General features: G+C 43.6%; 1 protein-coding gene across 1 annotated transcript; it reads right to left on the bottom strand.

Annotated features, from left to right (window-relative positions):
• Window positions 1–17,125: 17,125 nt before the first annotated feature.
• LOC102270337 (glycine N-acyltransferase) lies at window positions 17,126–57,010 on the bottom strand. The gene is made up of 6 exons (XM_005907374.2): window positions 56,845–57,010; window positions 48,095–48,190; window positions 44,529–44,636; window positions 34,040–34,166; window positions 31,378–31,549; window positions 17,126–18,888 (listed from the first exon to the last, which is right to left on the bottom strand). Exons 2-6 carry the CDS (start codon window positions 48,170–48,172, stop codon window positions 18,486–18,488), a joined length of 888 nt encoding a protein of 295 aa, XP_005907436.1. The 5' UTR covers window positions 48,173–48,190; window positions 56,845–57,010; the 3' UTR covers window positions 17,126–18,485.
• Window positions 57,011–72,089: the final 15,079 nt, after the last annotated feature.

The following is a 72,089-nucleotide window of genomic DNA, read 5'->3' as shown; positions in this document are numbered from 1 at the left end:
GAGAATTTGTATAAGAGACCTCTAAACTTTCATCCCTGGATGTCACTGGGGCTCCCTTGCTGAGTGAATTTTGGCATTTTGGTGGGGATGGGAGGAGCCTGAGATCCAAGATGTACAGGATCCAGGCCTTCCGCAGCTGCTGTCTGCTGGGATTTGATGGGAATCCTGAGACCTGGACCCCGAGTGACCAGCCTGAGAGCTGTGAATGCCTGGGTACCCAGGACCTTATCCTGGATCTTCTCCTCTCCCATACCTTCTACTGTATCAGATCCAGGCTCTGAATAAGCTGAGCTTTCCCATGTATTCCCGTGTGGACCAGGACACCTACTTACACAGAACGTCTGCCAAACCTGAAGCAGATGGATGTGCTCTGTGGATGGCACCTGAGGAGTTGTGTGCCCTCGGAAATTTCTCCAGGGAAAGCAGGGATGTCCGATGAGGACCTGAGGGTTGGGGAGCAGTTCCCTGGAGGCCCAGGGGTGAGGATTTGCTGTTTTCATGGCTGCAGCGTGGATTCAGTCCCTGCTTGGGGAACTATGATTCTGCAAGAGGCATGGTGTAACCAAAAAGAATTAAAAAGCAAGCAACACAGACCTGGGACTGCCATGTAATTAATGGACACATAGGAAAACGAGCTTCTCCAGTGGCTCACTGATGAAGAATCTGCCTGCCAATGCAGGAGATGCAGGTTTGATGCCTGGATCAGGAAGATCCCCTGGAGATCCCTTGGAGAAGGATGTGGCAACCCACTGCAGGATTCTTGCCTGAGAAATCTCATGGATAGAAGAGCCTGGTAGGCTACAGCCCTTGGGTCACAAAGAGTTGGACACGACTTAGCGACTATACAACAACATATAAGTAAATATGGAAGACATTAAACTTGCTTACTTGTGTTTCTAGAGTTCCTAGCCAGTGTTTCTCATATAGCTGATGTTCAATAAATCTTCTCTAATGAAAAACATTTAATTAAAATAAATATTTGCTTAATGTAATTTAAGAACCCTCTAAGCATGTGGATACATATAAAAAACAGCATGAGCAGAGTACATTGATTTCCTTGAACAAATAACATCTTGGGAACAAGATGGTGTGCAAGCTGTACTTAAACCAAGATGAGATAAAAAACATCCCTGCAGGTGGAACCTGGACCCTGGAGCCTCTGGGCCAGACAGATTGCTGTGTATCCCTGGGATGCTTCAACTGTGATCCGTAAGTATTGGTTGGAAGGAACTTTCATTTATCTCTTCTGGGAAGAAGACGGTGTGTTCTATGAGTCAGAAGAAAAATAAAATGGTTTGGTAACCAAAAAAATGATAGATTATGACAGAGACAGTGGTCTATGTGCTTATGATTTTCTCTCTTTCAATTGTGGCAAAAATCATTTTCTCTTTTTTTTATTTTTTACTAGAAGAATGGGGAGATATTACATTTCCCAGTAACTCACATAGTTAAAGAGCCTGTGATTAATCACTCGCCAAGGGGGGGATTTCCTTGGTGGCCCAGTGGCTAAAACTCCACCCTCCCAATGAAGAGGTCCTGGGTTCAGTCCTTGGTCCAAGGAACTGAATCCCACATGAGGCAAGTAAGAGCTCTCGTGGTGCAATGAAGATCCAACGCAGGCAGATAAACAAGCAACAACAACAAAAAACACAACAACAGAGGAGCCGAGAAGAGTCAGAGAGAGACTGTGGGCAAGACATAGTTCAGTTCAGTCGCTCAGTCATGTCCGACTCTTTGCGACCCCATGAATTGCAGCACGCCAGGCCTCCCTGTCCATCACCAACTCCCAGAGTTTACCCAAACTCATGTCCATTGAGTTGGTGATGCCATCCAGCCATCTCATCCTCTGTTGTCCTCTTCTCCCCACCATCCTCAATCTTTCCCAGCATCAGGGTCTTTTCCAGTGAGTCAGCTCTCCGAATCAGGTGGCCAAAGTATTGGAGTTTCAGCTTCAACATCAGTCCTTCCAATGAACACCCAGGACTGATCTCCTTTAGGATGGATTGGTTGGATCTCCTTGCAGTCCAAGGGACTCTCAAGAGTCTTCTCCAACACCACAGTTCAAAAGCATCAATTATTCAGCTCTCAGCCTTCTTCACAGTCCAACTCTCACATCCATACATGACCACTGGAAAAACCATAGCCTTGACAGACAGACCTTTGTTGGCACAGTAATGTCTCTGCTTTTTAATATGCTGTCTAGGTTGGTCATAACTTTCCTTCCAAGGAGTAAGCATCTTTGAATTTCATGGCTGCAGTCACCATCTGCAGTGATTTTGGAGCCCCCCAAAATAGTCTGTCATTGTTTCCGCATCTATTTGCCATGAAGCGATGTGACCAGATGCAGTGATCTAGACATAAGTCCTTACCTAATCTGCGGAGGGACTTCCTTTCGCTCTTGCTATGTTTTGTTCCTAAGGAATGAACAAACGTTCACTGTATGGAATGAACAAATTTTCACAGTGAAAAGCAAGCTGTAAAATAACCTTTTTTTTTTAAGTACTTGCCCATGGGAACAATACCACAAGTGACGGTCACTTCGCCTGCCAAGCAGTTCAGAGTGGATGTAAGGCTTTCCACACTCTGCCTCCACTCTCACGATTGAAATTTAAAAAAGCTTTGCAGGATGTGAGGGCAAGCACTGTGGCTTCTGTTCCGAGTTGGAAAACGGGAAAGTCTCGGGCTCACCAGCCTGCCAACTGGTGTCGCTTGCTGTCTGCACTGCCCTCTGCTGGTCAGTGGTGCCCATGACACGGAGGAGCATTCCGGGCTTTCAGAATGGAATCCCCTGGGCCATTTACTTCATTGTCACTTGACTTTTAAACACTGGGAGGGGATGGGAAGGAGAGGGTGGGATATTTACCATGTTGGGTGATAGCTCAGGATTCCCATCAGATCCCAACATATAGAAGCTGGGAAAGTCTGGATCCTGTCCATCATAAATCTCAGGCTCCTCTCAGTTCAGTTTGGTTCAGTTGCCCAATTGTATCTGACTCTTTGTGACCCCATGGACTGCAGCACGCCAGGCCTCCCTGTCCATCACCAACTCCTGGAGCTTGCTCAGACTCATGTCCATTGAGTCGTTGATGCCATCCAACCATCTCATCCTCTGTCGTCCCCTTCTCCTCCCGCCTTCAATCTTTTCCAGCATCAGGGTCTTTTCCAATGAGTCAGCTCTTCGCATCAGGTAGCCAAAGTATTGGAGTTTCAGCTTCAGCATAAGTCCTTCCAACGAATATTCAGGACTGATGTCCTTTAGGGTGGACTGGTTGGATCTCCCTGTATTCCAAGGGACTCTCAAGAGTCTTCTCCAACACCGCAGTTCAAAAGCATCGGTTCTTCAGTGCTCAACTTTCTCTCCTTCCCACCAAAATGCCGAAATGCACTCACCAAGGCAGCACAGGGATATCCAGGGATGAAAGCTTAGACATACCTTATATAAATTCAACATGTAAGAGCCAGCACGTGGTACTTGCCTGTCTCTGTCTGACTTCCTTCATTTGGTATAATAATCTCTAGGTCTACCTGCGTTGCTGCAAGTGACGTGGTCTCATACTTCCTTTACGGCTGACAAATGTTCCAAACTTTTTATGACTGAGAAATGCTGCATCTCCTTTAGCCATTCATTTGTTGTTGGACACTTAAGTTGGAGAAGCAAGATGTTTTCTTTGGCCCTGGGGCAGTTTTCAAAGGCCATTCCTGCTGATCCCTACCAAAACTCTTGAGTTCTGAGAAGGAAGAACATGATAGCTTTACCATCTTTGAGATGAAGACACTAGATGATGAAGATGAAGAGCTATTTGGCCTAACTCCCATAATTAATAAGTGGCAGAATCAGTCCTTAAAAGACAGAATTATTGAATGCTAGTCCTGGAAAAAGCGTGCAAATCATCTGACCCACACATTTCATAATATACAGAAACAGACCTCTGGAGAAAGGAAGTAACTTTTTGTGGTCTCAGATCTAGTTTTAGAATTATTTTTTTTTATGGCTATTTATGTAAAATAAAGTGCTACCTCCTTAGTGCCTGGCACCGAGTCTGGCTATTAGCAGGCATTGAATGAGGAGCAACTGAGCACCAATGATTCTAAAGTCTCCTCCCATGACCCTCTTAGTCTAGAAAATATTGATCGTAGCTGATGTCCATACAGACATTGTTTGGAATATGCTGGTGTATGATTTGGCACATTATTTACATAAATACCATGTCAGTATGTACTCTGTGCTAAGTTGCTTCAATCATGTCCGACTCTTTGCGATCCTATGGACTATGGCCTGCCAGGCTCCTCTGTCCATGGGATTGTCCAGACAAGAACACTGGAATGGGCTGCCATGTGCTCCTCCAGGGGATCTTCCCGACCCAGGGATCAACCAGCTTCTCTCACGTCTCCTTCATTGGCAGGTGGGTTCTTCACCACTAGCACTTGCCTGGGAAGCCCTACCCTATCAGTATATCGTCCCTAATATCTGAGACAATAACCAAAGCTAACGCTGGACATACGTGTGCACACGGGTTTGACTTGAGAACCTGTAAAAATCACCACTGACTTGAAATCTCATCTGAAACAGGGGGGAATGTTTCCGAGTCAGATACATGGGAATCAGGCAAGCCTCAGCTCTACAATTTACAAGTCTTTGCTCATCCTTTCTAGGCCTCTGCTCCTTTGTTCATAACCACTGAATACTGGTATCTCCTTCCAGGGATATTATGAGGATAAGATGAATGGACATAACTTAGGGGGTGCTGGCCCCCATGGACTGTGTTAGAGGTTGAGTCTCACACTTCCCCACAGAAGGTCGCATCTCCACCTTCATGAACTCAGGACTTTTTTTGTTTGTTTTCACGCATGGATTTCTCCCGTGTCCTCAGCATCTGGATACCATCTAAAGCAAGCATTTTGGCTGAAGCTCTATAAAGGACCAAGAACCATTAGGGAAATGAGAAGAGCTGGGAGAAGGGAGACTCAGAATCACCCTGTGTCATCATTTCCTTCCCTGGGACCATTGAGCAGGTCTCCAGATCCATAAAGGGGATCCCACTGGCGAGGGGCAGCTTTTTCCTCTTGAAGTTTCCCCTTCGGTCGGGCATTTCACTGCCCTTACTTCACAAGCGACGCCCACGTTTGTTTCACTGGCTCACTTGGCCCTGCTGTTCTTCGCTGCAGCCTGCAGGGTCCTTAGCTGCAGGATGTGGAATCTATCAGCTGTGTCGTGTGGGGTCTCGTCCTCCAACCAGGCATTGAACCTGAGCCCCCTGCTTTGGGGTCCTGGAGTCTTAGGCACTGGATCACTGGGAAAGTCAACACTCATGCATTTGAAAGGACAGAACTTTATTATTATTTTTTATATCAACTTGCCTTTCATTATCCCCAGATAAGCTATTCTGAGGGAATGTTCTGGAGGAATTTGTAACTTTGCACATGCTTAGCAGAATGGGCAGCATAAAGACCCTGAGATCCTTGAGAGAAGCCTGAAGAGACGAGAAGGAGAGAGATGAGGGACTAAGGATAAACTGCCCGCGGTTCTCATACGATTGCAGCACCACGAGTCTGGCCTGTGCAACGATTCACAGCATCACAGCCTCTGCAGAGATTCTATGCACGCGTCCCTTGCTCCGCTTCTCCTGAGAATCTCAGGTCACCACACATGAAGGCTCCTTTCTTTTGGCCAAGTGTGTTTTGGGCCACACTTGGCCCAAACTGCGTGAGGCATGTGTATGCAGCTTTCCAGCCTTTGTAGGTATTTTCCAAGTGAAAGGCATTTCGTTGATGCACATTGAGTCTGCAGACTCTGGTGAGCTGGGCCTTGTCTGACCCTGATTCAGGACAAATAAAAAATGTTTTCCTGTAAGACCTGGTTTTGCAATCTGTTCTCTTGGAAAGCTGTGCATTGACCCCTGAACCACAAACTCAGTAGGTCTTTCTTCAGTGCGTGCATGCTCAGTCATGTCTGACTCTTTGTGACCCCATGCATGGACTGGAGCCTGCCAGGCTCCTCTGTCCCTGGAATTCTCCAGGCAAGAATAATGGAGTGGGTAGCCATTCTCTTCTCCAAGGGATCTTCCCCACCCAGGGATCGAACCCGAGTCTCCCACATTGCAGACAGATTCTTTACCGTCTGAGTCACTAGGGAAGTCCTCAGTAGGTCTGAGCTGGGCTAATTGCTCCAAACCAGAAATGCAGGCATTATGCAGTCAGTGTAGTTCCCCTGACACGTCATGAGTGTGAAGATGAATTAAAGAATGCTTATTCAAAGCTGGAGTTGGGAAGCTGTGAAGGGAGGGCATTCAGACCCATGCTCGTCACTGCAGCTTGCGTGGATCAGCAGGGACAAGGAGGATTTCCTCTCTCACCCAGCAAAAGCAGGCTGCCCTGGTCTGCAGCCAGTTACGGAGAAGGCACTGGCGACCCACTCCAGTACTCTTGCCTGGAAAATCCCATGGATGGAGGAGCCTGGTAGGCTGCAGTCCATGGGGTCGCAAAGAGTTGGACATGACTGAGCGACTTCACTTTCACTTTTCACTTTCATGCATTGGAGAAGGAAATGACAACCCACTCCAGTGTTCTTGCCTGGAGAATCCCAGGGACAGGGAAGCCTGGTGGGCTGCCATCTATGGGGTCACATAGAGTTGGACACGACTGAAGCGATTTACCAGCAGCAGCAGCCAGTTAGAGCCTCCACCACTTCCAACTCTCCTTTTCTCCAGTGAATTTCTATTCAGAGCAACCCCTCCTAACTTTCTCCTTTCTTCGATAAAAGAATGCTCTCCTTTTATCCTCTGGGTTGTCTCTGTTTTAACCATTTGCTTCTCCTGAAATTCCTCGCTGTATGCGCAATCAGTTGCTCAGTCATTGCGACCCCATGGACTGTAACCTCCCAGGCTCCTCTGTCCATGGGATTTCCCAGGGGAGAATACTGGGAGTGTGTTGCCATTTCTTTCATCAGGGGATCTTCCTGACCCAGGGATCGAACCCTCATCTCTTGCATCTTCTGCACTGGCAGGCGGATTCTTTATTACTGAGCCACTTGGGAGGCCTCAGTTCCTCTGCTATTCTGGAATAAACTCTCTTGCGCGCTCTCTCTTTTTTTAAAACATAAACTTGCCCTTTGTTATGTTTAAGGTTGATATTTCAAAAAGAAGAGCAAGTGAAAGGGCAAATTGACCTTGTCTAGTGAGCAAATAGTCAAACAGGAATGTATAATGTATTGCAAAAATATCTTTACCAGGAGAAAACTTAACAGGGACAGAAAATTTTAAAAGGTGGGGGGAGGCAAATAAATTTAGAAAGCTCTACTGGACGCACGTCAGACTTTCCTCCAGGGCGTGAGTGGAGGAAACTCACATTCCTCCTGGTGGCGGACAGGGATGAATTACCAAGCAGTGGTGTGAGTGTGGTGGGCTCACTCCACTCCATGGTGTTCAGGACAACACATGACCCACCAGAGGGACAGCAGCTTACTGAGCTCTGGCTGATTATTGCCTCATGGGCAGAAGGTCTGCTTTGGCCAGATCTGAGATTTCAAGAGAACTGTGAATGAAATTCTGCATCAAAATGACCTATTTTTAAAAATGTTAGCATCTGAACCAACTGTTTCCTGAAACACTACACGGACCTCATTCCACAGACTCTGGAGCTTTGGAGGACGGGCTTCCTTCCTCTCCACCACCTGCTCCTTTGTTGCTAAGCACCTTCTCCTTGCATATTTCTGCTCGGTGTGTTAGTTGCTGGTGGTGTGGCTCCACAGGAAGTGAAGGAAGACCAGAAGAATAGGACAGCTTGTTGACCTCAAGGAGCTCACGGTGTAGGATAAGGGCAACAACTTTAATAAGAGTGCAGCAGAAGTGGAGTAATATTCAGCCATAAACAGAGGGATCTTGCTGATTACAACACAGATGGAGGGATTTCCCTGATGGTTCAGTGTCTGGGATTTCTCCTTCCAATGCAGGAGGTGCAGCTTGGATCCCTGGTTGGGGAGCTAGGATCCCATGTGCCTCTGGGCCAAAACACCAAAATATAAAGCAGAAGCAATATTGCAACAAATTCAACAAAGACTTTTAAAATGGTTCACATAATAATAATAATAATAAAAAACTTTTAAAAAGGCAGATGGAATTGGAGGGTTTTATGCTCAGTGAAATAAGTCAGAGAAAGACAAGTACGGTGTGCTGTCACTTATACGCTGTTGCTCAGTCGCTCAGTCGTGTCCTACTCTTTGCAACCCCATGAACTGCAGCACACTAGGTTTCCCTGTCCTGCACAATCTCTTGGAGTTTGCTCAGACTCATGTCCATTAAGTCGATAATGCCATCCAGCCATCTCATCCTCTGTCATCCCCTTCTCCTCCCGCCTTCAACCTTTCCCAGCATCAAGGTCTTTTCCAATGAGTCAGTTCTTTGCATCAGGTGACCAAAGTATTGGAGTTTCAGCTTCAGCATCAGTCCTTCCTTCAGCTCCCTTAGGATGGACTGGTTGGATCTCCTTGCGGTCCAAGGGACTCTAAGAGTTTTCTCCAGCACCACAGTTCGGAAGCGTCACGTCTTTAGCGCTCAGCCTTCTTTATGACTCAGAAAGAGAGTAGGTAAATTGTCCAAAGCCCCACAGCTTGTCCAAACCCTAAAGCCCCATGAGTTTTGGGTGAAGCAGTCTGGCTCTAGAGGCTGTGTGCTTACCCACCACACTTGACTCTCCAGGGCCACAAAATTTAGCTCACAAGTACCAAAAATTGGGTAGATTCAAACACATTTATTTTCTCACAGTTCTGGAGTCTAACAGGCCGAAATCAAGGTGTGGGCAGGGTGATGCTTCCTCTGAAAGCTTTGGGGGAGAAGCCTTCCTTGCCTCTTTCAAGCCCCTGGCTGCCACCAGTCCTCAGTGCTCCTGGATTGGCTGATGCCTCGTTCCAGTCTCTGCGTCACTCCACGGAGCTCTCTCTGTTCTCCCTGTGTGTCCGTGGCCCCCTCCCCTCTGTATGTCTCTCTCCTCTCATGGAGACACTAATCAGCTCAATCCCCTATCACTCCAGCCTAACTCACTCACCGCCAAGAACTCTGCAGGTGTACCTTATTTAATGCCCTATGCTTTTTCATTTTATTCTATCCCCTTGCCGCGTGTCCATATGTACAGGAGTTATGTAATATCATGGAGCGGCATCAGAGTTGACATTTCCTTCCCCATTGCTGGCCCCTCAGATTTTGTTCAGTCCTTGCTTATGTTTGTGTAGCTTTATCAAAATCTGCTGAGAGCTCTTTTCGTTTTTGAATTGTTTTCCTTGGATGAATTTCCTCTTCTGGGAATAATTGGGTCAAAGACTCTGAGTTTCACCCTGAAGGCATTGCCTGCTGCTCTCCTCTGCCGGCTCACCGTGAGTGTGTCCAGTGTCACGAACAATCTCAGTCTCAGTTGTTTTCAGTCTACCTTTTATTATGGGGCCCAATGCTTGGCTGTTGGTTTGAGTGGGCATCCCTGGAGGGTGCTTCCGAATCCTGTACTTTTCAGGAAATTCATTACTATCACACCCCACAGATTTATCTGGAGGGTTACTGGAGTATAGTTGATTTACCGTGTTGTGTTAATTTTGGCCGTACAGCAAAAGGATTGATATATGTATACATAAATATGCCTTTTCCTATTCTTTTCTCTAGTGGTTTATCACAGCATGTTGACTATCTTTCCATGTGCTGTACAGTAAGATCTTGTTTATTCATTCTATATAAAGTAGTTTGCCTCTGCTAACCCCAACTCCCAATCCATCCCTCTTCTCCTCCTCCTAGCAAGCGAAAGTCTGTTCTCGATGTCTACGATTCTTTCTATTTCATAGATACGTTCATTTGTACTGTATTTTAGGTTCCACTGGTAAGTGATATCATACTGTATTTTTCTTTCTCTTCCTGCCTTACTCTGCTTTATATGACAATTTCTAGGTCCATTCATGTTGCTGCAAATGGTACTATTTCATTCTTTTTTATGACTGAGGCACCCCACTCCAGTACTCTTGCCTGGAAAATCCCGTGGATGGAGGAGCCTGGTAGGCTGCAGTCCATGGGGTTGCTAAGAGTCGGACACGACTGAGCGACTTCACTTTCACTTTTCACTTTCATGCATTGGACAAGGAAATGGCGACCCACTCCAGCGTTCTTGCCTGGAGAATCCCAGGGACGGGGCAGCCTGGTGGGCTGCCGTCTATGGGGTCGCACAGAGTCGGACACGACTGAAGCGACTCAGCAGCAGCAGCAGCTGCAGTATTCCATTATGTGCATATTTCCCACACCATTTTTCTGCATTCATCTCTTGGTGGACATTTAGGTTGTCCGTGTCTTAACTCTGTAAATAGTGCTGCTATGAGCATAGGAGGCACGTATCCTTCTGAATTATACTTTTGTCTGGGTGTCTGCCCGGGAGTGAGACTGTTGGGTCAAATGGCACCTCTGTCTTTAGTTTTATGAGGAGCCTCCATACTGTTTTCCAGAGGAGCCTCACCAACTACATTTACCTTCCCACCAACAGTGCAGGAGGGTTCCCTCTTCTCCACACCTTCTCCAGCATTTATTATTTGCAGACTTTGTAATGATGGGTATTCTGACCTCCCAGATTTGACTTGCATCTCTGCATCTTATATTTATGTAACTTTCTTGTGAATTACCCTGAGATAAAAGATAAGATCAGCCTTCATGAATTCTATATTTTTCAATAGTCTTCAGTTCAGTTCAATTGCTCAGTCGTGTCTGACTCTTTGGGACCCCATGAACCGCAGCACACCAGGCCTCCCTGTCCATCACCCACTCCCAGAGTCCATCCAAACCCATGTCCATTGAGCTGGTGATGCCATCCAACCATCTCACCCTCTGTGTCCCCTTCTCCTCTTGCCCTCAATCTTTCCCAGCATCAGGGTCTTTTCAAATGGGTCAGCTCTCCGCATCAGGTGGCCAAAGTATTGGAGTTTCAGCTTCAACATCAGTCCTTCCAATGAACACCCAGGACTGATCTCCTTTAGGATGGACTGGTTGGACCTCCTTGCAGTCCAAGGGACTCTCAAGAGTCTTCTCCAACACCACAGTTCAAAAGCATCAATTCTTTGGCGCTCAGCCTTCTTCACAGTCCAACTCTCACATCCATACATGACTACTGGAAAAACCATAGCCTTGACTAGACGAACCTTTATGGGCAAAGTAATGTCTCTGCTTTTTAATATGCTGTCTAGGTTGGTCATAACTTTCCTTCCAAGGAGTAAGCGTCTTTTAATTTCATGGCTGCAGTCACCATCTGCAGTGACTTTGGAGCCCAGAAAAATAAAGTCTGACACTGTTTCCACTGTTTCCCCATCTATTTCCCATGAAGTGATGGGACCAGATGCCATGATCTTAGTTTTCTGAATGTTGAGCTTTAAGCCAACTTTTTCACTCTCCTCTTTCACTTTCATCAAGAGGCTTTTGAGTTCTTCTTCACTTTCTGCCATAAGGGTGGTGTCATCTGCATATCTGAGGTTATTGATATTTCTCCCAGCAATCTTGATTCCAGCTTGTGTTTCTTCCAGCCCAGTGTTTCTCATGATGTACTCTGCATAGAAGTTAAATAAGCAGGGTGACAATATACAGGCTTGACGTATTCCTTTTCCTATTTGGAACCAGTCTGTTGTTCCATGTCCAGTTCTAACTGTTGCTTCCTGACCTGCATACAAATTTCTCAAGAGGCAGATCAGGTGGTCTGGTATTCCCATTTCTTTCAGAATTTTCCACAGTTTACTGTGATCCACACTGTCAAAGGCTTTGGCATAGTCAATAAAGCAGAAATAGATGTTTTTCTGGAACTCTCTTGCTTTTTCCATGATCCAGCGGATGTTGGCAATTTGATCTCTGGTTCCTCTGCCTTTTCTAAAACCAGCCTGAACATCAGGAAGTTCACAGTTCACATATTGTTGAAGCCTGGCTTGGAGAATTTTGAGCATTACTTTATTAGCGTGTGAGATGAGTGCAATTGTGCAGTAGTTTGAGGATTCTTTGGCATTGCCTTTCTTTGGGATTGGAATGAAAACTGAGCTTTTCCAGTCCTGTGGCACTGCTGAGTTTTCCAAATTTGCTGGCATATTGAGTGCAGCACTTTCACAGCATCATCTTTTAGAATTTGAAATAGCTCAACTGGGATTCCATCACCTCCACTAGCTTTGTTCATAGTGATGCTTCCTAAGACCCACCTGACTTCACATTCTAGGATATCCAGCTCTAGGTGAGTGGGAGTGATCACACCTTCATGATTATCTGAGTTGTGAAGACCTTTTTTGTACAGTTCTTCTGTGTATTCTTGCCACCTCTTCTTAATATCTTCTGCTTCTGTTAGGTCCATACGATTTCTGTCCTTTATTGATCCCATCTTTGCATGGAATGTTCCCTTGGTATCTCTAATTTTCTTGAAGAGATCTGTAGTCTTTCCCATTCTATTATTTTCCTCTATTTCTTTGCATTGATCACTGATAGTCTTAAGAAGTCTTAAGATCCTCAGGTGCTTTATAGTCTTAAGATCCTCAGAAACAAGACAAGGGTGCCTGCACATTGGTCTGGACTTTTCTTCAAGACATATCTTAGTACAATGTAACTGAAAATATTTCCCATATCCAGCATATATCTATACACTCAATACATATATGTTGATTGGATTAATCAATCTATCTATCTATGCCTCTGGAAGTTAGAATAATTGGACAGGTGATTAGAAGCATTTTGTGCCTTAACTCATTCTCACCATCCACCTACTGAGGGCATATTATGTGCCAGGTACAGTGATAAACATAATGGGTAGGATAAGAAGAGCTTCCTGCCCCAGAAGAGAACACAGTCTGGAAAAACAAACTCTAGCCTGATGTAGCAAATTCTGACATGGAGATATGCATAAGCGCTTGTGAGAGCAGAGAAAAGGGAGTGGTTACTCTGTCTAAGGTAAGAAATAAGAGGATTTCCCTAAGTGGTCCAGTGGTTAAGAATCCATCTGCTAATGCTCTGGGAAGATCTGCTCTGGGAAGATCCCACATTTTGCGGGGCAACTAAGCCTACAACTGTTGAGCCCACATGCCCAAGCGACAGAAGCCTGCATGCCTAGAGCTCATCCTTCACAACAAGAGAAGCCACCGCAATGGGGAGCCCACAACCCGAGAGTGGCCCCTGCTCGCCCGATCGAGAGAGAGCCTGCCGCAGCTTTGAAGGCCCCGTGCAGCCAAAAAATAAATTAAAAAAATTTAAAGTAAAAAACAAGAAAGGGAGTCAGTAGGGGTGACAGGCCCTTCAGCTCGACTTGGATGAAGGGTGATTGGAAGCTGAACTCAGAAGAGAGGAGTTAGGTAATTCCAAACAAGGAGCAAAATGCAGAAGGAACAGAGGTGTTGAAAAAGCAGACACCACCCTGAAGAAACATCCTGCGGCCTAATGTGGTGAGGAGCAGCCACAGAAGAGTCTGGGAAAGTAGGCCAGAGCCAGGTGGCAAATAAGACCCTCCTACATTTCCTAAGTGGATCTCAGGGAGTTCAGCGGCCACGGTCAAGGCGACCACAGCCTTCATGGTCTGGCTAAGTCTCTTCCCACCTCAAGAAGGAGATCCAAGGGTAAATCAAGCATGTGCCATTCTCTTCAAATGATGGACAAGAAGCTGGAAAGGAGACGGGGGCACACACACGAAAAAATCAGGGACATTCGCCAGTCCTCACATTGTCCAACCTGGTAAGGCAGCAGGATCCAAAAATAGAGTGAAGTCTTTGTAGCGTAGAGATGGTTTTCCATAGAAATGAACTGATATTGGTTTCATTTCTGCAAATCAGACCTTCCACGACCATCCTGAAGAAATCAGGAGGAGCAGAGCTGAAAGGAAGAGGCTCTGGGAAGTCAAAGTAAATGAAGAAGAATCCAGTAGGAAGTGATGGCTCGGAGCTAAACCCTTAACTCTGCAGATAACTTGTAGTCAAAGGCCCTGTGAATGCAGGAGAACTCCGACCAAATCATGTGCATTGTCTGTTGCAGCAGGAGAGACAGTGCACTAGCCAGGAAAGAGGGTGCATCTCAGGAAGAGGATGTCAGAAGGGGCTTGAGAGGCAGCTGATGGGAAAAGGGTCCACGCCTTGGGAGCCACATGGCTTGGATACTTCTAGGAAGCATTGCAGTTCTGTTTAAGGCTGTTATCCATGAAGCAGGGGCAAAAATCAGAGGGAGAGGAGTAGCAGCCTCTTGTTACCTGTTTGGAACCCCAGAACAAATACCTTCAGAATTTGTGGTTTGGGCTGAAAGAGCTATTATAACAGACTAATTTCTACTATAGTGTTGCAGGGAAGAGCCAATTCTGTCTCTCCCTACTGCAGGGTCCCCAAGCCCCTCTTCCCTTGCTGACTTCAGGGCCTTTCTGGGGGCGATGCTTTAGCTGGTGCTCAAGTATAAAATGGAGAAGGCAATGGCAAGCCACTCCAGTACTCTTGCCTAGAAAATCCCATGGATGGAGGTGCCTGGTAGGCTGCAGTCCATGGGGTCGCTAAGAGTCGGACGTGACTGAGCGACTTCACTTTCACTTTTCACTTTCACACAATGGAGAAGGCAATGGCAACCCACTCCAGTGTTCTCGCCTGGAGAATCCCAGGGACGGCAGAGCCTGGTGGGCTGCTGTCTATGGGGTCACACAGAGTCGGACAGGACTGAAGCGACGCAGCAGCAGCAAGTATAAAAAGCAGAGCTTTTATTATGGTGTGTTAAGGAAGCTGTGGTGTGGTGTTAAGGACCGTGGTGGTCCCAAGTCTTAAGCTGATGTCATTCTCTTTCCTTCTATCTCCCTTCACGTAGGCAGTCTTCCTTTGGCAGTGTTGGGGCAGTCTTCCCAGAGAGACTCAAAGATGAATTGTCGGTGGCCTCACCAATGAGACTCCCACAAGACCCTCAGTCATGTTACAGAGGATTCAAATATCTTGAAATAATGTGCTGCTGCCAAGTGAGAGCCCAGTCTCCTCCCTACGCAGAGCCTCCCCGACTTCTGTCCCTGGTAAACAAACTCCTCTCTCCTATACTGCTTTCATGGACCACATAGATTAAGCTTCCCCAAGCAAACAGAGAATCTCTTTATTATATGTGGACAGGAGGAGGGAGATTAAGAAAGCTCAGCTTTCAGAAATGTAATAAAACCTGTCGCTTGCTATCTGGTTCTAAAGGATGGTCATTAGCCACTGTAGTTGCTGACCTTCAGCACACCCCTTGAGAAGATTTCAGGGTGGAGATCAAGAATGAGGCATTCATGCTCTGGGAAAGTTGGCAGAACAGGTCTTCAAAGAGTTAGACATTTTCAGGGAAAATGTTTACGAACTCCAATTCCTGTGTCTTTCCATACTCCTAAAATCACTAAAATCATTCACCGAGGTATCTGTTCATCATGCCTAACAGTGATCTACCAAGACGCATGCTTGGTTGCAAGCGCCCCTGCTCCAAAATCACATACATGCTGGTCTCCCCCTTTACCTTTTCATTTTTTAAAACTTTTTTTTTTTTTTTTGAAGTATAATTGATTGGACTGCAAGGAGATCCAGCCAGTCCATCCTAAAGGAGGTCAGTCCTGAATATTCACTGGAGGTACTGATGCTGAAGCTGAAACTCCAATACTTTGGCCACCTGATGCAAAGAACTGACTCATTTGAAAAGACCCTGATGCTGGGAAAGATTGAAGGCGGGAGGAGAAGCGGACGACAGAGGATGAGATGGTTGGATGCATCACCGACTCAATGGACATGAGTTTGGGTAAGCTTGGGAGTTGGTGACGGACAGGGAGGCCTGGCGTGCTGCAGTCCACAGGGTTGCAAAGAGTCAGACATGACTGAGTGACTGAACTGAACTGAACTGAACTGATTATGTTAGTTTCAGTTGTACAACGAAATGATTCAATTAGACATACACATGTATCTATTCCTTATCAAATTCTTTTCCCAGTTAGAGTGTTACCTAACATTAAGCAGAGTTCCCTATGTTGTACAGTAGGGCCTTGTTCAGAGAAGGCAATGGCACCCCACTCCAGTACTCTTGCCTGGAAAATCCCATGGATGGAGGGGCCTGGTAGGCTGCAGTCCATGGGGTCACTAGGAGTCGGACACAACTGAGTGACTTCACTTTCACTTTTCACTTTCATGCATTGGAGAAGGAAATGGCAACCCACTCCAGTGTTCTTGCCTGGAGAATCCCAGGGACGGGGAGCCTGGTGGGCTGCCGTCTATGGGGTCACACAGAGTCGGATATGACTGAAGCGACTTAGCAGGGCCTTGTTGGTCATCCATTTTAAATACAGCAGTGTGTACCTGTCAACCCCAAATCCCCTATCCCTCTCCCCTCCCCTCCCCACAGTAACCATCAATTCTTTCTCGAAGGCTGTGAGTCTGTTTCTGTTTTGTAAATAAGTTCATCTGTATATTTCCCCCACCCCAACCCCGTTACCCCTCTGGAGGAATTCCTCAGTCATCTGAGGGGCTGTCTCACAGGCGAGTCCTCAGAAAATCCCACAGTGAATCTGAAGCCCACAGCTTGCACCTTGTGCGTTTTTATTGATATTTCAGTCGACAGGAACAATTTTGTTCTTGGCTGAGTTGGGTCTCCTTTGTAATGTGTGGGCTCTTCCTGATGTCTGGACTCTTGGTTGGATGTGTGGGCTCTTCCTGACGTCTGGACTCTTGGTTGGATGTGTGGGCTCTTCCTGACGTCTGGACTCTTGGTTGGATGTGTGGGCTCTTCCTGACGTCTGGACTCTTGGTTGGATGTGTGGGCTCTTCCTGACGTCTGGACTCTTGGTTGGATGTGTGGGCTCTTCCTGACGTCTGGACTCTTGGTTGGATGTGTGGGCTCTTCCTGACGTCTGGACTCTTGGTTGGATGTGTGGGCTCTTCCTGAGGGGGCGTGCAGTCTTTCTCTAGCTGTACCATGAAGGCTTAGCTGCCTCTTAGCATGTGGGATCATAGTTCCCTGACCAGGCATCAAACCTATGGCCCCTGCATTGCAAGGCGGACTCTTAATCACATGACCAGCAGGAAAGTCTTGACAGAAACAACGTTGGTATCTTTTCCTGGGACAGTGTTGCTGAAACTCAGCCTCTGTTCCCTGGTGCCAAACAGCAATGTGCAGAGTTCTGAGTGAAGCAGAAACGAGTAGCTTTAGTTGCTTGACCAGACAAAGGAGGCCAGAGTGGGCTACTGCCTTGGAGACCATGTGGCCCATGCTGGACAGGGTAGTGAGAGGGTTTATAGTGTTCAGGGAGCAGGGTGTGGTCAGCGTGCACAGTTCTTGGATCAATTGGCATCAAAGTGAAGTTTCAAGCATCATCAACCTTCTTGTTTCAACCAGTCTAGGATCTTTGTTCTTGTGGTCAGCGGTTTTCATTTGGAGGGGGTCTTCTTCCTGTAAAAACCCCTTAGGAATGTGTGTCAGGCCTTTGTCTATACCTTTATCTATACCTTTCAGGGAACTGTGAGTTCAGTGATTCTGTAATATGGTAGAATTTTATTCTAAATTGTTACCTGTTCCCTAACCCAACAGTTATTCTTTGTTTCCACATCTTCACATTTTCCAATCATTAACTCTTGAGTCAGCATTTTACTTCAAAAGACAAGGGCACAGGGGTTTGCACAGTTTCAGTAGATGTTGCAAGAAAGGATACTGATACCAGTCAATTTTTCTCTTTTAATTTTCTATGCTGCATTATGTGTGTGTGTGTGTGTGTGTGTGTGTGTGTGTGTGTGTGTGTATGTAAATGGCTTCTCTAGTGGCTCAGTGGTAAAGAATCCGCTTTCAACGCAGGAGACTCAGGTTTGATCCCTGGGTTGGGAAGATCCCCTGGAGAAGGAAATGGTAATCCAAACCAGTATCCTTGCTGGGAAATCCCATGAACAGAGCTACCTGGGGGGCTACAGTCCATGGGGCCACAAAAGAGTCAGATATGACTTAGTGACTAAACAATAACAACACCTTTATAGATAGATAGAGAAATGTATAGTGTATTTGTATAATATATTTCATGTGATTATAATATAAGGCTTAAGAAATGACCTGAGATAGGAGGATCTTCAAAGATCTACTTAATGGACAGGTCACTCTCCAGCCAATTAAAAAGTCATAGAAAGTCAGAGGGGAAAAATTCATCATAAAGCCCACAAAATATTACAACACGTCTGGCAAACTGGAAAGAGTTAATGATCTAAGAGTTCCAGGAAGACCAATGTAGAAAAGCATGCAACTAAGTATAAATCATGACAAGGATGGTGAAAGCATCCAGGAACCGACAGCTGGGTACCTGGTCTGTTTCCTACTGAGGAAACAAGGAAATTCTGGGACGTATTTGAGCACAGAGACTGAATCTGTCTTGTTCACCACCCATCACTGCTTGCTCAGAGGTCAAGCCATTTCATCGCCCTTCATTACACTGTATTTTCTCTCTGTTGGCTCCTCCAGCCACATTCTGCATTTGTTCAATGCTCTCTTGTGTTCAGGGCAGCTTTACAGAGGCACAAAGTTCCATTGGTTCCAGCCGTTGGGCACAAAGATACTCTGCATGTTGGAGCACACTTTTTGCATGATGTGATTGGCCTTGTCTACGTGGGAATACAAGGGAAAGCCAAGTTTGTCCAGAGTCTGGACCTGGACACAGGAGATGTAGGAGATGAGCCCCTGGGCCCGGTACTCAGGCAGGGTGCCTGCCATCCGCAGCTCTCCCGTCTGGTCCATCAGCATCCAGGACACAGGGGCCCCCTCGGGCCCCAGTAGGCATGTGCTGGGGAAGGTCTGGATACAGCGCTCGATGAACCTCCGGCTCCTTTCATTGCCACCGAAATACCAGAGTTTATTCACCAAGACAGCATGGGCAGGATCCAGGGTTGAGAGTGTCAACATCTTTTGGTGGCTATTGGGAATTAAAAGAAAGAATAGCCCATAACATCGAAATGGCATTCAAGCCCTTGTGTCCCTGTCCTTTGAAGTCAAAGCCTTTTACTTTAGCCTCCCAGGCTTCCCCAGAATCTCAAAGGACTATCTCAAGGGTTCATGGTCAACGGGGCTCCCCTGGTGGCTCAGTGGTAAAGAATCCACCAGCCGATGCAGGAGATACGGGTTTTGGTCCCTAGCCGGAACAGTTAAGGCTTTGTGCCACAAATATGGAACCCACACTCTAGAGCTCATGGGCAACTACTGAGTCCACACACTCTAGAGCCACACTCTGCACAAAGAGAAGCCACTGCAATGAGAAGCCTGTGTACTATGATGACAGAGTAGCCCCCAGTCACCACACTGGTGGTGAGAGAAAACCTGCACAGCAACAGTGACCCAGCACAGCCAAAAATAAATAATTAATAAAATCTTTTTTTTTTTTAGAGTTAATGGAGAGACCAAATCATGATGGAGGAATAGAAGGACAAGCACTCATCTCCTACTGCAAGAGCACCAAAATTTCAACTAGCTTTTGAACACCATTGACAGGAGGACACTGAAACCCACCAAAAACAGGTTGCCCATGCTGAAGAAGTGGAAGTTGAATGGTTCTATGAAGACCTACAAGAGCTTCTAGAACTAACACCCCAAAAAAGATGTCCTTTTTATTATAGGGGACTGGAATGCAAAAGTAGGAAGTCAAGAGCTACCTGGAGTAATAGGCAAGTTTGGCCTTGGACTACAGAATGAAGCAGGGCAAAGGCTAACAGAGTTTTGCCAAGGGAACACACTGGTCATAGCAAACACTTTCTTCCAACAACACAAGCGATGACTCTACACATGGACATCACCAGATGGTCAACACTGAAATCAGATTGATTATATTCTTTGCAGCCAAAGATGGAGAAGCTCTATACAGTCAACAAAAACAAGACCAGAAGCTGACTGTGGCTCTGATCATGAATTCCTTATTGCAAAATTCAGACTTAAATTTAAGAAAGTGGGGAAGACCAGTAGGCCATTTATGTATGTATGTTAGTCGCTCAGTCATGTTCGACTATTTGCAACCCCACGGACTGTAGCCCACCAGGCTTCTCTGTCCATGGAATTCTCCAAGCAAGAATACTGGAGTGGATTGCCATTCTCTTCTCCAGAGGAACTTCCCAACCCAGGAATCGAACCCTGGTTTCCTGCATGGCAGGCAGATTCTTTACCGTTTGAGCTACAGGGAAGTCTCTAGGCCATTCAGGTATGATCTAAATCAAATCCCTTATGATTGTACAGTGGAAGTGAGGAATAGATTCAAAAGATTATATCTGATAGACAGAGTGCCTGAAGAACTATGGACTGTACAGGAGGCAGTGATCAAAATCATCCCCAAGAAAGAGAAATGCAAAAACCAAAATGGTCATCTGGGGTGGCCTTACAAACAGCTGAGAAAAGAAGAAGAGCAAAAGGCAAAAGAGAAAAGGAAAAATACACCCACCGGAATGCAGAGTTCCAAAGAATAGCAAGGAGAGACAAGAAAACCTTCCTCAGTGGTCAATGCAAAGAAATAGAGGAAAAGAATAGAATGGGAAAGACTAGGGATCTCTTCAAGAAAATTGGAGATACAAAGGAAACATTTCAAGCTAAGATGGGCACAATAAAGGACAGAAACAGTAAGTACCTAACAGAAGCAGAAGAGATTAACAAAAGTTGGCAAGAGTACATAGAACTATGCAAAAAAGGTCTTCATGACCCATATAACCACAAAGGTGTGATCACTCATCTAGAGCCAGACATCTTGGAGTACAAAGTCAAGTGGGCCTTAGGAAGCATTACTATGAACAAAGCAAGTGGAAGTGATGGAATTCCAACTGAGTTATTTAATATCCTAAAGTATTATGCTGTGAAAGTGCTGCACTCAATATGACAGCAAATTTGGAAAACTCAGCATTGTCCATAGGACTGGAAAAGATCAGTTTTCATTTCAATCCCAAAAAAAGGCAATGCCAAAGAATGTATAACCTATCACACAATTGTACTCATTTCACATGCTAGCAAGGTAATGCTCAAAATCCTTCAAGCTAGGCTCTAACAGTACGTGAACTGAGAACTTCCAGATGTAAAATCTGGATTTAGAAAAGGCAGAGGAACCAGAAATCAAATGGTCAACGTCTGTTGGATCATAGAAAAAGCAAGAGAATTCCAGAAAAACATCTACATCAGCTTCATTGACTATATTAAAGCCTTTGACTGTGTGGATCACAACAAACTTTGGAAAATTCTTCAGATCAGATCAGATCAGTCACTCAGTCGTGTCCGACTCTTTGCGACCCCATGAATCGCAGCACAACAGGCCTCCCTGTCCATCACCAACTCCCGGAGTTCATTCAGACTCATGTCCATCGAGTCAGTGATGCCATCCAGCCATCTCATCCTCTGTCGTCCCCTTCTCCTCTTGCCCCCAATCCCTCCCAGCATCAGAGTCTTTTCCAATGAGTCAACTCTTCCCATGAGGTGGCCAAAGTACTGGAGTTTCAGCTTTAGCATCAGTCCTTCCAAAGAAATCCCAGGGCTGAACTCCTTTAGAATGGACTGGTTGGATCTCCTTGCAGTCCAAGGGACTCTCAAGAGTCTTCTCCAACACCACAGTTCAAAAGCATCAATTCCTCGGCGCTCAGCCTTCTTCACAGTCCAACTCTCACAGCCATACATGACCACAGGAAAAACCATAGCCTTGACTAGATGGACCTTTGTTGGCAAAGTAATGTCTCTGCTTTTCAATATGTTATCTAGGTTGGTCATAACTATCCTTCCAAGGAGTAAGCATCTTTTAATTTCATGGCTGCAGTCACCATCTGCAGTGACTTTGGAGCCCAGAAAAATAAAGTCTGACACTGTTTCCACTGTTTCCCCATCTATTTCCCATGAAGTGATGGGACTGGATGCCATGATCTTCGTTTTCTGAATGTTGAGCTTTAAGCCAACTTTTTCACTCTCCTCTTTCACTTTCATCAAGAGGCTTTTGAGTTCCTCTTCACTTTTGGCCATAAGGCTGGTGTCATCTGCATATCTGAGGTGATTGATATTTCTTCCAGCAATCTTGATTCCAGCTTGTGCTTCCTCCAGTCCAGCATTTCTCATGATGTACTCTGCATATAAGTTAAATAAACAGGGTGACAATATACAGGCTTGACGTACTCCTTTTCCTATTTGGAACCAGTCTGTTGTTCCATGTCCAGTTCTAAGTGTTGCTTCCTGACCTGCATACAAATTTCTCAAGAGGCAGATCAGGTGGTCTGGTATTCCCATCTCTTTCAGAATTTTCCACAGTTTATTGTGATCCACACAGTCAAAGGCTTTGGCATAGTCAATCAAGCAGAAATAGATGTTTTTCTGGAACTCTCTTGCTTTTTCCATGATTCAGCGGATGTTGGCAATTTGATCTCTGGTTCCTCTGCCTTTTCTAAAACCAGCTTGAACATCAGGAAGTTCACGGTTCACATATTGCTGAAGCCTGGCTTGGAGAATTTTAAGCATTATTTTACTAGCATGTGAGATGAGTGCAATTGTGCGATAGTTTGAGCATTCTTTGGCATTGCCTTTCTTTGGGATTGGAATGAAAACTGACCTTTTCCAGTCCTGTGGCTACTGCTGAGTTTTCCAAATTTGCTGGCATATAGAGTGCAGCACTTTCACAGCATCATCTTTCAGGATTTGGAAAAGCTCAACTGGAATTCCATCACCTCCACTAGCTTTGTCCATAGTGATGCTTTCTAAGGCCTGCTTGACTTCACATTTCAGGATGTCTGGCTCTAGGTCAGTGATCACACCATCGTGATTATCTGGGTTGTGGAGATCTTTTTTGTACAGTTCTTCTGTGTATTCTTGCCATCTCTTCTTAATATCTTCTGTTTCTGTTAGGTCCATACCATTTCTGTCCTTTATCGAGCCCATCTTTGCATGAAATGTTCCTTTGGTATCTCTGATTTTCTTGAAGAGATCCCTAGTCTTTCCCATTCTGTTGTTTTCCTCTATTTCTTTGCATTGATCACTGAAGAAGGCTTTCTTATCTCTTCTTGCTATTCTTTGGAACTCTGCATTCAGATGCTTATATCTCTCCTTTTCTCCTTTGCTTTTCGCTTCTCTTCTTTTCACAGCTATTTGTAAGGCCTCCCCAGACAGCCATTTTGCTTTTTTGCATTTCTTTTCCATGGAGATGGTCTTGATCCCTGTCTCCTGTACAATGTCATGAACCTCATTCCATAGTTGATCAGGCACTCTATCTATCAGATCTAGGCCCTTAAATCTATTTCTCACTTCCACTGTATAATCATAAGGGATTTGATTTAGGTCATACCTGAATGGTCTAGTGGTTTTCCCTGCTTTCTTCAATTTAAGTCTGAATTTGGCAATAAGGAGTTCATGGTCTGAGCCACAGTCAGCTCCTGGTCTTGTTTTTGCTGACTGTATAGAGCTTCTCCATCTTTGGCTGCAAAGAATATAATCAATCTGATTTCGGTGTTGGCCATCTGGTGATGTCCATGTATAGAGTCTTCTCTTGTGTTATTGGAAGAGGGTGTTTGTTATGACCAGTGCATTTTCTTCGCAAAACTCTATTAGTCTTTGCCCTGCTTCATTCCATATTCCAAGGCCAAATTTGTCTGTTACTCCAGGTGTTTCTTGACTTCCTACTTTTGCATTCCAGTCCCCTATAATGAAAAGGACATCTGTTTTGGGTGTTAGTTCTAAAAGGTCTTGTAGGTCTTCATAGAACTGTTCAACTTCAGCTTCTTCAGCATTCTGGTTGGGGCATAGACTTGGATTACTGTGATATTGAATGGTTTGCCTTGGAAATGAACAGAGATCATTCTGTCGTTTTTGAGATTGCATCCAAGTACTGCATTTTGGACTCGTTTGTTGACCATGATGGCTACTCCATTTCTTCTGAGGGATTCCTGCCCGCAGTAGTAGATATAATGGTCATCTGAGTTAAATTCACCCATTCCAGTCCATTTCAGTTCGCTGATTCCTAGAATGTCAACATTCACTCTTGCCATCTCTTGTTTGACCACTTCCAATTTGCCTTGATTCATGGACCTGACATTCCAGGTTCCTATGCAATATTGCTCTTTACAGCATTGGACCTTGCTTCTATCACCAGTCACATCCACAGCTGGGTATTCTTTTTGCTTTGGCTCCATCCCTTCATTCTTTCTGGAGTTATATCTCCACTGGTCTCCAGTAGCATATTGGGCACCTACTGACCTGGGGAGTTTCTCTTTCAGTATCCTATCATTTTGCCTTTCCAAACTGTTCATGGGGTTCTCAAGGCAAGAATACTGAAGTGGTTTGACATTCCCTTCTCCAATGGACCACATTCTGTCAGACCTCTCCACCATGACCCGCCCATCTTGGGTTGCCCCAGGGGCATGGCTTAGTTTCATTGAGTTAGACAAGGCTGTGGTCCTAGCGTGATTAGATTGACTAGTTTTCTGTGAGTATGGTTTCAGTGTGTCTGCCCTCTGATGCCCTCTTGCAACACCTACTGTCTTACTTGGGTTTCTCTTACCTTGGGCATAGGGTATCTCTTCACGGCTGCTCTAGCAAAGCGCAGCCAATGCTCCTTACCTTGGACAAGGGTTATCTCCTCACCACCGCCCTTCCTGACCTTCAATGTGGAATAGCTCCGTATCCCACCCCTAGCCCTAGCGCCTACCTCCTAACCCTATGCTCCTAGACCCTGCCTGGGATTCGAACTCCTAACCTACAGACCTGCCTGCCTACCTGACTCTACCTGCTATGCTACCACAACTAGCTTGGAAAATTCTTAAAGAGGTCTGAATACCAGACCACCTTAGCTGCCTCCTGAGGAACCTGTATGCAGATCAAGAAGGAACAGTTAGAACGAAACATGGAATAACAGACTGGTTCAAAGTTGGAAAAAGAGTATGTCAAGACTATATTTTCACCCTGCTCATTTAACTTTTATGTAGAGTACATCACGTGGAATGCCAGGCTGGATGAAGCACAAGCTGGAATCAAGAGTGACAGGAGAAATATCAACAACTTCAGATATACAGATGACACCACCTTAACGGCAGAAAGCAAAGAGGAACTGAAGAGCCTCTTGATGAATGTGAAAGAGGAGAGTGAAAAAGCTGGGTTAAAACTCAACATTAAAAAAACTTAAGATTATGGCATCTGGTCCCATCACTTCATGGCAAATAGATGTGGGAAAAGTGGAAAAAGTGACTGACTTTGTTTTCTTGGGCTCCAAAATCACTGCAGATGGTGACTGCAGCCATGAAATTAAAAGGTGCTTGCTCCTTGGAAGAAAAGCTATGATCAACCTAGACACCATATTAAAAAGCAAAGACATCACTTTGCCAACAAAGTGATGCATATAATCAAAGCTATGGTTTTTCCAGTAGTCATGTACAGATGTGAGAATTAGACCATAAAAAGGCTGAGTATTTAAGAGTTGATGCTTTTGAACTGTGGTGTTGGAGAAGACTCTTGAGAGTCCCTTGGACTGCAAGGAGATCCAATCAGTCCTTTCTGAAGGATATCAGAAGTCCCTGGGATTTCTTTGGAAGGAATGATGCTAAAGCTGAAACTCCAGTACTTTGGCCACCTCATGAGAAGAGTTGACTCATTGGAAAAGACTCTGATGCTGGGAGGGATTGGGGGCAGGAGGAGAAGGGGATGACAGAGGATGAGATGGCTGGATGGCATCACTGACTCAATGGACGTGGGTCTGGGTGAACTCCGGGAGTTGCTGATGGACAGGGAGGCCTGTTGTGCTGCGATTCATGGGGTCACAAAGAGTTGGACACGACTGAGTGACTGAACTGAACTGAACAACCAAGAATATGCTACCCAACGAGACTCTCATTCGTATTTCACGGAGAAATCAAAAGCTTTCCAGACAAGCAAAAGTTAAGAGAATTCAGCACCACCAAAACAGATTCACAGCAAATGCTAAAAGAGCTTCTTTAGGAAGGAAACTCAAGAGAAGGAAGAGACCTAAAAAATTAAGAAAATGACAATAGGGTCCTATCAATAATCACATTAAATGTAAGTGGATTAAATGCAACAACAAAAAGACATAGATTGGCTGGATGGATGCAAATCTGTGCATGTATCCACTTCCACTTACCACATCACTCTACTTAACCCCCCAAATTGTATGCAATTATTTTATACTCATAGATTAATCATGCTTCCATTGTGGCTTGCAAGTATAATTATCTTTTATTTTTAGTTTGGCTATTACTTGTGAAAACTGATAAACATCTTTTACTACCGTGATTATGTAGCTAGTGTTCATTTTAATACCATTGCATCATGATCGGTCAACAGAAAATAACAGACTTTATCACTAAAACTACCACTTAATAGAAAAACTTGTAATCACTTTTTAAAATCCAGCTGCATATCAGAATTATCTTGGAATTTCTTGGAAAACACAAATGTGCCCAAAGTTCCAGATGTGATTTTAATGAGCTGCCATCTTCAGAAACAGCTGGACTATATGATGTTTCACTTTTATCCAGTTTGTTTCACTTTTTCTATTTCATAGTCAGTGATCCCATTTCCATTCAATATCACAGTAATCCAAGTCTATGCCCCAACCAGAATGCTGAAGAAGCTGAAGTTGAACAGTTCTATGAAGACCTACAAGACCTTTTAGAACTAACACCCAAAACAGATGTCCTTTTCATTATAGGGGACTGGAATGCAAAAGTAGGAAGTCAAGAAACACCTGGAGTAACAGGCAAATTTGGCCTTGGAATATGGAATGAAGCAGGGCAGGGACTAATAGAGTTTTGCGAAGAAAATGCACTGGTCATAACAAACACCCTCTTCCAATAACACAAGAGAAGACTCTATACATGGACATCACCAGATGGCCAACACTGAAATCAGATTGATTATATTCTTTGCAGCCAAAGATGGAGAAGCTCTATGCAGTCAGCAAAAACAAGACCAGGAGCTGACTGTGGCTCAGACCATGAACTCCTTATTGCCAAATTCAGACTTAAATTGAAGAAAGCAGGGAAAACCACTAGACCATTCAGGTATGACCTAAATCAAATCCCTTATGATTATACAGTGGAAGTGAGAAATAGATTTAAGGGCCTAGATCTGATAGATAGAGTGCCTGATCAACTATGGAATGAGGTTCATGACATTGTACAGGAGACAGGGATCAAGACCATCTCCATGGAAAAGAAATGCAAAAAAGCAAAATGGCTGTCTGGGGAGGCCTTACAAATAGCTGTGAAAAGAAGAGAAGCGAAAAGCAAAGGAGAAAAGGAGAGATATAAGCATCTGAATGCAGAGTTCCAAAGAATAGCAAGAAGAGATAAGAAAGCCTTCTTCAGCGATCAATGCAAAGAAATAGAGGAAAACAACAGAATGGGAAAGACTAGGGATCTCTTCAAGAAAATCAGAGATACCAAAGGAACATTTCATGCAAAGATGGGCTCGATAAAGGACAGAAATGGTATGGACCTAACAGAAGCAGAAGATATTAAGAAGAGATGGCAAGAATACACAGAAGAACTGTACAAAAAAGATCTCCACAACCCAGATAATCACGATGGTGTGATCACTGACCTAGAGCCAGACATCCTGAAATGTGAAGTCAAGCAGGCCTTAGAAAGCATCACTATGGACAAAGCTAGTGGAGGTGATGGAATTCCAGTTGAGCTTTTCCAAATCCTGAAAGATGATGCTGTGAAAGTGCTGCACTCTATATGCCAGCAAATTTGGAAAACTCAGCAGTAGCCACAGGACTGGAAAAGGTCAGTTTTCATTCCAATCCCAAAGAAAGGCAATGCCAAAGAATGCTCAAACTATCACACAATTGCACTCATCTCACACGCTAGTAAAGTAATGCTCAAAATTCTTCAAGCTAGGCTTCAGCAATATGTGAACCATGAACTTCCTGATGTTCAAGCTGGTTTTAGAAAAGGCAGAGGAACCAGAGATCAAATTGCCAACATCTGCTGGATCATGGAAAAAGCAAGAGAGTTCCAGGAAAACATCTATTTCTGCTTGATTGACTATGCCAAAGCCGTTGACTGTGTGGATCACAATAAACTGTGGAAAATTCTGAGAGATGGGAATACCAGAACACCTGATCTGCCTCTTGAGGTATGCAGGTCAGGAAGCAACAGTTAGAACTGGACATGGAACAACAGACTGGTTCCAAATAGGGAAAGAAGTTCGTCAAGGCTGTATATTGTCACCCTGTTTATTTAACTTCTATGCAGAGTACATCATGAGAAATGCTGGACTGGAAGAAACACAAGCTGGAATCAAGATTGCCAGGAGAAATATCAATCACCTCAGATATGCAGATGACACCAGCCTTATGGCAGAAAGTGAAGAGAATCTAAAAAGCCTCTTGATGAAAGTGAAAGTGGAGAGTGAAAAAGTTGGCTTAAAGCTCAACATTCAGAAAAGAAGATCATGGCATCCGGTCCCATCACTTCATGGGAAATAGATGGGGAAACAGTGGAAACAGTGTCAGACTTTATTTTTCTGGGCTCCAAAGTCACTGCAGATGGTGACTGCAGCCATGAAATTGAAAGATGCTTACTCCTTGGAAGGAAAGTTATGACCAACCTAGATAGTATATTGAAAAGCGGAGACATTACTTTGCCAACAAAGGTTCGTCTAGTCAAGGCTGTGTTTTTTCCTGTGGTCATGTATGGATGTGAGAGTTGGACTGTGAAGAAGGCTGAGTGCTGAGGATTGATGCTTTTGAAGTGTGGTGTTGGAGAAGACTCTTGAGAGTCCCTTGGACTGCAAGGAGATCCAACCAGTCCATTCTGAAGGAGATCAGCCCTGGGATTTCTTTGGAAGGAATGATGCTAGAGCTGAAACTCCAGTACTTTGGCCACCTCATGCGAAGAGTTGACTCATTGGAAAAGACTCTGATGCTGGGAGGGATTGGGGGCAGGAGGAGAAGGGGATGACAGAGGATGAGATGGCTGGATGGCATCACTGACTTGATGGACGTGAGTCTGATGAACTCCAGGAGTTGGTGATGGACAGGGAGGCCTGGTGTGCTGCGATTTATGGCGTCGCAAGGAGTCGGACACGACTGAGTGACTGATCTGATCCGATCCCATTTCATTCAGCTTATGGTTTCCAATTTCTCCATCTCTGTTTTTTGTTGTTCTTTCTCTAGCGTTTACCAAGTGTAGTAGAAAATCTTTCCTATACTACATATACATCTATATACATTCAGTTCAGTTCAGTTCAGTTCAGTCGCTCAGTCGTGTCCGACTCTTTGCGACCCCATGAATCGCAGCACGCCAGGCCTCCATTAAGCATGATATATATATTTTAGAAAACATGAAGTTTTGCTGAGATAAATATTTGACATTTTTGGTTCTATTTGTTTGACTAGGTATGAATAGAATGTTAGATTTCTAATTTATATTCACTCAAAATTTTGATATAGTTTCATATATTCCGGCATCTAGTATTATTGCTAAAAATCTAGAAAGTTTATTATTTTGTGACATTTAAAAAATTTGAATGAGGCTTGAAACTTCTAATTCAATTCTGAAAATATAAATAGGTATTATGTTGTAAAAAAACAACAGGAGATTAACATATAATACAGTATTATTAAAGTATAGATTTTATTCAAATTTTACAAAATTTTATGCTAGTGTCTATTATTTATTTTCATACCTTATTCTAGATTCTACATTGCGTTTAGTTGCACTGAGTAGCTTCAGCTGCATGCAATGAACTTTGATAAATTCCCTTTTTATTCTTTTACTAATATTTTCTAATTTTCCTTGTCATGGTTTCTTAGATACACTCATCATATAAAAGTGGACATTTAATTTCTAATTACATGGGTTTTTAAAATTATCCTTGATATTAAATATTAATTTCTTATTTAAATGCTTTCTTCTCTGCAATCAACCTCTGTGTTTTTTCAGTCTTTTAACCTTTTTGAGGCTTTCAATGGCTAAGTCAAAGATCTCTCTCAGTAAATGTCCCATTGCATTTGAAAACATGTGGGTTATTTTCAAACTTCTTTAGATATTGATTTTGAACATGATTCCACAGTGAGAAGAGAACAGACTCTGTACGATTTCAATACCTTTAGACCATGAAACTTTCTCACCTTGTTATATATCCCTGGATATGTCCCACTGTCTCCTCGTTTATAGTCTGTGGGAACTTGAATGGAATTTGTACCCTGCTGCTGTGTGAAAATTGTATAAATCTTAATTATGTTGAATTGGTTTATAGTGATTTTCAGGTCTACTATATCCTTCTAATTTTGTGTCTATTCATTTAGTAATTTTTAATAGTTTGATGTTGAAACTCCAACTAAAAATCTTAGTTTATCTACTTAAAAAAATTACTTGTAATATATAGTGGCACAATAGGTAACTTTGTTCTGTACTTTCCAAGTCCTCTGTAAATGTGTCATCGTACTGTCATAATTTTAAAAATAAAAACAATTTTTAAAGAGTTAATGATTAGGATCTGTGCAGCCACAGAAACAGAACAGCTGTTGACTTAGAAACTGTTAACAGTTTAGACTACAGCCTGGCCACGTAGCCGAATCAGGGAAGTGACATATAGATAAAGGCCTGATGCACATTCCCAAGCCGTCTTTACAGGAAGCAGACCCCCTCCAGATGAGCACTTCTGACCACAAGAACATAGACCCCAGACTGGTCAAAACCAGAAGGTTGATTTTGCTTGTAACTTCACCTGATGGCAACCAGAGAACTGCGCACAAGGCAATCGTGCTCTCTGCAGCCCTCCTGCTCACACTGCCTTAGAACCCCTTCCCTGAAAACCATTGAGGAGTCGAGTTGTTTGAGCTCGAGCTGCCCATCTGACCCTGGACACACTGCTCCCCTCACCCCATATAAGGAACCAGCTCCCCACCCTCAGCAAGCAAGCAAGGGAAAGCGTTGCTGGTTTTCACCCCCACCTGCTGCAGCAGGGCGTCAGTGAAGCTCTGCCTGAATTTCTTGTCGGGCTTCTAATCAATGTCTGTCACTTGGAGAAGGCCAAGCACCCTGGTCAGTATCAAAGTCACGAGTCAAGGAATGCCCAGAGCCACCAGGAGAAGAAGCAAGGATGGATTCTCTCCTAGGGGCTTTGAAGGGAACATAGGTTTGCCAACTCCTGGACTTGGGATCCTGGCCTCCACAACCAGAAGGATAACTTTCTGCTGTTTGAATCCATCCCAGTCCGTCGTGTCTTCTTGTGACCGTCTTAAGAGACTAATGCGCTGGCTGCTTCAGTGGTAACAGATATGACGTTTTTGGTTCTGTTTTGTTTTATCCTGCCATGTGGCTTGTGGGTGCGATCTTAGCTACTTCTCAGACCAGAGGGACTAAACCTCGGCAGGCAGTGGAAGTGCGGAGTCCTAACTGCTGGACCGTCAGGGATTCCCCAGAGCAGACTCTGTCAGACTTACCTGGGTTTGTGTTTACCACCATCGCCTGACACATTTTTTGCCTCCAGCAGAGAAGTAGCCAATTTCTTTCCGGACTCAGAGGCCATATAGAGAAAGCACTGTGTCTGCTTGACCTTGCCTGATTTAGTAGCTGCAAGATTTTTTATCACGTCATCCAGGCTGGACTGTGAACCTAGATGGAGGAAATGCAGAATCATATGACATATCATTGATCATTTAAACGTCAGGAAAAAGCTGTCCGATGACTGCAAGGTTTGTGGGTTTCGAATGATTAAAGTTTGTGGGTTTCCATCATGAAAAGACCTCTATGGGATAATAGTAAGTCACTCTCACATTTAAAAGAAATTCATTTGCAAAGTTGAAATAGGGACACAGACATAGAGAACAAACATGCAAACTCCAAAGGGTCAAAGTGGAGGATGGGATTAACTGGGAGATTGGGGTTGCCGTATATGCAGTACTATGTATAAAATAGATGACTAACGAGAGCCTACCATAGAGCACAGGAAAGTACTCGGTGCTCTGTGGTGATCTAAACAGAAAGGAAATCCAAAAAAAGGGGGTGATACGTGTGCATACATACGGCCCAGAAACTGACGCAGCAGTATAAAGCAACTAAACTCCAATTAAAAAAATTAAAACTGGGATAACACTACAATTCCTGAACACATCAGAGTACAGGTATGCTCATCAAAGGAGATGAGGTGAAGATAATAACCAGCATTTATTGAATTTATTTAACAATTCTATGCTGTAGGTTGTTGCTATAATGGTCCCAGTTTTTTCTTCTTCGCTTTCTGGACTGTTTTCTGCTGACCTGACTTCTGGGATTGGCTGTGAAACTTGTTTGGGCCAATGGAGCAATGGCAAAGGCGACTGAATAAGAAGCTTGAAAAGTGACTATGTGTGAAGTTTGCCTTTTCTCTCTGCTCTTAAGAACCTTGGGTGACTTCTGTATATCACCCAAGCCACTTCACTGGCACAGCCAGTAGCCAGTACGGACGAAGCCAGCGTTAACAGCCAGCCTCCAGATTGTGGCTAACTTAGTCCTGCCAGTTCATGGACAACCCCCAGCTGACTGCAGTCACATGGGGTGAACCCAGAAGAGACCAGTGGGAGAATCACCCAGCTGAGTCTCGTACAAACTGCTGACCCACAACATGTGAGCTAATGAGCGATTGTGTTTTGCAGTCACTACTTTGGGGTGGTTTCAAAACCTTACTGATAAAACCAGGCATAGGGCCATTTCTTATTCAAGATCTCACTTAATCTTTAAATAGCCCTATGTTTGGGGGACTACAATAATTGCTATTTTTACTCATCAGAAGGCTGATCCACAGAGCTGTTGTTCCTTGTCTTAGACCACACAACTACTAACAGGCCTAACAAGCTCACAACTTCAGCTAATCTGACTCCAGAGAACACATTTTTTTTTTTTTTTTGGCTACATTGTAAGGCTTGTGGGATCTTAATTCCCTCACCAGGGATCGAACCTGGGTCCCTGGCAGTGAGAGCACAAAGTCCTAACCACTGAAAGCCAGGGAATTCCCAAACATATTTGTAGTCACTAAATTCCTCCTCTGTAAGTATGATATATTGACACCATGGAAGTGAGGCAGAACGGAAGCTCTGCTCCCATATCATCAATCCTGGAATAAACCATGAATTTTTGTTGTTGTTCAGTTGCTAAGTTGTGTCTGACTCTTTACGACCTGTGGACTGTAGCACGCCAGGCTCCTCTGTCCTCCACTATCTCCCAGAGTTTGATCAAATCCATGTCCATTGAGTTGGTGGTGCTTTCTAACCATCTCATCCTCTGCCACTGTCTTCTCCCTTTGCCTTCAGTCTTTCCCAGCATCAGGTCTTAATTCCAATGAGTTGAATCAGGTAGCTGTGAATTTTTAACTATTAAGAAATTCTATTGCTCACGATTTCCTGTGTAAACCCCATACACAACAGTCTTTAAGTTCTAATTCACTACTGTTGGAGGAGGTCATCAAGAAGACCTGTCGCCCTTGACTCCGGAGGCAACTGGAGGCTTCCCCCTCCCTCCACTGTCCTTGGAACAGGTGTTCCACTTGCCTTCCAGAAACTGCTCCAAGGACACAGCCTTGAGATAGAAATGTGGTGTTCACATATCTGGATTGGGCACATGATTAAACCCAGATAAGGCCACTATATACGTTTTTAAGATTTTTGCAGGCAGATGAGGGGATTCCCTCGTCCTGCAGTCTCCCAGGACAAGCCTGGAGGTAAGTTCTCCTGCTTATTAACTTGCCACCCGCCAGTCTGGAGTGTCTGGGATTGCAATAAAGATGTAGAAGGCGTGTGTGTGCGTGAGTGTGTGAGAGGGAGTGTGTGAGTGTTAGTCACTCAGTCATGTCAGACTCTTGCAACCCCATGGACTGTAGCCCACCAGACTCCTCTGTCCCTGAAATTGTCCAGGAAGAACACTGGAGTGGGTTGCCATTCCCTTCTCCAGGGGATCTTCCTGATGCAGTGATCAAACCCAGGTCTCCTGCATTGCAGGCAGATTCTTTACCTTCTGAACCACCCAAGAAGCCTGCTATGGAGGATACAGGGGTGTCACTCCAGAGGTAAAGGGACCCTACATATCCGACACAGGAAAGTCCAGCAGCCTGCCCACATCCTGGCCCCTTACTTTGAATCTGCAGATGTTGCTTCCAGTTGATGACTTCTGGCGAGCCAAGGAATTCCTGACATTTCTTAGGGTCCTTGGAGTAGACTTGATAAGTATTGGTGTAGTGATCAAGGTCATCTGTCATCTCCTGTTTGGGTCAGGAAAGTAGAATCCACCAAAATGCATCTACTTAGTGAATGCCATACTAGTTCTCAGTGTTCCGTTATATTATGATATTTTAAAAATACTAAAATATTAGCATTTTTTGTTGTATTGATTTTATTGAAGGATTATTTACATTATGAGATCAAGTCAAGAACTCCCTTATTCAATTAATAATTAAAAATGTCTTGAACACAACTACTTCCAACTCAGTTATTGCTCTAAATTTTCAAACCTAACAAAAATAATCTATTTAAAATTACTTTCCACCCCTCCACGAAACACATGAAGAAGCTTGCAAAGGGACTGAGAGCTGAATCTTGCTGTTTCCTGCTGCTCTTGAGAACGCTGAGGCTTCTGTGTGTGCCCAATCCACCTCCATAAGTGTGGTCAATAAACAGCAGAAACCAAGCCAGCAGCTATGGCCAGACTTGGGACTGCGACTTACCCAGTTCTGCCAGCTCAGTAAAATGACAATTGAGAAGCGAAATATTTGGCCAAAAGAATACACCCCGCTTTAGGGCAAAGATGTTTAGATTATGTGGGCTATGAACATGCTTTTATTGAAACAGAGACAGGCAACAGGTCAGACGATTCTTCTATACATTGTGAAACCAAGAAAAAGATGATGAAATCTACTTGCTTTCTTTAAAAAATACTCAAGGGCTTCTCTGGTGGTCCAGTTAAGACTCCATGCTTCCGCTGCAGGAGGCATGGGTTGGACTGGGGGGCATGTGTTCCATCCCTGGTTGGGGAACTAAGATCCCACATGCTGCACAGAATGGCCAAAAAACAAAAATCATGCTGTTGTAAAACCAACAAAAATCCCATCGGCAAACAAGAGTACTTACTCATTTAAGTGTATCTAGTGAAATTATTAAAACGGACACAGGAGGATAAAGGAATAGATAAGAGGAGAAACTTCCTTTACCTAGTGAAGAATCGGAAAGCTTTCCCCCCCTATAACTGGAAAATATGACACACAACTGCACTTCCAATTCAGCAAGGGTTACTTCTGATCAAACTGTATTTTTAAGAGTAACGCCACCAAAAATGTCCGTATAGGAGACCCCAGCCTCTGTCCCTCACAAAGATCAATAATTAGATCAATAATTAGGTCAATTTTGCCTACTACCCACACACATAGAAAAAGCTATGAGAGAGCCCTGGAGTCCTGCAACACAGGAGAATTAAAAAAAAAAAAAAATTGAGACTAGCTGCCCCCAAAGAGAAGAAAGACAGTCCCATTTCGCCTGCATCATCCCATTCACCAAGCCAGCATTGCCCAGTGCCAAGAGGGAACTCCCCAGCTAGAAAGAGCTCTCTCTCACCAAGAGAGGAAGTACAGGATGAAGGGGCAGCTTCTTCAGCCTTCTAGAGCACCACACCAAGGTCCCACTCCAGTTTCATCCCACCCAGACTGGCAAAACTGAGATAAATAGAGGTGGTTAGAAACGAGAAAGAAGTGCAGGGGCCACCAGTAGCAGCCATGTAATGGGGGTGATGCACAGTTCACCCTGACCTGCTCTGCAGGAAAAGCCAGCAGTTTTTGCCCCTGCAGAATTCAACAGTCAGCATCGGACCACCTGCAGACATCAACAAATTTTGCCCCACCAGTATTCACATACTCTGTCAGCCACCCTAGACCCTCCTCCCACCCTCCCCAACCGGCTCCTACCGGAACCAGGTCACCGAACCCACAGTCAGCTCTGCAGCTGCATGAATACAAGCTGACATCCACCACCCAGCACACGTTGGGGGCTGGCCCCTCCAGCTGTGTACTTGCGTGCCACTCAACAGGTGACTGTCACTGGCCTCCACTGCCATTCGCACAGTGAGAGACAGACTGTGCAGTCATGAGAGAGCCCATTCATAGCTAGGGTCCCCACAGCTGTCTGTGGGCCTGGATCGGGCCTGCACCCCTGCACTGACCTGCAGCTGACCCCCCCCAGCTGCCTGCCTGCATGCCCCCATCCCCAATTGCTGTGCCTTCTTGGCAAGACCCAGTAGACACTGTATTGAGTGCCAGTGAGGCCCCCCACGGCTGCCAGTGCGCCTGCAGTTGGTCCTGGCCCTGCTGCCTGCCAGGGCCCCCACCATCATGTGCCTGTTTGCAAACGGCCCAGCCACTACCCAAGAGTCTGCCGCTGGCCCCCACAGCTGTGTCTGAACACACCACCGATGGCAGCCACTACCACGCCTGCCCTGGCCCATAGCCACTGGACTTGGAGGCATCATTGAGGACCCCAAAAGCCTTGAAGCCACTGTTGGCCCCCCTGAAATGCTTACCAAGGATCACACAGCTGTCAGTGTGGATCCCAGTAGCCTGAGTGGAAAAGCCATCACCCCCTAGCCCTGAAGACCAGTGCCACCACAAGCCCCTGCACTCAGTGCCCTGCACCGCTAGACCTGGGGCCACAGCACGTGCTAGAGAGCCCCAGAAAGGCACTCAGTCATGTCTGACTCTTTGTGACTCCATGGACTACAGCCAAGTCTCTTCTGTCCATGAGATTTCCAAGGCAAGAATACTGGACTGGGTAGCCATTCCCTTCTCCAGGGGATGGAACTCGAGTCTCCTGCATTGCAGGCAGATTCTTTACTATCTGAGCCACCAGGGAAGCTCCTACCCATGAGAAAATTTTCCCTTACCAAAGTCAGTCCATAAAGTATGGAAGGTTGTTTCTTCAAAAGTTCAGGCACCTATGCAAGGATATAGGGCTCATAAAGAACCCGATGTGAAGAACCGACTCCTTGGAAAAGACCCTGATGCTGGGAAAGATTGGAGGCGGGAGGAGAAGTGGACAGCAGAGCATGAGACGATTGGCATCACCGACTTGATGGACATGAATTTGAGCAAGCTCCAGGAGTTGGTGATGGACAGGGAGGCCTGGTGTGCTGCAGTCCATGGGGTCACAAAGAGTTGGACACAACTGAACAACTGAACTGAAAAAATCAGGGAAATATGAAACCACCAAAAGAATACAGCAAACCCCAGCTCCAAAGCAATGATACCCAGGAATTTCCTAACAAAGAATTCAAAATAATTTTTCAAAAGATGCTCAGAGAGCTGTAAGAGAACACAGAAAAATAATTTAACAGCATCAGGACAACAATACAAGAACAAAATGAGACGTTCAGAGATGGAAAACATAAAAAAGAACCAAAGAAAACTTTTGAAAGTGAAGAATAGTAGGAGTACACAGAAGAATTCAGTAGAGCGCTTCGACAGCAATGTAAACCAAACAGAGGAGAGAATCAGAGCTCAGAGTTAGACCAAGTGAAATTATCTAAGTAGAAGAGCAAAAAGAAAAAGAATAAAAGACAGCGAGGAAAGCCTGTGTGACCTATGAAAGTGAAGTGAAAGTCATTCACTCGTATCTGACTCTGCCACCCCATGGACTATACAGTCCAAGGAATTCTCCAGGCCAGACTACTGAAGTGAGTAGCCATTGCCTTCTCCAGGGGATCTTCCCAACCCAGGGATTGAACCCAGGTCTCCTGCATTGCAGGTGGACTCTTTACCAGCGGAGCCACCAGGGAAGCCCATATGCCTTGAATACACCTAAATTAATTTCATGAAACTCCTTATCTATAGGATACCTCAAAAGAACCAATTTGTGAATTTATTAATTTCCAGAAGTAGAAGAGAGGGAAAGAGGGAAGAAAGTTTATTTAAAGAAATAATGACTGAGAACTTCCGAATTCTTTGAAGAAATTTGGATATACAAGTTTGAGAAACTAATAGGTCACCAAACAACTTAAAGAGGAACTCACTTAGATACATTAGAATAATATTGTTGAAAATCCCTTAAGGCGGCTATCAGTCGATGTCTCAGAGACCTTGCAAGCCAGAAGAAAATAGGGCAATATATTTAAAGTGTGGAAAGAAATAAACTGTCAACCAAAACTACTTTACCTGTCAAATTTGTTCTTCAGAGACAAGACAGACTTTCACTAACAAATAAAAACTGAAGAAATTCATCACCCAAAGTCTTGCCTTATAAGAAATGTCAAAATGGGAACAGTTCTCAGAACAGTTCCAAATAATCCTCTTAAAATAGGCAGAGGAATTGAATAGACATTTTTCCAAAGAAGATATACAAATGGCCAGCACATACATGAAAAAGTGCTCTATATCACGAATTAGCAGGTAAATGCAAATCAAGACCACATACACAGCAGAACGGTTATCATCAAAAAGACAAGAGATAACAAACATTGGGGCGGGGGGCAGTGGTTTGGAGAAAAAGGAACCCTCGTGCACTGTTGGTGGGAATGTAAATTGGTATAACCACTATAGAAATGGTATGGTGGTCTCCCCCCAAATTTAAAACAGAACTGTCCTAGGAATTGGGAATCCCATTCTGGGTGTGCATCCAAAGGAAATGAAAACAGGACCTGGGAAGAGACACGTGTGCTCCGTGCTCAACGCAATGTTATTCCCAATAGCCACGACATGGAGACAATGAATGAATGGACAGGGAACATGTGGCATGTCTGGCAGTGGAACATCAGTCAGCCTGGAGAAAGAAGCAAATCCTGCCATTTGTGATGCGTGGGTAGACCCTGTGTGCATTGTGCTACGTGAAATGGGCAGACAGAGGAAGGCATGATGGCTTCCGTGCGTGGATTTTAAAACACTTGATCACAGAAACAGAGGTTCCTAGAGGCTGGGGATGCCCAGGAACGGGCAGTGGGGAAATGTTGGTCAAAGTGCACAAACTTCCAGTTATAAGACAAATAAGTTCTGAGGATAAAAGGCAGAGAACGAGGACCATAGTTCAGATCAGATCAGTTGCTCAGTCGTGTCCGACTCTTTGCGACCCCATGAATCGCAGCACAACAGGCCTCCCTGTCCATCACCAACTCCCGGAGTTCACTCAGACTCACGTCCATCGAGTCAGTGATGCCATCCAGCCATCTCATCCTCTGTCGTCCCCTTCTCCTCCTGCCCCCAATCTCTCCCAGCATCAGAGTCTTTTCCAATGAGTCAACTCTTCGCATGAGGTGGCCAAAGTACTGGAGTTTCAGCTTTAGCATCATTCCTTCCAAAGAAATCCCAGGGCTGATCTCCTTCAGAATGGACTGGTTGGATCTCCTTGCAGTCCAAGGGACTCTCAAGAGTCTTCTCCAACACCACACTTCAAAAGCATCAATTCTTCGGCGCTCAGCCTTCTTCACAGTCCAACTCTCACATCCATACATGACCACAGGAAAAACCATAGCCTTGACTAGATGAACCTTTGTTGGCCAAGTAATGTCTCTGCTTTTGAATATGTTATCTAGCTTGGTCATAACTTTCCTTCCAAGGAGTAAGCGTCTTTTAATTTCATGGCTGCAGTCACCATCTGCAGTGATTTTGGAGCCCAGAAAAATAAAGTCTGACACTGTTTCCACTGTTTCCCCATCTATTTCCCATGAAGTGATGGGACCAGATGCCATGATCTTCGTTTTCTGAATGTTGAGCTTTAAGCCAACTTGTTCACTCTCCTCTTTCACTTTCATCAAGAGGCTTTTGAGTTCCTCTTCACTTTCTTCCATAAGGGTGGTGTCATCTGCATATCTGAGGTGATTGATATTTCTCCTGGCAATCTTGATTCCAGCTTGAGTTTCTTCCAGTCCAGCGTTTCTCATGATGTACTCTGTGTATAAGTTAAATAAACAGGGTGACAATATACAGGCTTGAAGAACTCCTTTTCCTATTTGGAACCAGTCTGTTGTTCTATGTCCAGTTCTAACTGTTGCTTCCTGACCTGCATACAAATTTCTCAAGAAGCAGATCAGGTGGTCTGGTATTCCCATCTCTTTCAGAATTTTCCACAGTTTATTGTGATCCACACTGTCAAAGGCTTTGGCATAGTCAATAAAGCAGAAATAGATGTTTTTTTGGAACTCTCTTGCTTTTTCCATGATCCAGCGGATGTTGGCAATTTGATCTCTGGTTCCTCTGCCTTTTCTAAAACCAGCTTGAACATCAGGAAGTTCACGGTTCACACATTGCTGAAGCCTGGCTTGGAAAATTTTGAGCATTACTTTACTAGTGTGTAAGATGAGTGCAATTGTGCAATAGTTTGAGCATTCTTTGGCATTGCCTTTCTTTGGGATTGGAATGAAAACTGACCTTTTCCAGTCCTGTGGCTACTGCTGAGTTTTCCAAATTTGCTGGCATATTGAGTGCAGCACTTTCACAGCATCATCTTTCAGGATTTGGAATGGCTCCACTGGAATTCCATCACCTCCACTAGCTTTGTTCTAGGCCCACTTGACTTCACATTCCAGGATGTCTGGCTCTAGGTGAGTGATCACACCATTGTGATTATCTGGGTCGTGGAGATCTTTTTTGTACAGTTCTTCTGTGTATTCTTGCCATCTCTTCTTAATATCTTCTGCTTCTCTTAGGTCCATACCATTTCTGTCCTTTATCGAGCCCATCTTTGCATGAAATGTTCCTTTGGTATCTCTGATTTTCTTGAAGCGATCCCTAGTCTTTCCCATTCTGTTGTTTTCCTTTATTTCTTTGCATTGATCGCTGAAGAAGGCTTTCTTATCTCTTCTTGCTATTCTTTGGAACTCTGCATTCAGATGCTTATATCTCTCCTTTTCTCCTTTGCTTTTCGCTTCTCTTCTTTTCACAGCTATTTGTAAGGCCTCCCCAGACAGCCATTTTGCTTTTTTGCATTTCTTTTCCACAGGGATTGTCTTGATCCCTGTCTCCTGTACAATGTCACGAACCTCATTCCATAGTTGATCAGGCACTCTATCTATCAGATCTAGGCCCTTAAATCTATTTCTCACTTCCACTGTATAACCATAAGGGATTTGATTTAGGTCATACCTGAATGGTCTAGTGGTTTTCCCTGCTTTCTTCAATTTAAGTCTGAATTTGGCAATAAGGAGTTCATGGTCTGAGCCACAGTCAGCTCCTGGTCTTGTTTTTGCTGACTGTATAGAGCTTCTCCATCTTTGGCTGCAAAGAATATAATCAGTCTGATTTTGGTGTTGACGATCTGGTGATGTCCATGTATAGAGTCTTCTCTTGTGTTGTTGGAAGAGGGTGTTTGTTATGACCAGTGCATTTTCTTGGCAGAACTCTATTAGTCTTTGCCCTGCTTCATTCTGTATTCCAAGGCCAAATTTGTCTGTTACTCCAGGTGTTTCTTGACTTCCTACTTTTGCATTCCAGTCCCCTATAATGAAAAGGACATCTCTTTTGGGTGTTAGTTCTAAAAGGTCTTGTAGGTCTTCATAGAACCGTTCAACTTCAGCTTCTTCAGTGTTACTGGTTGGAGCATAGACTTGGATTACTGTGATATTGAATGGTTTGCCTTGGAAATGAACAGAGATCATTCTGTCGTTTTTGAGATTGCATCCAAGTACTGCATTTTGGACTCTTTTGTTGACCATGATGGCTACTCCATTTCTTCTGAGGGATTCCTGCCTGCAGTAGTAGATATAATGGTCATCTGAGTTAAATTCACCCATTCCGGTCCATTTCAGTTCGCTGATTCCTAGAATGTCAACACTCACTCTTGCCATCTCTTGTTTGACCTCTTCCAATTTGCCTTGATTCATGGACCTGACATTCCAGGTTCCTATGCAATATTGCTCTTTACAGCATCGGACCTTGCTTCTATCACCAGTCACATCCACAGCTGGGCATTGTTTTTGCTTTGGCTCCATCCCTTCATTCTTTCTGGAGTTATATCTCCACTGGTCTCCAGTAGCATATTGGGCACCTACTGACCTGGGGAGTTTCTCTTTCAGTATCCTATCATTTTGCCTTTTCATACTGTTCATGGGGTTCTCAAGGCAAGAATACTGAAGTGGTTTTCCTTTCCCCTCTCCAGCAGATCACATTCTGTCAAATCTCTCCACTATGACCAGCCCGTCTTGGGTTGCCGCACTGGCAAGGCTTAGTTTCATTGAGTTAGACAAGGCTGTGGTCCTAGTGTGATTAGATTGACTTGTTTTCTGTGAGTATGGTTTCAGTGTGTCTGCCCTCTGATGCCCTCTTGCAACACCTACCGTCTTACTTGGGTTTCTCTTTACCTTGGCCGTGGGGTATCTCTTCACGGCTGCTCCAGCAAAGTGCAGCCATTGCTCCTTACCTTGGACGAGGGGTACCTCACCACTGCCCTTCCTGACCTTCAACGTGGGATAGCTCCTCTAGGCCCTTCTGCGCCTGTGCAGCCACGGCTCCTTGGACGTAGGGTTGGTCCTCCTGGCCACCGCCCCTGGCCTCGAGCGTGAGGGCATAGGGGTAGCTCCTCATGCCCACCGCCCCTGGCCTCGGGTTTGGGGCGTGGGGTATCTCCTCCCGGCCGCCGCCCCTGACCTCAGACGCTGGGTATCTCCTCTGGGCCGCTCCCCCCCCCCCGACCTCGGACATGGGGTAGCTCCTCTGGGCTGTTCCTGCGCTGTCGCAGTCTAGTACTCTCGGCCGCTGCCCCTGACCTCGGACGTGGGGTAACTCCTCTTGGCCGCCGCCCTTCGGGCATGGGGTTCTCCCGGCTTCTGCACCTGACTTCGGATGTGGGGTGGCTCCTCTCGGTCGTGCTTGGTGTACCCGTCGCAGCCGCCTGCGCTTTGGTGTGCCCGTCGCAGCCGCCTGCGCTTTGGCGCACCCGTCGCAGGACCATAGTTAATGCTGTATTATATGCAGTTGAGCATTGAACGAAGAAGGAGTTAGGGACCCCAACTCTCCACACAGCTGAAAATCTGCGTGTAACTTTACAGTCATCCTTTGTATCTGCTATTCTGCATCCACAGATTCAAACATCGTCAGATAGTGGAGTACTGTAGCATGTAATTATTGGGGAAAAAAATATTTAAGTGGGCTTGTGCAGTTCCAACCCATGTTGTTCAAGGGTTAATTGTACTTGAAGGTTGCTGAGAGAGCAGATTTTGAATGTTTTCACTAAGAAATAGAATGGTAATTATGAGACAGGATGGAGTATTAGCTAAAGTTATGGAGGGAATCATTGTACTGTACGTGTATATCAAATCTGCAATGTTGTAGATCTGACACAATCTTATATGTCAATGATCGTTCTTCAAGTTGGAAAAGTCTTATTTTTAAAACTGTATTTTTGAAAGTAGCTCAGATTTCTATCAATAATTAAAAGTGTTCGTTTTAAATTGTTATTTAATTTGGTTTCTTGAATATTACCCGTTTCACTTCTATGTAAGTTATATTAAGTGATAATATATTTATATTACAATTTTACTTGATATTTTAAAATATAATTATACATTTTATTTTTGAATAAACATAACTATTAAATAAACTTAACTATTCAATTTCACTAATTAAAAAATTATCATACAATATGTAACCAACAATTCCAACTATGTAATTTGCTCCTTAATTTTCCTTAATTCACTCTTGTTTCAGACTTTATCTCTTGCAACTGCTTTGAATGAAGTTCTGATCTGCAACCATGTAAAAAATCCTATTTATATTCAACATCCAATTTTGGTAAAATTTCTACTAAGAATCATTCCTCTCCCTGCAACCTCTACCACATGCTTTTTCCCCTCCTGCCTGGTTTTATTTGCTTAATTGATGACCATAGGTTATAACATGGTGCAGCATCTCAACGGGAAGAGACCACCACAATGAGAAGTTTTGAGTTAGCATGAATGAGTTGATGTGGTTTCAAAACTGGTGTTTGTACAAGGTATGAGATATTTTTTTCCCCTTAGGTTAAGGGTTTAAAATGGGCTTGATTTACTACGTGTAGAAATCCAGCCCGGGAAATGCTTCTTTGATGCCTTTCACAAAAGATCAAGCGCTTGTCTACGCCATCAACATAATCCTGCATTAGCACAGCCTCCCCCTGGTTGCCTCTATTCCCGCAAACTGGATGCAGGAAATGACAAAGCGTTTGGTCCTAAGCAGCAGCAGGATGCCATCTTGGTTTTGATTCTGGCCATTTCACACCATGGGGCCCCTAGTGGCTCAGACAGTAAAGAATCCACCTGCAAGGCAGGAGACATGGGTTCAATCCCTGGGTTGGGAAGATTCCCTGGAGAAGGGAATGGCAGCCCACTCCAGTATTCTTGCCTGGAGAATTCCATGGACAGAGGAGCCTGGTGGGCGACAGTCCACAAGGTCGCAGAGTCAGACACGACTGAGCATCTAACCATTTCACACCATGATGTCATTTCCCTATGGATTTACCTATAATCTCCTCCAGGCTGTGGACTTTTTGAAGATAAGGACATGTTGACTATATCACCTTGATTTATTTCTATATTCCCAGGGTCTACCATATTGCCAACTGCATGGTAAGTACATAGCCAATATGAACATAAATACCTATTCATTCCACATCTGGCCCCTTACCTGCTCCTGAGGGCGGATAACCACTGTATTAAAATCAGGCCACTTGTCCACCAGAGCCTTTAGCTTGAAAGGGTTTCCCTGGTTTATGTGGAAGGTGGTCCCATAAACCTGTAGTATTACAAGAAAGTGAGAGGATTATCTTATTAGGAAGAGATGGCAAAGTGCCGTGCTTGCATAGGACAAGGTTTATTTTTATGAAAGAATGGAATTTTTTGATTGGAAGGTACCTATAAGAACTTCAGCAGACCACTGGTGAGATTCTAAGTTTCCCCACAATAAATATATCTTTAAAAAATATTCACATAGAAGATATGCAAACCAATGGAATTTATGAACAGAACTCCCATTATGGAATGTAATAAGATCTTTAATAGATTTACATCTGTTCATGTAAGCATGTACATGCTAAGTCCCTTCAGTCGCGTCTGACTCTTTGTGACCCCGTGGACTGTAGCCACCAGGTTCCTCTGGCCATGGGATTCTCCAGGCACACACAACACATTTCACAAAACTGGAGAATATCAGATACACTCCACTCCAGGTGTTTCCAACTTCTTGACGCAAAAAAGTACTCTTCAAAGAATATCTTTTTTGCTGAAATCTTTGCATTTGTACCTGATATTTGCTTAGGGAAGGTTTTTAGAAGGGAGATTGCTGGGTTTAAAGCTATCTACATGTTTAAGGCTTTTCAACACATATTTTCAAATTAACCTCTGGTAAAGGTAACTATTTCCTACAAATAAGTGGAGGCTATAGTAACTAAAGGTCATGGAGAATTGTCTCTTTGGTCCCTTTACAGTAAATATAAACAAAACCAGATAGGCTGCCTATAGAAGAATGCTTACCTTTCTCTTCCCCAGAGTAAAAGGATGGTTTACAAATGGTTAAGATTGAGGAAGGTGAAGATGTTCAACTCATCCCAAATTATGCCAAGTCTTTCAAAGTATTGGCCTCAAATGAGATAAACCGATGTAGCCACAATTCACCCCACTGTAAATTTATGGTCTGATCTATACCCACAGTGGCTAATATTGGCATAGCTGCTCTGTGTGCAAGGCACAGCCTGCCTGTTCCCCATCAAATCTTCTCATCTGACAACAACCCCAAGAGACTGGAGGTCCTGTTACTCCCCCTCCTCTTTTATGGTGGCTGTGCAGCCTGTGGGATCTTTGCTTCAACATCAGGCATCCAGGGATTGAACCCGGGCCCTAGGTAATGAAAGTACCAAGTCTTAACCCCTGGGGCCACCAGGGAATCCCTTCATGACTCCCATTCTGTGTGAGAAAGCCAAGGCACATAAAAGTTAAGTAACGTGGTGGGGAGACACAGCCTGCTGGTGGAAGGGGTGGGTACAGACCCAGGCAGGCTGCCCTTTTAGCTGTAGAACCAAGGAGGAGTCACCATCATCAAGGTAACTCCATGGTGGGATGAGGGTGTATATTCTAGATGAAACTGTAAGATAGAAACTGATACGTATAATTTATTGACCGAAGTCCAAGGTGCTGTGCTAAGCAGATGAGCATAAGGGTTAGGACTTGGCTTCAAATGTTCACTTGCCCAGAGTAAAATCCTGGCTGCTTACCGTGTAAACTTGGTGAAGCACAGAGACCTACTGGACTTTAGGAGCAACACCACAACAGGATTTTGACCCTGATACAGTCCAGATGCAGAACACTTCCCTTTCCATGAGGATGGCTCCTGAGGCTCTTATAGTCACATCCACTACCTTCCCATTGCCCCCTCCTCGTTCACCTCCAGAAGCCATCAGTGTGTTCTCTGTTTCTGTATTTGGTTATCTCAAGGATTTTACATAAACGAACTTATACAGTGTGGAACCCTTTGGGACTGGCTTTTTTCACTCAGCATCATTTTCTGGCTGCTGCTGCTGCTGCTACGTCACTTCAGTCGTGTCCGACTCTGTGCGACCCCATAGACGGCGGCCCACCAGGATTCCCCCGTCCCAGAGATTCTCGAGGCAAGAACACTGGAGTGGGTTGCCATTTCCTTCTCCAATGCATGAAAGTGAAAAGTGAGAGTGAAGTCGCTCAGTCGTGTCCAACCCTCAGCGACCCCATGGACTCTAGCCTACCAGGCTCTTCTGTCCATGGGATTTTCCAGGCCAGAGTACTGGAGTGGGGTGCCATCGCCTTCTCCAATAATTTTCTGAGGATTCATCCAAATTGCTGCAGGTATCCCTCGGTCATTTCTTCTTTATCACTTAGTAGTATCCCATAGTATGGATGTACCACAGTTCATTTAGCCACTCAACTATGGGAGGACATGTGAGTTGTTTCCAGCTTTTGACTATCATGGATCAGATTGTTATAGACATTAGGGTACACAGTTTTGTGTGAACATAAACTTGCATTTCTCTAGGGCAAATGCTCAAGGTTGTCGTCGCTGGCTGTGCGCTGGTTGCACGATTGGTTAGACACTTACAAATGGCTGTTTAAGAGGGGCTGCACCATCTCACATTCCCAGCAGTGATGTATGAGAGATCCAGTTTATTCTCTTAATAGGATCTGAAGTTGAGGGTCTGTTTTGCTCAAAATACACAGGTAGGCTCTGGAGAGTTGAAACGGAATAAATGGATTATATTTATGGCCCCAGGAGTAACCAGGTGGGCAAGTTATTAAGTTTTCCTGGCCTCAGAGCCATCTTCCACAGCATAGGGAGAAAACCGACCGCCCCTCCTACGGGAGTTCTGAGGCTGACACAAGTCCACAGATCAAGTCCAGCGGCTGCGGTGAAGTGAGGGCTGGAAGTGCTTTCCGTTGCCACTGACGACCACGCTGCCATTGTTCTGGCCTTGAGGCCCCGCTGGCGCCGGTGCTGGCCGCGGTTCTGTGATTAAACTTCTATCTTTAGATGTGCAAAGTGCTTTTAAAAGCAGTTCAGGGAATTCCCTGGTGGTCCATAGTTAGGACTCAGGCTTTCTCTGTCGAGGACCTGGATTCAGTCTCTAGTTAGGGAACTGAGATCTGACAAGTCATGCAGACAAAAAAGGAAAAGAAAAAAATGAAAGAAAAAGCATTTTCCTCCTTCCATCAATCCTCTGAATGTTAAAAGTGAAAATATAAATAAATCTGCATAAATCCAGCCATTCTGTAAGAAATACCATTGCCTTAAAGTAATGAATAGTAGATAATTGTTTCTAGATCTCTTCCATGCACACTTGGATTTCAAAGAAATAAGACTTGACCTGTTAAATATTCCAAGAAGATACATGGTGGTTAACTTCACCTCGGGCACAAATGTTTAAAAATTAGTATGTACTTAGATCAACCTTTTAAAGGGAAATCAGGAAAATATTTTTGAGTCTCCAGAGGGTAGTGTTTTTGTAACTTAAAATTATTGGGCAAGTCATATAACTGAGAACTCTTCCCTCTTCCAGGACATGAGTTAATACACTTCTCTTGCCAAGAGATGGTGTGAACTGTGTGCGATGCGGTGTGAGTGAGTTCTTACCACAGAATGTGCACTCAGTAAGAGCTCATTCTCCTCCTGACCTCTTTGGTTCCCTAAGAATGCAACCCTCTGCTTCCCTAAGAACGTCCCAAGCTCACCTTTAAGGATGCAGGGATGCTCTTCCTCAAGGATTTTTCTAGCATCTGCAGCATCTGCGGGCCTTGTAAGTGGAGCATCTTGGCAGGTACCTTAGCCTAGTGAGTACCAACAAATAGCCAGGAATGAGAAGATGCTGAACCAATAAGAAAAGATTCACACAGCTTTACCTGAGTTTTAGAAGGTAACAGGGAAGGTAAATTTGCCTAGAATAACTGCCTTGGGAGAGGGAGACATATTTAGATTGTTTCCATGTCTTGCTGTTCTACCATTACAAAAATTTCCTCTTATATTTTCCTTCAGAAGTCTTATAGGTTTAGTTCCTATATTTGGGTCTACGAAAATTTCAAGTTAACTTTTTGTAAATGGTATGATGTAAGAGTGGATATTCTTTTCCACAGAGTAGATTTGATGTTGTTGATCAGTTGCAAACTTGTGTTCCAACTCTTTGCAAACCTATGGACTGCAGCGTGCCAGGCTTCCCTGTCCTTCACTATCTCCTGGAGGAGAAACTGGTTTTTTAATTGCTAGTTATTGCAAGGACTGTCCTTTCTCTTTCGAGTTGCTTTGATGTAATTGTTGAAAAGCAATTGAGTTTATATGTATGCCTGCATCTCTCAACTTTCTATTAGTTTAATTGATCTATATATCTATTCTTATGATTTTTTTTTTTTTTACTACTGTTTTTGAGTACTGTGGCTTTATACTAAGCCTTGAAATCTGATAGTGTGGGTCCACCAACTTTTTTAGATGCTTTTTGCTTAGGTTTTTTGCATTTCTATTTAAACTTTGTAATAATCTTGTGAATTTTTATTAAAAATTGTCTGACACTTACATTGAGGTTGCAGTGAATCTGTAGCTTAGTTATATAAGAGGTAATATCTGAAAAATATTGAATATTTTAGTCTATGAATGTGATGTATCTCTTCATTATTTTAGGTCTTCTTTAAATTTTTTAGCAAAGGACTTTAGTTTTTGGCTATCTTCTGTTAAACTTATCCCCATTCATTCCCTCCTTTGGATGTCATTATAAATAAATACGAGACTTCCCAGGTGGCGCTAGTGGTAAAGAACCCACCTGCCAATTCAGGAGAACTAAGAGACACCATTTAGATCCTGGGTTGAGAAGATCCTCTGGAGAAGGAAATGGCAACTCACTCCAGTATTCTTGCCTGGAAAATCCCATGGACAGAAAAATTTGGCAGGCTACAGTCCGTGGGGTTGCAAAGAGCTGGACACAACTAAAGTGACTTAGCACATAAATAAACATATAACTGTAAATTACATTATATTTTGAAGTTTTAAAAAATTTGTTTGTTTACAGAAGTGCAATTTTTCTATATTGGCTTTGTGTAGTGTGACCTTATGGAGTTAACTCATTACCTTTAGTATTGCTGTTCAATGGCTCAGTTGTGTCCCACTCTTTGTTACCACTTAGACTGCAGCACGCCAGGCTCCCCTGTCCTTCACTATCTCTTGGAGTCCACCCAAACCCATTTCCATCGAGTTGGTGATGCCATCCAACCATCTCATCCTCTGTCATCCCCTTCTCCTCCCACCTTCAATCTTTCCCAGCATCAGGGTCTTTTCCAATGAGTCAGCTCTTCCCATTAGGTGGCCAAAGTACTGGAGCTTCAGCTTCAGCATCAGTCCTTCCAATGACTATTCAGGGTTGATTTTCTTTAGGATGGACTGGTTGGATCTTACAGTCCAAGGGACTCTCAAGAGTCTTTTTCAGCACCACAGTTCGAAAGCATCAATTCTTCAGTGTTCGGCTTTCTTTTATGGTCCAACTCTCACATCCATACATGACTACAGGGAAAACCATAGTTTTGACTCTATGGACCTTTGTTGGCAAAGAAAAGTCTCTGCTTTTTAATATGCTGTCTGAGTTTGTTATAGCTTTCCTTCTAAGGAGCAAGTGTCTTTTAATTTCATGGCTGCAGTCACCATCTGCAGTGATTTTGGAGCCCAAGAAAAGAAAATCTGTCAATGCTTCTACTTTTTCCCCTTCTTCGCGCCATGAAGTAATGGGACCAGATGCCATGATCTTCATTTTTTAAATGTTGAGTTTTAAGCCAGCTTTTTCATTCCTCTCTTTCACACTCATCCAGCAGCTTAGTTCCTCTTCGCTTTCTGCCATTAAATTGATATCATCTGTCTATCTGAGGTTATTGATATTTCTCCCAGCAATCTTGAATCCAGCTTGTGATTCATCCAGCCTGGCATTTTGCACTATCTACTCTGCACAGAAGTTCCTTGAGCAAGGTGACAATATTCAGCCTTGATGTACTCCTTTTCCAATTCTGAACCAGTCAGTTGTTCCATGTCTGGTTCTAACTGTTGCTTCTTGACTCTCACACAGGTTTCTCAGGAGACAAGTAAGGTGGTCTTGTACTCCCATCTCTTTAAGTGTTTTCCACAGTTTGTTTTGATCCACACAATCAAAGACTTTAGCATAATCAATGAAGCAGAAGTAGATGTTTTTCTGGAATTTCCTTGCTTTCTCTATGATCCTACCAATGTTGGCAATTTGATACTGGTTCATCTGCCTTTTCTAAACCCAGCTTGTATGTCTGGAAACTCTGGGTTCATGTACTGCTGAAGGCTAGATTGAAGGATTTTGAGCATTACCTTCTAGCATGTGAAATGAGTGCAATTGTACAATCTTTGGCAGTTTGAGCATTCTTTGGCATTGCCCTTCTTTGGCATTGGAATGAAAACTAATCTTTCCCACAATTACCTTTAGTAGTTGTGTATTTTTGCAATTAAAATTTTCTATATATGTGATCAAATGTTTTTTGCAAATGAAAATAATTTTATTTCCTCCATCTGTATGTGTCTTATTCCTTTTCTTGGCTTACTGTACCACTTAGAACTTGCAGGAAAATATTTTATAGGAGGTACTATATGAGCATTCTTTTTGATATTAGGGAAAAGTATTTATTTTCTTACTTAAGCTTAGCTGTTTATTTTTCATCAATCACCTTTGTCATGTTGAAAAAGTTGCTTGTTAAGGGGTTTTTTAAAAATCATAAATTAATGTTGATATTTGTCAGCCATTTTAAATACATCTATTGGGATAATTATATGATTTTTTTCTTGTTGACATGTTGAATTTTAATTATTTACTTTTGAATGCTAAATGAATAATATATTTTCAGTATAAACTCATTATTCATAAGGTATTATTTTTATATATTTTGGATCAATTTTCTATTATTTTAAAGGATTTTTGCACCTATGTTTGTGAATGATTGGTCTATATTGATCTATATTCTTATTTTCTAGTAAAGTTTTTATCCATTTTGATATAACATTTATGTTCAGAAAATACAAATTGAGAAAGAGTTTCCTCCTCCTCTATTTTCTTAAGAGAATTAATATTTCTTCATCAAGTATTTGTTGATTTCAACAGTGAAGCCATCTGGGACTCGGAAATATTTTTACTTGGAATTAAATTTCTCTGTGGAAATGTTTTAACTACAAATTCAATTTCCTTTGTAAATATATGGCTTTTCTGATTTTTGAGGTAACTTCTGGTTATTTAGTTGGGTCTTCTCTGGTGGCTCAGACAGTAAAGAATCTGCTTGCAATGCAGGAGACCCAGGTTTGATCCATGGGTTGAGAAGATCCTCTGGAGAAGGGAACGGCAACCCACTCCAGTATTCTTGCCTGGAGAATTCCATGGACAGAGAAGCCTGGTGGGCTACAATCCATACAGTTGCAGAGTTAGACACATCTGGTTATTTATTTAGGTCATTAGAGGGATTTTTTTTTCCATTTTATCTAAGCTGTAGAATTTATTGCACAAAGCCATCTATATTTTCTTATCCTTTAAATGTCTGTGGGATCTATAATAGTGTTCCCTCACTCATCACTGATTCATGTTCTTTTTCAAAATTTCTTGATCAGTTTAGAGTCAGATCAGATCAGATCAGTCGCTCAGTCATGTCCGATTCTTTGCGACCCCATGAATCGCAGCACGACAGGCCTCCCTGTCCATCACCAACTCCCGGAGTTCGCTCAGACTCATGTCCATCGAGTCAGTGATGCCATCCAGCCATCTCATCCTCTGTCGTCCCCTTCTCCTCTTGCCCCCAATCCCTCCCAGCATCAGAGTCTTTTCCAATGAGTCAACTCTTCGCATGAGGTGGCCAAAATATTGGAGTTTCAGCTTTAGCATCATTCCTTCCAAAAGAAATCCCAGGGCTGATCTCCTTTAGAACAGACTGGTTGGTTCTCCTTGCAGTCCAAGGGACTCTCAAGAGTCTTCTCCAACACCACAGTTCAAAAGCATCAATTCTTTGGCACTCAGCCTTCTTCACAGTCCAACTCTCACATCCATACATGACCACAGGAAAAAACATAGCCTTGACTAGACGAAACTTTGTTGGCAAAGTAATGTCTCTGCTTTTGAATATACTATCTAGGTTGGTCATAACTTTCCTTCCAAGGAGTAAGTGTCTTTTAATTTCATGGCTGCAGTCACCATCTGCAGTGATTTTGGAGCCCAGAAAAATAAAGTCTGACACTGTTTCCACTGTTTCCCCATCTATTTCCCATGAAGTGATGGGACCAGATGCCATGATCTTCGTTTTCTGAATGTTGAGCTTTAAGCCAACTTTTTCACTCTCCACTTTCACCTTCATCAAGAGGCTTTTTAGTTCCTCTTCACTTTCTGCCATAAGGGTGGTGTCATCTGCATATCTGAGGTGACTGATATTTCTCCGGGCAATCTTGATTCCAGCTTGTGTTTCTTCCAGTCCAGCATTTCTCATGATGTACTCTGCATAGAAGTTAAATAAACAGGGTGACAATATACAGCTTTGACGTACTCCTTTTCCTATTTGGAACCAGTCTGTTGTTCCATGTCCAGTTCTAAGTGTTGCTTCCTGACCTGCATACAAATTTCTCAAGAGGCAGATCAGGTGGTCTGATATTCCCATCTCTTTCAGAATTTTCCACAGTTTATTGTGATCCACACAGTCAAAGGCTTTGGCATAGTCAATAAAGCAGAAATAGATGTTTTTCTGGAACTCTCTTGCTTTTTCCGTGATCCAGTGGATGTTGGCAATTTGATCTCTGGTTCCTCTGCCTTTTCTAAAACCAGCTTGAACATCAGGAAGTTCACGGTTCACATATTGCTGAAGCCTGGCTTGGAGAATTTTAAGCATTACTTTACTAGCGTGTGAGATGAGTGCAATTGTGCGGTAGTTTGAGCATTCTTTGGCATTGCCTTTCTTTGGGATTGGAATGAAAACTGACCTTTTCCAGTCCTGTGGCCACTGCTGAGTTTTCCAAATTTGCTGGCATATAGAGTGCAGCACTTTCACAGCATCATCTTTCAGGATTTGGAATAGCTCAACTGGAATTCCATCACCTCCACTAGCTTTGTCCATAGTGATGCTTTCTAAGGCCCACTTGACTTCACATTCCAGGATGTCTGGCTCTAGGTGAGTGATCACACCATTGTGATTATCTGGGTCGTGGAGATCTTTTTTGTACAGTTCTGTGTATTCTTGCCATCTCTTCTTAATATCTTCTGCTTCTGTTAGGTCCATACCATTTCTGTCCTTTATCGAGCCCATCTTTGCATGAAATGTTCCTTTGGTATCTCTGATTTTCTTGAAGAGATCCTTAGTCTTTCCCATTCTGTTGTTTTCCTCTATTTCTTTGCATTGATCACTGAAGAAGGCTTTCTTATGTCTTCTTACTATTGTTTGGAACTCTGCATTCAGATGTTTATATCTCTCCTTTTCTCCTTTGCTTTTTGCTTCTCTTCTTTTCACAGCTATTTGTAAGGCCTCCCCAGACAGCCATTTTGCTTTTTTGCATTTCTTTTCCATGGAGATGGTCTTGATCCCTGTCTCCTGTACAATGTCATGAACCTCATTCCATAGTTGATCAGGCACTCTATCTATCAGATCTAGGCCCTTAAATCTATTTCTCACTTCCACTGTATAATCATAAGGGATTTGATTTAGGTCATACCTGAATGGTCTAGTGGTTTTCCCTGCTTTCTTCAATTTAAGTCTGAATTTGGCAATAAGGAGTTCATGGTCTGAGCCACAGTCAGCTCCTGGTCTTGTTTTTGCTGACTGTATAGAGCTTCTCCATCTTTGGCTGCAAAGAATATAATCAATCTGATTTCGGTGTTGGCCATCTGGTGATGTCCATGTATAGAGTCTTCTCTTGTGTTGTTGGAAGAGGTTGTTTGTTATGACCAGTGCATTTTCTTGGCAAAACTCTATTAGTCTTTGCCCTGCTTCATTCCGTATTCCAAAGCCAAATTTGCCTGTTACTCCAGGTGTTTCTTGACTTCCTACTTTTACATTCCAGTCTCCTATAATGAAAAGGACATCTTTTTTGGGTGTTAGTTATAAAAGGTCTTGTAGGTCTTCATAGAACTGTTCAAGAGTAGGGTTTAGAGTAGGGTTTAGAGTAGGGTTCCGTTTAGAGTAGGGTTTTAGTAGGGTTCCCTAAATTTAGCACTATTTATATTTCAGTGCAGATAAGTCTTTGTTGGGGGAGGCAATTCTATGCATCATAGAATGTATAATAACATCACTGGACTCTACTAACTAGCTCTCAGTAGTAACACTTCCACTCTCAGTTGTGAGAAACAAAAATGTCTCTGGGCATTTATCTCATCTTTCAGAAAGCCTCAGGATTTGCTGTTGTTCAGTCTCTAGGTCGTGTCCAACCCTTTGAGACCCCATAGACTGTAGCACACCAGGCTCCTCTGTCCTCCACTATCTCCCGGAGTTTGCTCAAATTCATCTCCATTGAGTCAGCGATGCTATCTAACCATCTCATCTTCTGCCCCCTTCTCCTTTTGCCTTCAGTCCTTCCCAGCATCAAGTAGAAGTCCAGCATTCCGAGATGCAAATGTGACCTTTAGTCTGAAAGCCTCCTGTAAGAGGCAAAATGAGTTTGATGCCAAATTTCTAGGGTTGTAACATTGTTACAATCCTGCAAGCCATTTAATATGAAACTGTTCTGTTAGGCAGGTGCAAACACACACACACAGTGAAAAGTACCGCCAGCCCCAGCAGCAACAGCAAAACATGTTGCCTTGTTATTGAGTAGATTGAAAACTGAAGAGGCTCTAGAAGACTGCCTAGTCATCATGAGCTTTTAGCTTTGGCAAAGGGCAAAGTCCACACACACACACACACACACAAAGCACTTCAGACCCAGCCATCCTGACTGGAAATATTTGCAAAATATTGAGCAATTTAAACAAAGAAAGCAAACTCTAAATAATAGAGAATCCTGAAATCAAAGGAGAAAATGTAGAACACAAAACAGTACCTGATCCTCGATTATAATGTGTAAATCTCTGCTTAGACATATTCAATATGCAACATATATGAGAACTGGAAGGAGGTAGAGAGATAAAGTTAGAAGGGAAAACAAGATGTGAAAAGCCATTCACTGCAAACTGAGAGAGTGGCCTTGACATGTACACACGACCATGTGTGGATTAGATGGCTGGCTGGAAGCTGCTGTGTAACAGGGAGCTCAGCTCAGTGCTGTGTGATGACTTACAGGGGGAATGGGGTGGGCGGGGAGCCTCATGAGGGAGGGCACCTCATGAGCGAGTGAACACTGGTCCATGTCCGACTCTGTGACCCCGTGGGCTGCAGCCCGCCAGGCTCCTCTGACCAAGGAATTCTCCAGGCAAGAATACTGGAGTGGGTTGCCATTTCCTCCTCCAGGGTATCTTCCCAACCCAGGGATTGAACCCAGGACTGCTGCATTGTAGGCAGATTCTTTACCATCTGAGCCACCAACAAAGCCCAGGAAAGGGATACATGTGTACAGATAGCTGATTCACTTTGTTGTACAACAGGAACTAACACAACGTTGTAAAGCAGTTATATTTCAATTAAAAAGAAAACTAAAAAAACATTTTATGGCCATAACATTATTGATAAAATATTTTACATTAACTTTCTTTTTCACAGGATCTGAATTAACTGTCAGCCTACCGTGCATTCTAGTCCATGTTCCTCTGCATATTTCCTCTCTGACTTTGAACCGACTGCTTTGTTTTCTTGGTTAACCTTTATCTAAGGAACAAGCTACCTCCTGTAGAATGTTTCCTAAGGGAGTAAACAGAACCACATTTGCCTCCTGTCTCGCCACTGTAGGTGTGTTAGGTGAACGCTACCTGGGTCAGCATCCTTCCTGCAAATGTTATTACCTCTCCACTCACCCACCAACTTCCAAACCCCTCTGTACTATTCATCTGCTCAGAATGGAAAGCTGGCTTCGTCCTTCCAAGAAGTTCCCCCCCGACCCCCCACAGTACATCTATCATATACACAGTAGAAAGTGAAAGTGAAAGTGGAGTCGCTCAGTCATGTCCGACTCTTTTCGACCCCGTGGACTGCAGCCTACCAGGCTCCTCCGTCCATGAGATTCTCCAGGCAAGAATACTGGAGTGGGTTGCCATTTTCTTCTCCAGGGAATCTTCCCGACCCAGGGATCGAACCTAGGTCTCCCGTATTGGAGGCAGATGCTTTAACCGCTGAGCCACCAGGGAAGCCATAGTAGAGGCAATGCATTATTTCTCAAATCAAATAGGCTCCCTCCCCTTTGGCATAAATATCAATCAATAAACTTGGCACTTCCTGTCTAAAACCGACAAGAGCATTTGATTTTTCCCACCGTCTTGTGGGAAGAAAAGGAGGGAGGTGAGTATCACAGAGCAGCGATTCTCTCTGCTGAGGTGAGTCCTCACCTGGAAAGCTGTCTGCACAGAGAAGAGTCCCCAGGAACCAATGAGAAGCAGCAGCTTTTTCCAGAACCTCAAGTGCTCGTTGTCCCGGGACGCCCAGCCAGGAGCTGCAAAGGGTGTTGTGGTAGTTTTTCTACAGAAACAACTAAGTTGGAGCTGTCACTGTGGACCTTTCCTCCTTAAAAAGGAAGGGACAAGGTTCAGGGAGCTGGTGCAGCCTCTCCTGGACCTCTGGGCCCTCCTTCTGGGTCACATGTTCTGCTGTTTCTGCAAATCTGGGAGTCTGGTTGCAACTCAGCGTTTGTAATCCTACCGTTTACCAGTCGTGTCTCTATGACCAAAGCAGCTAATACCTCTTTGCCTCTGTTTCCTTATCTGTAGGTGAAATCAATAACACCGCCTACACTTACTACATTTCTGCTTTGTTAAGTGAAACAGGCTAACATTTGTGAGCTGCTTAGGGAAGTACCTGACAAATACAAGATGTGTATATGAATGTCTCTTAAATGAAAGGGAGCAAAACAAAGTTACACACATGTATAGTGTAAGCTGCCTGAGTAAATGTGTCTCGCAAAATATTGAGTGAAAGCCTTTTTTCCCTGTGGTTATAGGTCCAATCCCTTTTGATACGATGATTCTAATGTGAGGCACTGAAGACAAGAATGTTGGAAAGAGGGGATATGTTGTTCTACTACCCCATCCTAAACAGTCCTGCATAGTGAGAGTTTTTCTTATAAACATCCCCACCAAAGTCCTCGTTTATGTTGACTCAAGGTGGCTCTTCGTAACTACCTCATTATATATAAGTGAAGACGCTCATGTACAGGGTTAGATAAGGTTTTGCCTTCACTTGGGATTCCTGGTATTCAAGGAAAACAAATTCATGTTTAAACATTATCAAGGGATTTCCCTCGGGGTCCAGAGGTTAAGAATCCACCTTGCAATGCAGGGGAAGCAGGTTCAATCCCCGGTTAGGGAACTAAGCCCACACAGCTAGAGAGACAGCTCACTGCAACGAAGACGCTGAATAAGGCAGCCAAGATCCCTCGTGTTGCAGCTAGGGCCCAACGGGACCAAATAAGCCAATAAATATTAAAAAAAAAACCAAAAAAACAAAACAAAACAAAACAAAACACCAAAACCACATAAAGACATTTTAAAAAAATTACCAGCAGTCAGATAGCTTAGCACACATAATACATCTTGCAAACAGAGATAAAAGCATGGAGGCAAGTTACTTTTATGTTATCAGGGATACGGCTTCCCTTGTGGCTCAGCTGGTAAAGAATCTGCCTGCAGTGCAGCAGACCCAGGTTCGATCCCTGGGTTGGGAAGATCCCCTGGAGAAGGGAAAGGCTCCCCACTCCAGTATTCTGGCCTGGAGAATTCCATGGACAGTACAGTCCATGGGGTTGCAAAGAGTTGGACACAATAGAGTGACTTTCACTTTCACTTATCAGTGATCTAACTTAGGAAAAGAAACAGCTTCTGGCTGTAAAAGCATTGAAATCTGCGGATGTTTAATTTATTTTACATATAAATGGCTCCAGCGCATTTTTGGAGTTAATCCTGTGTGTTTGCAGTGGCACAGACTCTTACCAGTCAGTCAAGTAAAATTCAAACTCTGGGCTAAAAAACATAATGTACTTTGACACAGTTGCATAGCCTGAAGTGTGTTCTGTCTGACAACCTAAGACTAGAGGTGTCCCATTAGCTAGCAGGCATAACTCCAGTTCCAGACTCTAGAAAAGACCGATAGTCCACTGAGGGAGTTGGGGAAGAAATACATGGGCATGGTCTAAGATTCCCACGGTCCTGACTTAGAAAAGAACCCGATTCCCCTGTAGGATAAGAACCCAAGAGCCTCTTGTGAGGTGTGGTTAAAATGACTAATTCGGTAGGTTCTCCATGTCTGGGTTATGTCACGAAAAACAGTTCCCGATTCTCAGGAATATGTGTGTGTCTGTCTTCACAGCACAAGGATATTTACTTTTTGTAGTATTGTCCCCCCAAAAAAGAGTCATTATTGGTAAAATTAATGTAACACAGTTTAGCACCATGCTTTTTTTTTCTATGTCTAAGAAATTTGAAATCCCATGGACAGAGGAGCCTGGCAGGCGACAGTCTAGGGTCACAAAGAGTCGGACACAACTGAAGCAGCTTAGCACACACACACATCACTAGACAGGAAATGCCTCTGAACAGACAAAGGGCTAGTCTGGCTGAGGATGGAGTGATTGAAATGATTAGGTTGAAAGATAATATTTTTATAATCTTGAACAAATGTAATCGTCTTACCAACATGACTTACCAAAAGTATTGGTCCAGGGACTTTCCTGGCAGTCCATTGGTTAGGACTTCACTCTTCCAATTCAAGGGGCACGGATTCCATCACTGACTGGGGAGCTACAATTCCACATGCTGCGGGGTGCAGTCAAAAAAAAAGTTCCAGAAACTATCTCATGAATGTTTATTAATGGTATCTTTCTAACATTCCTAAAATCCAGCTGTTGATCAGAATATCCTTGTTAAATTTAGTAGCATCAGTTAAATATATGTCCAGTATTTACGGATTCTTTTTTTTTAGGAGCTATCAAGTGCAGACAGTCTTTAAGTTGACTGAACCAGCGACTTGGAAGAAGTAATTTATAGAGTCAGGATGGGATTGTCTTTAAAACCTAACCAAGTTATTATTGGAGAAGGCAATGGCACCCCACTCCAGTACTCTCACCTGGAAAAGCCCATGGAAGGAGGAGCCTGGAAGGCTGCAGTCCATGGAATCTCGAAGAGTCGGACACAACTGAGCAACTTCACTTTCACTTTTCACTTTCATGCACTGGAGAAGGAAATGGCAACCCACTCAAGTGTTCTTGCCTGGGGAATCCCAGGGATGGGGAAGCCTGGCGGGCTGCCGTCTATGGGGTCACACAGGGTCGGACATGACTGAAGCGACTCAGCAGCAGCGGCAGCCGCCGCCGCGTCTGATGCTCCTGCCACCTCTTTGTCTTCTCCCTTTTACGCTGTTTTCATAGCACCACTCTCGGTTCTCTTTTTTGGAATGCCCCTTAGATGAGTGTCCAAACTTGTCGATGTTGTTCAGTTTTCGTGTTTTCTTCCCTATTTTCCATCCGGTCCCTGTGCTGTGTGATGTTCTGACTTACACCGTCTACCGGAACTTCTTACCTTTCTAATTATCTATCAGCTGTGTCCACTTTGCTACTCAGAACATCTACTGCGATTTCTATTCAAAGTTCCAGTACTTAATTTCCAAAATTAGAGATTGACTAGAGGTTTATTCCTTCTATGAATATAATATACCAACAACTATACTTTCCTAAAATCTCCTACCTGCTCTGTGTTTGTGAATTCACCCACAGGCTGAGTTTTATGCCTTTCTTTCCTTGTCAATTCTTTGGTCATTGCTGGTTTTCTTTTTGAGTTTGAGAGTTCCTATTTACAATTTTAAAAGAACTGTTACTCCACATCCCTGGCATTTTGGAGGATGGGAGTGGAATGTTACAGATTGTGAAACTCATTTGCCCTCTTCATGTGAGGCCCTCCCCTCTTGCAAAGGTCATAGCTCTCTGTTGCTTCCAGTCCCCAAAGCCCCTCTCCGCCCCCAATTGCCTTCTGCTCGAGTAACACATTTGCAAACTATTCAGCAAAAAATCAGGATGGAACCAAAGGTCAACCAGCAAGTTTACATAATCTAGCTCTGAGCCTGGGTTAGATTTTTCCAGTTTGCTGACTCGGGGCTGATTCTGCCCTGTATGATCTTCTGGCTGACATTTCACACATGTGTTACAGGGAGCCGTTTCTTAGACTTTTATTTCAGCCTGGTCTTGGTCTTTCTCCTTCTCCAGCTTACAGGAAATCCTCAACACATCTGGAGTGTCAACAGATTACTTTTTATCTTACTCCAAGTAGTGTTAATTTAATCACACAATGAATGAAGCTTAGGCAAATGATTGCTGGCCTCCGTCTGGAATCTTGAGCCAGTTCTCTAGCTTGTGTTTCCACAATCCTTTTCATCTCTATTTTTACAGGTGCATGTATTTTTATCTGCATTAAAAAAAATAGGAAACAAAAATCCACAGTGTTGATGAGATTTGCCCAGTATCATCCACTGAGTGGCTGAATCTTACTTGTAATTCAGACACAGTCCTGACCCCTAACCTCATGTTTTTACCACATTACCCAAGGTACTAGGCTTAGGTATACTCAACCAATGGTCTCCAAGTGTATAACATGTAGCAGTTATAAAGCACTTTCACTTGCATCGTGTTAACTTTTCCTCACAGAAGTCCTTGCTATAGTGTTATTGCTTACCCTAGACAGGAAATGCTGCAATTAAAACAAATGAGAAAGTTACATGACAGCTGAGGGTTACATGACAATTGTCATGACAAATGACAACTGAGCAATGACTCTCAGGGTCTGGAAACCCGAAGTCTCTGGACAGGCACAGGTATAAATCTTGGGGCATCCTACCCATTTCTTTACCACCTACCTCTAACAATATGGCAATCAGCATGTTAAAAGAATATCCAAATAAACCCACCTAAGGCTGGACAATCTTGTTCCCATAAAATATCTTTTTATCTTTAAGGACACTGAACTGCTCCTTTTCATTCCTTTTTCTATTCAGTGGCAGTGACTTCCACCGCTCTGTCTTCCAGCTCATGATCTGTTCCTTTGTGTCATTTAGTCTACTATTGATTCCTTCTAGTGTATTTTTCATTGCAGTTAGTGTATTCTTCATCTCTGTTTGATTGTTCCTTATATTTTTAAACTCTTTGTTAAATATTTCCAACTCTGGTTTTGTGTATCCACTCTCCTTCCGAGTTCCTTGATCATCTTCATGGCCACTACACTGAAGTCTTTTCAGGGTAGATTGCCTATCTCCACATCACTCACTGCTTTTTCTGGGTTTTATCTTCTTCCTTCATCTGAAACATATTCCTTCACTGCCTCATCTTATCTAACTTATTACTTGTAGTTTTATGTATCGTGTGAAATGCCAGGCTAGATGAAGCACACGCTGGAATCAAGATTGCCAGGAGAAATATCAATAATCTCAGATATGCAGATGACACCACCCTTATGGCAGAAAGTGAAGAGGAACTAAAGAGCCTCTTGATGAAAGTGGAAGAGGAGAGTGAAAAAGTTGGCTTAAAAGTCAACACTAACTAAGATCATGGTATCCAGTCCCATCACTTCATTGCAAATAAATGGGAAAACATTGGAAATAGTGACAGACTTTATTTTATTGGGCTCCAAAATCACTGCAGATGGTGACTGCAGCTATGAAATTAAAAGACGCTTACTCTTTGGAAGAAAAGCTATGACCAACCTAGACAACATATTAAAAAGCAGAGACATTACTTTGCTGACAAAGGTCCATCTAGTCAAAGCTATAATTTTTCCAGTAGTCATGTATGGGTGTGAGATTTGGACCATAAAGAAGGCTGAGCACCAAAGAATTGATGCTTTTGAACTGTGGCTCTGGAGAAAACTCTTGAGAGTCCCTTGGGCTGCAAGGATATCCAAGCAGTCAATCCTAAAAGAAATCAATCCTGAACATTCATTGGAAGGACTGATGCTGAAGCTGAAACTCTAATACTTTGGCCACCTGATACGAAGAACTGACTTATAGGAAAAGACCCTGATGCCGGGAAAGATTGAAGGCATGAAGAGAAAGGGATGACAAAGGATGAGGTGGTTGGATGGCATCACTGACTCAATGGACATGAGTTTGAGCAAGCACCAGCAGATGGTGAAGGACAGAAAGGCCTGGTGTGCCGCAGTCCATGAGGTCACAGAGTCAGATGCAACTGAGTGACTGAACAACAAGATTGTTTACATTTCTCAGCTTTGGAGAAGTGGCCTCTGTAGGAAGCTCCTTTCTCATCAAGGTGCTGAAGAGGTATTCTAAGTACGTATTCTCTTAAAACCTGCCATGCATGACTGCCATGCTCCAGGCCAGAATTGGACAAAATGTGGTTTTCAAACAGTAAATATACTTCTGCTTCTGGCCAAAACAGAGAAACCGGATGTGACTATTTACCTTTCCTCCTCAAGCTATGACAAAACTCAACAAAGTAAATGAAACAGTTTTCATATGTTGGATATCAGGCACCGTAGAAATACGATCCCTCAGAAAAGAGAAAATGTGAGCCTTAGAATTGAATCAACTCACTCTGTGAAGGCTGCAACTCAGGGAAATAGAACCGACCAGAGCACAGGGTCTCACTGAGCTGTGCTTACAGAGACTGGAGGCTGGGGAGACCTGGGTGGAGCTTTGGAGAGAGACAGATGGATGGACAGACAGAGGGAGGGATATCTGGAGAATTCTTGGGGAAAGCAACCTCCTAGACTCCCTTAGACTTTAACCTAGGGGAAGATCACTGGAAAGGAGTAGGTGGGAAATTTACCCTAGGTCCCACAAGGCTGGGAATACTTTGTGCTCTTATGAGTTGACATGAAAATATCTTATAACATAGAGCATTGGGTAAGATGCTCAGGCTTAGCAGGGGATGAAATTCAGCCTTGCCTCTTCTAGATTCACCTTAACTCTGGTTAAAAGCAAGCCTTGACATTATCCAACTGATTCCAATAAGTTCACCAGGCACCAGGACAAGAGACAGCATTATAAATACGTATGACAGAACCTAGCAAGTAACAGCCTATGATTCCAATTGTCTACCGTCCAATAAATGGTGAGGATGTTAAGGATCAGGAAAATAGAGAAACACACATCAGAACAGTTAGACACAGAGGAGACACCTGCAAATATACGGTGAAAATGTTTTCTATTGCAAGAATGCTTTTCCTCTTCTTGTAATGTGTGTGTGTGTGTGCATATGTGTGTGTGTGTTGTTCAGTTGTATCTGACTCTTTGCAACCACATGGACTGTAACCTTCCAGGCTCCTCTGTTCATGGAATTCTCCAGGCAAGAATACTGGAATGGGTATCTGTTTCCTTTTCCGAGGGATCTTCCTGATCCAGAACTAGAACCTGGGTCTCCAGCATTGCAGGAATATTCTTTACCATCTGAGCCACCAGGGAAGCCCCTTATTGTAATAATTCTTGCCAATAAGGTTTCTCTTTATAAATAAGTAAATGCAGAGATGTTATAACCTGCAAACAAGAATGTTAAATAGTTATCATTTTACTCCACGTGTGTGAGAGATAGAGGAACATGTGATTATAATGAGGAGGAAAAGGAAGATATAAAGAAGATGCATATGAAGTTTATAGCCGTGAAAACTATATCTAAAATGAAAAATACACTGGACGTGATTAACAGTAAATGAGACATTGCAAAGGAAGAGAAGCTAAAGATACAGCAATTGAAACTATCCATAATGATGTATGGAGGGAGAGAAAGAATCACTGGAGTCATTACTGCTAATATGTCACTATTTCCCCCAAACTTATCTATAGATTCAAATTAGTCATGAAACACTGAAAGTTTCATTTTAAGTTTTTGAATGTTGAGTTTTAAGCCAGACAGTTTCACTCTCCTTTCACCCTCATCAAGAGGCTCTTTAGCTCCCCTTCACTTTCTGCCATTAGGGTGGTATTATCTGCATATCTGAGGTTGTTAATATTTCTCCTGGTAATTTTGATTCCAGCTTGTGCTTTGTCCAGCCTGGCATTTCTCATGATGTACTCTGCATATAAGTTAAATAAGCAGGGTGACAGTATACAGCCTTGACGTACTCCTTTCCCAATTTGGAACCAGTCCGTTGTTCCATGTCCAGTTCTAACTGTTGCTTCCTGACCTGCATACAGGTTTCTCAGAAGACAGGTAAGGTGGTCTGGTATTCCCATCTCTTTATGAATTGTCCGTACTTTGTTGTGATCCACACAGTCAAAGGCTTTAGCGTAGTCAATGAAGCAGAAGTAGATGTTTTCCTGGAATTTCCTTGTTTTTCCTTTGATCCAAAGGACGTTGGAAATTTGATATCTGGTTCTTCTGCCTTTTCTAAATCCAGATTGTACATCTGAAAGTTCTCAGTTCACACACTGTTGAAGCCTAGCTTGGAGAATTTTGAGTATTACTTTGCTAGCGTGTGAGATGAGTGCAATTGTGCAGTAGTTTGAGCATTCTTTGGCATTGCCTTTCTTTGGGATTGGAATGAAAACTGACCTTTTCCAGTCTTGTGGCCACTGCTGAGTCTTCCAAATTTGCTGGCATATCGAGTGCAACATTTTAGCAGCACCATCTTTCAGGATTTGAAATAACTCAGCTAGAATTCCATCACCTCCACTAGCTTTGTTCATAGTAATGCTTTCTAAACTATCCCCTGGCTCAGATGGTAAAGAACCCACGTGCCAATGCAGGAGATATAAGAGATGTGGATTCAATCTCTGGGTCAGGACAATCCCCTGGGGAAAGGAATGGCAACCCACTCCAGTGTTCTTGCCTGGGAAATCCCATGGGCAGAGGAGCCTATAGGGCTATAGTCCATGGGGTGACAAAGAGTAGGGCATGACTGAACACCTAATACTTTCACTTTACTAGAGAAGAGAATGGCAAACTGCTTCAGTACTCTTGCCTTGAGAACTCCATGAACAGTATGAACAGGCAAGAAGATTGGGGGTGTAGAGTAAATTTAGAACATAGTCTACTTAGTATGAAGGCCATTTGCAAGGAAATCTCCTTCACATGGACTTGTCATTGTAACCTAGGGCTCATCATTTAGTAATCAGCCCCTTAGTAACTCTTTATGAAATTATGCCCTATGACCAAGAGAGTTACTGAGAAATCTCTATAAACTCTTAGCATTTGTTGGAAATGCTAATTTATCATCAAAATATGTGCTGTGCTGTGTTTTCTATTGTCCTTTCATAAGATAAAGTGTTACACTGGACAGAATGTGGGCTTTGGAATTCAGCACGTTGGAATTTGAATAAAATAATGAAACCTTTGTGTGTGTGTGAACTTAGCCACTCTGAACCTCAGTGTCTTCATCAATAAGGTTTCAATAATAATATTCATACACAGTGCCCTGCAGTAAGAACCAGACAGGGCACAACTGACTGGTTCAAAATTGGGAAAAGAGTATGACAAGGCTGCATATTGCCGCCCTGTTTATTTAACTTATAAGCAGAGTACATCACGTGAAATGCCGGGCTGGATGAAGCACAGTTTGGAATGAAGACTGAGGGGAGAATTATCAACAACCTCAGATATGCGGATGGCAGCACTCTAATGGTAGAGAGCAAAGAGGAACTAAAGAGTCTCCTGAAGAGGGTGAAAGAGGAGAGTGAAAAAGCTGGCTCTAAACTCAACATAGAAAAACTGAGATCATGGCGTCTGGTCCCATCAGTTCAGTCCAGTCGCTCAGTCGTGTCCGACTCTTTGCGACCCCATGAACTGCAGCACGCCAGGCCTCCCTGCCCGTCACCCTTCATGGCAAATAGATGGGCAAAGTGGAAGCAGGGACGAATTTTCTTTTCTGAGCGGACAAACTCACTGTGCACAGTGACTGCAGCCATGAAATTAAGACTCTTGCTCCTTGGGAGAAAAACTATGTCAAACCTAGATAGCATATTAAAAGGCAGAGACATCACTTTCCTGACAAAGATCCATCTAGTCAAAGCTATGGTCTTGCCAGTAATCATATAGGGTTGTGAGAGTTGGACCATAAAGTAGGCTGAGTGCCAAAGAATTGATGCTTTCAAGCAGTGGTGCTGGAGAAGACACAAGGAGATCAAATCAAGTCAATCCTAAAGGAAATCAGTCCTGAATATTCATTGGGAGGATTGATGCTGAAGCTGAAGCTCCAATACTTTGACCACCTGATGGGAAGAGCTGACTCTTTGGAAGAGACCTTGATGCTGGGAAAGAGTGAAGGCAGGAGGAGAAGAGGGTGGCAGAAGATGAGATGGTTCGGCAGCATCACCAGCTCAATAGACATGAATTTGAGCAAATTTTGGGAGACAGTGAAGGACAGAGGGGCCAGGTTGCAGTAGTCCATGGGATTGCAAAGAGCTGGACACGACTTACTGACTGGACAACAAAGAACAATGTTTCCCAGCACTAGACTTGCCATCAGGAAGGAAGTTGGCCTCCATCAGTTTTCCCTCATTGGCCTGCCTCCTCTCCACTGTAACTGGGTTTTAATGGACTGAGTACTGGGAGCCAGAGAACTGTGGCTTTAGTCCTGACTGGCCATCATCCAGCTGTGCTTGATAGTAGAAGCCATTTGCCTCCTAGGGCCTCCAGTTCATTCGAGCTGGATGATCTCTGCGATCTCTGAGCTCTCAAGTTCTCTACACAGAGGGTATGAGTCACCCCCTCAAACTCAGGACTCCAAGTTACTCAATCACTTGGAGATTTTGAATCCTCCTTTAGTGAGGCTGGGGTAGAGGAAACTCAAGTCCCCAAGGAAGAATGGACTGGGTCATTATGTGTGATTATATCTCAGGAATAAAGATGGCCAGAAGAAGTAATTTAAAAAAAAAAAAAAAAGCAAAACATTACTTCTGCATTTCGGATCTAACACTTTCTTGGGCAGCTGCAGTCTCTGAGTACCATTCTCCCTGTGTCCTATGTGAATCCTTTGGGGTTGATGATGTTGACAAACAGATGATCAAATTCCCACTCACTCTTCACCCAGCCTCAGGGACAGGCAGGTATCTGTTTTGCTAATCTATGAGGCCAGCTCATCTTGACTGAAAAAAATGCACAACTTAGCAGTTGAGAATTATGTTTTATTCATCAGATTTTTCTGAGGATTTCAAGCCTAGGAGACAGTGTCTCAGAGAGCTCTAAGGGACTGCTCTGAAGAGGGAGTAAAGAGCCAGGACGTATGGGAGTCTGGAACAAAAACCAGGCAGTGAGCCGGTTGGAAGATGACTATTAACTAGAGAAAATCAGACCCCCAGCTAATGAATTTAGTGCTTTCTTGAAAACTTGACGGATACTTAATTTACAGTGCTGTGGTAGTTTCAAGTGTACAGCAAAGTGATGCAGTCCTGTCTATATACTCTTTTCAGGTTCTCCTCCATTATAGGTTATTACAAGATGCTAGTATAGTTCCCTGTGCTGTATGATAGCCCCTTGCTGTTTACCTGTTATATATCAGTTCAGTCATTCAGTCGCGTCTGACTCTTTGCGACCCTGTGGACTGCAGCACACCAGGCCTCCCTGTCCATCACCAACTCCCAGAGCTTGCTCAAACTCATGTCCATCAAGTCAGTAACGCCATCCAGTCATCTCATCCTCTGTCGCCCCCTTCTCCTCCCACCTTCCATCTTCCCCAGCATCAGGGTCTTTTCCCATGAGTCCGCTCTTCGCGTCAGGGGGCCAAAGCATTGGAGCGTCAACTTCGGCAGCAGCCCTTCAGGCATATGTGCCTGTTAAGATAGTACTCCACATGTGCCAACCCCAGACGTGTAGTATATGTCCTCCTCCCCACCCCACACCCAGTACTTTTCTATGTATGGGAAGACGCAAAAGTCCAGCTTCGCCGAAATCATCCCTTTGACATGGGCCTCAGGATCTGGGCAGGCATTCTTGCTTTCAGACCCTGAGTCCTCTCAGGGTGCACCATGTGGGGCTGACTGTGGGGGTGGGAATCCTGCCTCCATCCTGAGTCTCCCTGGGACTCGCCTTTGATTGTGGGAGGCGCGGCATGGCTGGCGTGGCTGGTGGCCACAGTGTCCTTTGTCTTCGGATATGGCAGGAGGCACAGTTGGTCCACAGTTTCATTATTTGTGAAAAGAATAACTTCCCACAGGTTCCTCAACATTTTTTTCCCCAAATCTTATCAATGGATTTCTTTTTCTCTTTCTAACCCTCACAGAATGCAACATCAGTGAAGTCTATTCCAACCCTCTGGAGAATTTCCAGGAATTGCTTGAACCACCAGTGATCATTCACTGGAAGCAAGAGTTCCGGTCCCTGGCCAAGGGTCACATGACAAAAGGTCAGTCCTCAGTATGGTGCAATCTTTATGCTCACACGTGCCAACACCTCTTTCACGTCCTGGGGTGCTTCACAAGACCGTTGCTGTTGTTCAGTCGCTCAGTCATGTCTGACTCTGTGACCCCATGGACTGCAATACACCAGCTTCCCAGTCCTTCAGCATCACCCGGGCTTGCTCAGACTCACATCCATTGAGTCAGTGATGCCATCCAACTATCTCATCCTCCGTCATCCCCTTCTCCTCCTGCCCTCAATCTTTCCCAGCATCATGGTCTCTTCCAAAGAGTTGGCTCTTCCCATCAGGTGGCCAAAGTATTGGAGCTTCAGCATCAGCCCTTCTAAATGAATATTCAGGGTTGATTTCCTTTAGGATTGACTGGTTTGATCTCCTGCCAGTCCAAGGGACTCTCAAGAGTCTTCTCTAGCACCACAGTTTGAAAGCATCAATTCTTTGGTGCTCAGCTTTCTTTATGGTCCAACTCTCATATCCATACTTGACTACTGAGGAATAGCTATTGGGGAGCATTATAATGGTTGGAAAAGTCTGACAGTATCTGGACCTACATTCATCTGATCATCAGAAAAGAGAAACAAAGACACTTAACATTCACCCTAATGTGGCACAGTAGAAAGTGCACGAACACAATTATGAGATGTTCTTGCTGTAGAATTAAAACCGAACCTGATCAAGACTCTTGATATAACTGCAAGTTTACAGAAAATGCAGGTGGTAGAGAACAGGTTAAACAACACGTAGGCTTTGGAAAAACAAATAAAATTCAGAATTTGGGAATATCTACAGGACAAACAACCCAGTTTTTTTCAACACACAAGTGGTGATAAAAAGAGGAAAAAAAAATGGTGGAGCTCTTGTTTGAATTTTTATCCAAGCAAATCAACTATAAAGAGATGCTTATAGGTAAATCGAATGCTAAATAGACATTCTAAAACAGCAAGAAAGTGCTAATTACTTTATCTGTGTTAACTGCACTAAGTATATATGTATATTTTTTTATTTTGTATATGTATATTTTAAAGATTTGTTTATTTATCTTTTGGCTGTGCTGGGTCTTCGCTGATGGGCCTGGACTTTTTTCTAGTGGTGGCAAGCGGGAGGCTGCTCTCTAGCTGTGGTGCAAGGGCTTATCCTCGTGGTGGCTTCTCATTGCAGATGCCCTAGAGTGCAGGCCAGCAATATTTGTGCATGTCTCCTATCTTGAGGGACATACTTGCTTCAAGAGTTTCCCGAATGTTTCCAGTGAAATTGTAACAACAATGATAAAAATTTGTTGAGTATTTGCAAAGAATCAGACACTGTGTTTGGTAGTTTATAGGAATTCTTTAATTTGTCCTTAAAGCAAGTCAGTAGGAAGTGTGCCATATCTCTTCAGATTCTACAGATGATAATCTGTAAATCTGTAAAGATTCTGGTCTCAAATACCATTTTAACACTGGAACATGGAAAAGCGGCTGATTCCATTTTCGGGGAAAGCAGGTTCTTCATAAGACTTAACTAATTTAAAAATTTTTTTTTAGTGTTAGAAATTTTCATGCTGTAAAGCAAGAAAATACTTAAAAATTAATAGATCAGATCAGATCAGATCAGTCACTCAGTCGTGTCCGACTCTTTGCGATCCCACGAATCGCAGCACACCAGGCCTCCCTGTCCATCACCAACTCCCAGAGTTCACTGAGACTCACGTCCATCGAGTCACTGATGCCATCCAGCCATCTCATCCTCATCCCTTTCTCCTCTTGCCCCCAATCCCTCCCAGCATCAGAGTCTTTTCCAGTGAGTCAACTCTTCGCATGAGGTGGCCAAAGTACTGGAGTTTCAGCTTTAGCATCATTCCTTCCAAAGAAATCCCAGGGCTGATCTCCTTCAGAATGGACTGGTTGGATCTCCTTGCAGCCCTAGGAACTCTCAAGAGTCTTCTCCAACACCACAGTTCAAAAGCATCAATTCTTCAGCACTCAGCTTTCTTCACAGTTCAACTCTCACATCCATACATGACCATAGGAAAAACCATAGCCTTGACTAGACCGACCTTTGTTGGCAAAGTAATATTTCTGCTTTTCAATATACTATCTAGGTTGGTCATAACTTTCCTTCCAAGGAGTAAGTGTCTTTTAATTTCATGGATACAATCACCATCTGCAGTGATTTTGGAGCCCAGAAAAATAAAGTCTGACACTGTTTCCACTGTTTCCCCATCTATTTGCCATGAAGTGATGGGACCGGATGCCATGATCTTTGTTTTCTGAATGTTGAGCTTTAAGCCAACTTTTTCACTCTCCACTTTCACTTTCATCAAGAGGCTTTTGAGTTCCTCTTCACTTTCTGCCATAAGGGTGGTGTCATCTGCATATCTGAGGTTATTGATATTTCTCCCGGCAATCTTGATTCCAGCTTGTGTTTCCTCCAGTCCAGCGTTTCTCATGATGTACTCTGCATCTGTTTATTTAAAAATTAATAAGATCATGTCAAATGAACACAGCAGTTGTCCTATACCCCTGGCCAAAGTTATAATTTGAGTGTGAAAAGAAGACTAATGCTTGTAAAATACAGAAATGCATTCATCTGAACCCACAATAATACACAGAAGATTACAGAAAGAAAATTAACAGAAATGAGTCTAAAAGAAGTTGATGAATATTATTGATTATTCTTATCAAAGGATAATCTGAAAGCTTCTAATGCTTAATAATGCTTTAAAGATTATATGTTGGAAGAATTTCAAGCTTATTAAAGTTGAAGAATTGTACAATGAACACCAGGTACTCTTTACATAGAGTCACATTGTTAACGTTTGGAACATTTTCAGACTTCACCCTTTAATCTTTAAATATGTCGTGTATCTTATAGGTACAAGGGTGTTTTCTCCTATAATCACAAAAACAGGAGACTTTATTAGACTTTATCTTTTAGAGGAGTCTTGGATGGAGTCTAAGAATTTTCAAATAATGCCAATGATGCTATTTTGGGGAGCAAACTTTAAGCGACTAAAATAAGTGTGTGCACACTAAGTTGAGGCAAATTATGGACAAAAGACCACAAAAGACCACAAACACCCAACTGCTACTGTTAAAAGCTGGGAGCAAAAATCAGGGTGCTGGGAGCAAAAACAGAGTACTGAGCATGTGTATGCATGCATGCGTGTACTGAGTATGTGTGCATATGTGTGAGTGGGGGCCTTAACCTCCGATTGCAGAGCCGAGTTTCAAGCTTAGACGGACCAGCGGAAGCAGGTTCTTGACCTGGCGACCACCCTCTTGCAGCTGCTGTTTGCTGCCGGCTCTGGTGCT

This window comes from Bos mutus, chromosome 15, assembly GCF_027580195.1.
Source record: "Bos mutus isolate GX-2022 chromosome 15, NWIPB_WYAK_1.1, whole genome shotgun sequence".
Taxonomy (NCBI): domain Eukaryota; kingdom Metazoa; phylum Chordata; class Mammalia; order Artiodactyla; family Bovidae; genus Bos; species Bos mutus.
The sequence above is the reverse complement of the archived record's forward strand: the minus strand, read 5'-3'. Positions and strand labels throughout refer to the sequence as shown.

What these genes read in the sequence shown, in the direction of transcription:
- LOC102270337 (XM_005907374.2), bottom strand. Translation starts at nt 48,172, where the DNA reads ATGCTCCACTTACAAGGCCCGCAGATGCTGCAGATGCTAGAAAAATCC. An exon ending in GCATCCCTGCATCCTTAAAG is followed by an intron (nt 44,637 to 48,094) that starts GTGAGCTTGGGA and finishes GTAATACTACAG; the next exon opens with GTTTATGGGACCACCTTCCA. An exon ending in TTATCCGCCCTCAGGAGCAG is followed by an intron (nt 34,167 to 44,528) that starts GTAAGGGGCCAG and finishes TGACCCAAACAG; the next exon opens with GAGATGACAGATGACCTTGA.